Source organism: Helianthus annuus, chromosome 9, assembly GCF_002127325.2.
Source record: "Helianthus annuus cultivar XRQ/B chromosome 9, HanXRQr2.0-SUNRISE, whole genome shotgun sequence".
In the NCBI taxonomy this organism is placed as follows: domain Eukaryota; kingdom Viridiplantae; phylum Streptophyta; class Magnoliopsida; order Asterales; family Asteraceae; genus Helianthus; species Helianthus annuus.
Window position 1 is genome coordinate 82,242,057 of NC_035441.2, and position 72,089 is coordinate 82,314,145.

Consider the following 72,089-nt stretch of genomic DNA (forward strand, 5'->3'; position numbering starts at 1 on the left):
CATATATGGTCTACTATTGTCCGTTTTGATCAATTAAGGCCCAACTATGATCCAATAATTTTCCCCGAGAAAAAAACTCACGAGATTATGTTGTTTTTTACCTGACCCATTTTGATCCTTCACTGTTTTACAACAAAACCATGTCATGAACAACTAGACATTTATAAATCAAGAATACAAAATACAAGTTAATTAATTCATTTCTCAATGATGAACTCTTGAATCTACACCGGTATGTCTAGCACCACCTTGTAGTTTCAGCAATACTTGATCACCAATTTTGAGTGAGGTCACTGGAATTGCTATTACTTCATTTCTTAAACCAAAACAAATATATTTAGCCATCCAGACCTACATATGATCAATACCACATATGATCAATATGAACCGAACTGAAAACATACAAACCTTTGTTGGGTGGTACGAGTCCGACAATGTAGAATGTTGTAACAAGTTTCCTCATCTAAATCAACTTGTGAAAACACAAAATCAAAATATAATACAACAAAAAACCAAACCGTTCTAAAAAGGTTTGATTTAGTTTTGAACCTTAGCAGTCCAACTACTATTGTTCGTTGTATGCCATCTTGATCAACTACAAGGATCTCTTTCCTTGTCTTGAGCTCTGAAAGGTAGCAAGTTTTACCTCCTGAAATCGCCACATAGGCATGGACGGTACCCTGTAAACGTAGGTAAGATATTAGTCACCATTGATAAAAATGATGTAAATTAACAACTCCCATAAAAAATCACAGCGTTGACTGGGCCTGCTGGCAAGGTAGTTTGAATTTAAGCACTGTGAGTGAACAAGAAATAATCCTCTAGCAAAAGATCCAACCTACAAAAGAATATTTCAGGAATTTATTAAAAAATATCAAAGTAAAAAAGAAAAAGAAACCTAGAAAACTAGAATATAAGGGCTGAGAATACCAGATCACCTTCACTAGGTTTCCTGAGACTGCAAATAGTAGCTTTGGTCAACTCCAATTGGCCATCTACTTGATTTCTTCTGTCAAAGTAACCCTGATGATTCTTTTTTTTTTTGTTTTTTTTTTGAACGGCCAACAGAATCAATCTCGAGCACTCTTGGGGCACCCACTTGACAAACGGAGTACTCCGAGAGTAACCCGAGTCCACCAACAATTCTGGGAATTGGATTCGGAATTGGATTTATCAACTGTTGGCAGATTGCTCTCATAACTTTAGTCACTGGCCCACTTATTGTTGCTGCAGGAGGAATATCAAATATATTTCTTCATACTTGCTGAGAATATTCAAGATGTTTACGCTGAAGCAGCTAGTATTGCTGAACAAGTCATTAGATTTTCCCCTCTTCTTAATTTTTACTCATTTATTGCTTGCTTAAATTAATATATTATATATACTTTACAGGCAATTTCATAAACATTAGCAAAATATTCAAACTGCAAGCTACATTAAGATATGGTATACTGTTAAGTAGGGATGAGCATATGGTAGTTATATGGTAGTTAGTATAGTCGCCCAATCAGTCAACAACCAGCCCTAGTTCCGATCTCCAAAATAGCCGAACGATTTTCTCTATGATTATATTAAACAAAGTCAGTCCTTAATGGATATAGGTGGTCATATATTCGATTAATACCTGGTTATTTGCAGATCAATAGGAAGACAACACTGAATCAGAGGTCGAGATAGGAATGGGTAGAAGCGGCTAGGTCAATGATGATAGAATTTCAATGAGCCCATGAAGGTCCGATGGCAGACCCTACGATGATTAAAGATGCTTGATTCCGTAGTAAAAATTGATCATATCATTAACCTAAAATCACAAAGCGATGGCGTGAATTATGGAAGTGGGGTTGGAAGTTCTGGGATTTAGGGGGAAATAGAATTCAGGAGGAATTTCTAATATTTTAATAAATTTTAGCACAAATTGGTAGGGAACAAGTTACTTTTATAAATTCTAGAATTAGTATATTTTTATATATTAATTTATACACAAATTATATTTTCTAATATTTAATTCATTATATATATGATGTTGCGAATAAACGTCCTATAAAACTTATGTTTTACGACTCAAATATCAAGTATCCTATTACGGTGTATTATAATAACACTATAATGATCAAGCGTCCTATAAAGGTTAAAGTTATAAGACCCTAGTGTCAAGTGTTCTATTAAGTTATGTTATAATAGAACTCTAGCGAATAAGTGTCCTATAAAACTGATATTTTATGACTCAAATATCAGGTGTCCTATTACAGTGTATTATAATAACACCACAACGATTAAGCGTCCTATAAAGTTTAAAGTTATAAGACCCAAGTGTCAAGTGTCCTATTAAGTTAAGTTCTAATATGACTTCGACTAGAAAAGGTCCTATAAAGGTTAAATTTATAAGACCCAGCTGTCAAGTGTCTTTTTAAATTATATTATAATAAAACTCTAGCGAATAAGTGTCCTATAAAACTAATGTTTTATGACTCAAATATCAAGTGTCCTATTACGGTGTATTATAATAACACCCCAATGATTAAGCGTCCTATAAAGTTTAAAGTTATAAGACCCAAGTGTCAAGTGTCCTATTAAGTTAAGTTCTAATATGACTTCGACTAGAAAAGGTCCTATAACATTGAACATTTATGACTTAACTACAACGTGTCCTACCAAGTTATGTTATAATAGGACCCTAGATGATCAAGTGTCCTGATACAGTACCACATAATAGGACACTAACAATTAAATGTCTTATAAAGTACTTTATTAGGATATACGTTTTAAGTGTCCTATTAAATTATATGATAATAGGACCCCAAAAAATCGTCCATCTGTTAAATAGTTTTTTAGGACACAAGTTTAGTAGAATATATTATAAAAGGACCCCAAAAGTCCATTAGTCCTATTAAATAGTTTTTTAGGACCCTCTTTTACAAGCGTCCCACATAAAGGGTCCTAAAAAGCCATTTTTGTTGTAGTGCCAGTAAATTGCAACCTTTTTTGTTATTTTGTATGAACGGCGGTGTTTATATATTGTCTTTGGATTGTAAAGACTTAAGCCAGGTAAATACTCTTAACCTATTTTCCCTATACAAGCTTGGGATACGGTAAATTATTACCGCTTCGTCGGGTATGGGATCAATGACGGATTGTGTCTAAAAGTCAAAATAACCCGTTTTAAATTCGTTTTGGTTGATAACTTAAACATTGGGGGTTAATGCGACCGTGTCCTGGATATCCTCGGCTCATTTAATTGCAAATGGACACAACTTAAGCACGGGGTGTAGGCATACACCCAACAGATGCTAATGCTATAATAAAACATTTTTCTTACCCTTTATAGGGATACCCTTTTACGTGTTTAAAGTGGTGTGTCAGTTAATCATGTTATCGGAGTTTAGTTCTGGGCCCCATATGTATTGACAAGCATGTAATACTGATAACAAGAGATATATTTTATCCCAAGTTATTTATGAAAATATATGTGCCATTTTGTGCGTAAAATGATTTTGAAATATTTTCAAAATGTGTCGGTCATTTGTATTTACCAGTGTAGACTAACGTATCTTCAAAAGACTAAGCGCAGATTGCAAGGTATGTAAATAGGCTGGAAGCTGCCCGGTAATTGCTTAAGTGGGATTTGCAACTCCATGCAAGATACCTAGTAGTCTGTTATGTAATCATTTGTTTATCCGATCCGCCTGTGGATTTTTATACACTTTGGTATGTATAGTATTTTGAACTTTGGATGTTTGTAATTTGTAATAGTATTTTATACTCGCAAGACTTCCGCTATGTTATATGTGAATATCTATATCAATTTGTCATATACCCCAAGTCCGGGCCCACCGGGAAACCAGGGTGTGACATGTATGTACACTTCTTTCCTCTGAAAACGCCAAACTTTACATTTTTTACGTTAAAAATATACATGCATATGAATGTAAACACCCAAAACGCCATGTCTTATATTAAAATGAGTTTTTGCATAACTAAAACGCCATATGTTGTTTTTTTTTCAGGAGTACCGTGTTCAAGATTGTAGGAGTGTCAGAACTCTCAAAGGTGATTTGTGAGAGCATGAGACCAGGATTCTATGCACACGTTTTCATTATTCAAAGTTGGGGGCATATCCTGAACTATGAAGAAAGATACAAAGCTCCAGAATCACCCTCAAGATTATTTTGCACACAAATAATGCTGGTAACTCTTTTTCTATATTTAACTGGTGTAATTATATCATGACTTTGTTTTGTTGTTAAAAATGTGGTTCTTCAAAATTACAGAATACATTCGCGTATACAAGGGGTTATCATACAAAGAATTCAATAACAACATGGAATTGGTTTTGAATCTCGCCCGTTTCAAAGAAAACCGGAAAAATAGAAAGATAAATGAATATGATCTGGTCTTCTTGCCAATAATATGGCAAAGACATTTCTATGTTGTCTGCGTCAATATAAAAAACGACAGAGTTGAAGTATTGCATAACAACGCTGTAGAAGATACACCCAGCATCGAAAAAAAGTATGACAGATGGGTGGAAAAGTTGGTAAGTATATTAAAAAAATTGTATGTAGAAACTATGTTGACAAAACACCATACTAATATATGCAAAAATTGAAACTGCAACAAGATGCTTTTGCAAACTACTTGCGTATTCAAAAACACCCAATGGCTAGCATCATGAAGTCGGCGCCTATTGTTAGACAAAAGATGGAATGGAGGACAGATTCTAACATGATCGAATGTGTGAATTTTGCAACGAGGCATATGGAAACGTATGTGGTCTGGCAAAAGAAGATGCCCCAAATGACCTACAACAAAAACAGCTAAATGACCTCAGGATCAAATACATTACAAAAATCCTGGTGCATAACCAAAATGAAAACAGAAGAAAAGTGGTCAAATCTTTAGATAAATTCTTGAAATTAGGGGGCAACAAGAATATCTAAATTGTATAAAACAGGGCACAAGAGAATAGAACAAAGGATGGAGGAATATATAGATTAGCTCAAACGCCATGAATTGCTTACATTTTATAATTTTAATGTTGACTAATGTATTTTTGTTTAGACTACTGCATCTACTTGTTTCTTAATAAAACACATTTCACTATGGAGTATTCATCCTGGCGTTTTCAATAATATGTGTGCCTAGAAGTGAGAAATCCATGAAAACGCCATGATGAATACTCCATAATGAAAATGCCATTAATTGAATAATAAACAATAAGAAAAACTGATGTTACTGTCTTCCTAAAACATGTTATTTAGAACGCCATAATTTGAATAATTAACAAATAGTAACCTGGTGTAAAACGCCATTGATCATAAACAATAAGCATATATTAGAATTCAAACGAAAACTAACATTAATAATTAAAACGCCAAATACTGAATATAGGAAGAACGTCATTGAAACATAAACGCCATATAAAAAAATTACTTGAAAAAAAAACGTCATTGAAACAAGCATAAAGAACAAAACGCCATATTTGTTGGAATTTTGTTTGAAACAGAATTATAACGCCATTTATTTAAGGGAACGTAGACAATGAGAATCATGTCCCTGCATATCATTTAGCGCCCCTGCCACGGGTTCGATCAGGATCCGTTCTCACCGTTTTCACACTTCCAACCGTTTTCTCCTGATCCCGTTTCTGTATATATATATATATATAGGAGAAGTATCCGTTAGAAACCACCCTTTATTGCGAGAACCGCGAGAAGCAAGTGTGAACACAACCAAAAAATACCTAAAAAATCTAAAAAACACCAAAAAAAAATTTTTTCTATTTTTTTTGGAAATATCGCTATATTTCGTCAATAATAATAATTTTTTTTTTCGAGTAACAGTTATCCATGCACATCTGCATTTGTATCATTTCTTTGACAAATTCCGTAATTCATTACAAATATCAGACAATTGCACTTTTATTTACACTACCATTCATAATACACTACTTTTTTACATTAACAATAATAGAAATGCACACGTGCATCTATATGTATGAACTTGTTATAACATTAACAACACTAGAAATGCACATGTGCATCTATATATATGAACATGTTATAACGTGTTTTAGTACACCACTTTGAATACACATTCCCTTTCATCTATCATACCATCCACACTACACCACCATTACCTCCTACCATCCGTAATACAATACCATTGCTTCTTACCATCCATAATACAATATTATTACCAATATTTCACTTTATTATATGTACATCAACACCCTTTATACCATCCAAACAATATATTACATCATAAAGTGACAAATATAATCAAACCATCAAACACTATATATAACTAACCAAAACACATGTATATGGGCCTACTTCATCATTTAAAATCACAAACTTTTTGTACCAAAACACCTTATTTCATGTTGATACATATAGATGCACATGTGCATTTCTAATATTGGTAATATAAAAAGTAGTGTATTACATATGGTAGTGTAAATGAAAGTGCAATTTTCTAAGAAATGATACTTATGCACATGTGCATCCATAACTGTTTCTCGAAAAAAAACTTTTTTTTAGAAACAAAGTATAGCGATTTTTATTAGAAAAATATTAAAAAAAAATTGTGGGTTTTTGGATTTTTTTAGATATTTTTTGTATTCACATTGGTTCTCGCGGTTCTCGTAATAAGGGTAGTTCTCAAATGAGACTAGATCAGAATTTTTAAAGCTTAAAAAACGCGGAGGATTATTTTAGGCATTTTTGAAAAGTTTAGTGTTATGGGCCATTTTCTGAGCCTAAATATCCTGACTAATATCTTGCTTTTGACTGTTTGTTTGTGATCAGTGTTAGGGCTGGATTTTTACAATACATGATCCTCACGTGTGATCCTAACCAGTGATCCTTGTTTCTTTGGCAGATAGTGATCCTCAGCAGAGTTCCAGGATCAGGATCACGGACCATCATAGGATCCTCATGCTAACAGTTGCTTTCGTTGAATTTAATGTTGTTTTGCAGGACATCTGGCAGGATCCGCTCTTAAGCATCACAATTAAAGGACACGTCTTTACAACTATAGCATGTGCTTAATCGGAGATGGACGTTGTGAAGGATATGGAAACTTGGCATGATTTAAGGGCGATAATTTAGGCTAGATTTACTTTTATTTCTAAAGGGGTAATGAGCTGATTATTAGTCTTTTTACCTAAAATAGGTCACCTACACTTGTATATATAACACTCTTCCTCATTCGGAAGAACAGACAACACAATTCTCACACGCTTAGACACTCGAAACTATAGTGATCCTTGTACTCAGCTCATTATCATCCAAAGTTGTAACCGTATTTTGATATATTGAAGTTTGGTGATCGGTAGTTGCCATCACCCGTGGTTTTTTATGCCGGAGATCATACATTGATCAAGGGCTTTTTCCTCGTATAAATCATTGTGTCTTTGCATATTTCACACTGAAGTGATCCTTTACTTTTTCTATAAACCAAGCATCATACCCCGTTTACATATAGTTTGGTTGCATTATCCTTGTCTGATTTTTGACCAAAACAGTTTGGCGCCCACCGTGGGGCAATTGGTGCTTCATTCATAAGAAAACTTTCTGTTCGAAATCATTTCAAAGACTTACATGGATTCATCATTGAAAAACATGTCCACGGCGATGTCTGCAGTCACCTCGTCTCAGAACACTCTGCCTCCTCCACCGGCAGGATCCCAGAAGAATGCTGAGAAGAGACAAACTCCTACTAACTCTAAACCTCCATCTTCTTCTGCTATGAATTCTTATATTCCCAGTACTAGTGATGTATTTACTTTGATTTTGCAGATGAAGGATCGTATGCAGCGGCAGGATGAAACTAATGAAAGGATCCTCAGGGAAATTGGAGATCTCAAAAGACAAAGGAGAACGGCAGAGGATCATTCCCCACTGATGCCCAAATCCTTGAGCTTTGATACTCCAATGATCACTTCTCAGCCATCGGAAATTCCAGACGTGCAAATTATGGGAGAATCAAGAGGATTGCACCTCGGATCAACAGCAATGACTCAGACATCAGGCTCACACTTTCAGCCGGCAGGATCCTATCCCCAGCATATGGGATCCTTCATGAAATCAGGAGCCTATCCGGGAGCGCAGCAGTTTCAAGGATCCTACTTTGTTCCAGGATCATCCCAGGTTCAAGGATCCTCCTTCGTTCCAGGATCATCCCAGATACCAGGATCCTTCCAGATACCAGGATCCTCCCAGATGCCAGGATCCCTAAAAAGTTTGCAAACAGGAAGTCTAGATGTCCATCAAGGGGACTTCATTCCAATGCAAACCATTGCTTCCACTGGTCCCTCCGTTATTCCAGAATCCCAGCAATATGGATTCACTAACTTGAACCCAATGGGAGGTAACACTTTAAATAATTATCTTACCACTAACCATGGATTCATGCAGGATACAGGTATCAATCATGCTATGGCCAGGGAGTTGCAGAAGCTAAAAGATATGATCTCAAGTGTTCCAGGGGTAGTCAAGCCTATCCCAGAGATTGCAGATGGAAGCCATAAGGTATCTCGCTTTGCACCACCAATTTGTGATGCAGAGGTACCCAAAAGGTTCCATATCCCTACTATGAAGCTGTATGATGGTACAACGGATCCTGAGGAGCACATAGCACAATACAGGGAAAGGATGGAGATCAATCCAATCCCGGAAAAGCTAAAGGAAGCATGCCTATGTAAAAGATTTGGATCCACTCTTACTGGATCAGCTCTTAAATGGCTGCTAAGTCTTCCCCCTTACTCTATTACTTCATTTGCTAATTTAGTTAATTTATTCAATAACCAATTCTCTTGTAGTAGAAAATTTGAAAGATTAACTAGTGATTTGTACAGGATAACTCAAAATCATAATGAATCATTAAGGGATTATATAACTAAATTTAGTAAAGAATCCTTGGACATTCCCAACTTGGATATGGCTACGGCTGTTGAAGCCTTCAAAATGGGACTGCTTAAGGATTCATTATTCTATGATGATCTTGTTATGACACCATGCAGGAATCTAGATGAAGTAAGAACTCGGGCACTCAGGTTCATCCGACTAGAGGATGACAAAAGGATCCAGGAGAGACAAGTAGGATCCTCAAAACAGGAGAAGCATGGATCCTCCTTCAAGAGCAATAAGTTCAAATCCTACCATAGAAACGACAACCAGAATGTGCATGCTGTTGACCAAGAAGAGGATGATGAAGATTATCCTCCAATCTCAGAATATTGTTTTTCCGTTGATAATCATGAGCTAATCCTTGCAATGCAGAATCTAGGAGAAAAAGCTAGGTGGCCCAGGAAGAATGATAAACCATCCGGGACTAAAGACAAGTCAAAATGGTGTGCATACCATGAGGATTTCGGGCATCTAACTGAAGAATGCATAGCTTTAAGAAAAGAGATTGGATATCTGTTAAGCAAGGGGCACCTAAAAGAATTGTTGGGAAGAAAAAAGCAAAAGACTCAGGATCCTGAAAGGATCCCTGAAAAGGCTCCAGCACCTCCGACAAATGCACAAGTGATCAACTTTATTTCTGGAGGATCAGACATCTGTGGTACATCCTTCTCGGCGGCCAAAAGGCATGCAAAGGAGTCAAAAATGGATAATGGAGAAAGACCTATTAGAACATCAAGTGTCTCAGAAGGGAAGATGATAACGTTTGATGAGGATGATCGCATTAACATTCAGGATCCTCATCATGATAGTTTAGTTATTACTCTCTTTATCTCTAACCATTTTGTCCGCAGGATCCTTATCGATGGAGGAAGCTCAGTGAACATTATCCAGCTTGATGTTCTGAAGAAAATGGGTATTCCAGAATCAGACATCACACCAAGATCCTCCGTGCTTGTAGGGTTCAGTGGAGAAACGAAGAAAACTCTGGGGGACATCAAACTCCCAATCTACGTGGAAGGATTACATAATTATCAAAAATTTTGTGTTATTGACTGTTTATCTTGTTGCAATGTTATCCTTGGCAGGCCCTGGATACATGATATGAAAGCAGTCCCATCCACCTATCATCAATGTGTGAAACTCCCTAGCCCATGGGGGATAATCAAGATCGACAGTGATCAGCAGGAGGCTAAGGATTGTTATACATCATCCATGAAGCCAACCTCGAAGCCAAGGGAGCAATAGCAATTACAGTATCCTCCGAGGAATGTCCTGGAGGCGAGGGAACAAGATGTGGATGAAATCCTCTTGGATCCTAGTGATCCTGAATCAAAAATTTATATCGGATCAGGGATCCTTGGCGAGATGAAAGAAGACATGATATCCTTCCTCAAAAGAAGAAAGTCTACCTTTGCATGGAAGCACGAAGATATGACAGGTATATCTAAGGATATCATAACTCATAAACTTGGCATTGACAGGTCTATCAAACCAATCCATCAAAAAAGGAGGAAGTTTGCACCAGAAAGGAATGCCATTATCCAAGAAGAAGTAGAGAGACTACTTCGAGCAGGTATGATCAGAGAGGTAAAATATCCAAAATGGTTAGCCAATGTGGTCGTTGTCCAAAAGAAAAACGGAAAGTGGAGGGTATGTGTCGATTTCACTGATCTGAATAAGGCATGTCCCAAGGATCCTTTCCCACTACCCCACATTGACTCCATGGTGGATGCAACAGCGGGGCATGAACTGTTGACCTTTATGGATGCATCATCTGGATTCCAACAAATTCAGATGGAACCATCTGACCAAGAGGATACAGCCTTTATGACCCCGACAGGTTTGTATTGTTATATCGCCATGCCTTTTGGATTAAGAAATGCAGGTGCAACATATCAAAGGCTGGTGAATATGATGTTCAAAGATCAAATTGGACAAACTATGGAAGTATACATAGATGATATGGTAGTCAAATCAAAGAAAGCTGAGGATCACCTAAGGGATTTGGAAGAAGCATTTGATATCCTTGATAAATATAACATGAAGCTTAATCCTTCAAAATGCCACTTTGGTGTTAAGGCAGGAAAATTCCTAGGATATATGGTAACTCAGAGAGGCATTGAAGCAAGTCCGGAGCAAATTAAAGCACTAGTGAACATCAAGTCCCCTGCCAATGCTAAGGATGTGCAAAGGCTAACAGGCAGGATAGCAGCTCTGAACAGGTTCATATCAAAATCCTCAGAAAAATGTAAAGAATTTTACGATATCCTAAGGAAGAACAAGAAGTTTGAATGGACTGAGAAACACGAGAATGCTTTACAAGCCCTTAAAGAATATATGTCCTCAGCACCAGCATTAACAAAACCCGAAAAAGGAGATGTGTTATCCTTATATTTGGCGGTATCCTCAACCGCTGTAAGTGCTGTCCTTGTTAAGGATCATGAAGGTACACAATATCCTATCTACTATGTAAGTAAGAGTTTACTTGATGCCGAATCCAGGTACTCACACCTCGAAAAACTTATTCTTGCATTAATCATGGCATCAACTAAGTTAAGGCATTATTTTGAAACCCATACTATTGTTGTTAGAACTAATTTTCTAATCAAGAATGTCCTCAGGAAACCAGAGATGTCCGGAAGAATGGCTAAGTGGGCAGTAAAGCTTAGTGCCCATGATATAAGATATGAGCCAAGAACAGCCATTAAATCCCAAGCACTAGCTGACTTTGTGGCTGATTTCAGTAGTGATCTTCAAAAAGAAGCAGAATTGGAGGTCCAGCAGCTGGATGAGACCAAGGATCCTTGGATACTACACACTGATGGATCCTCAAATGTCAAGGGCACAGGGCTCGGGATACTACTAAAATCGCCACAGGGGGACATAATACCCCACTCCATAGCCTGTGAGTTCCAAGCAACTAATAATGAGGCTGAATATGAAGCCTTAATTGCTGGCTTGCAAATTGCTAGGGATATGGGGGTGAAATATCTTAAAGTATATGTAGACTCATTATTGATCACCAATCACTTTAATGGATCCTATGCTGTTAAAGGTGAAAAACTAACCAAATATTTAGAGATAGTCAAAGAATTGGCACTCTCTTTTGTTTCTTTCAGCTTAACACAGGTACCAAGGGAGGATAACACGGAAGCTGATGCATTGGCCAACTTAGGATCATCCTTAAAAATTCCAGAAGATATAAGTATCCCTATCATCCATATCCTGGCTCCTGCTATTGAAAATCAGGTGGCCATGGAAATAGAAGAGGATACTGCAGTAATCCCTAGTGAAGAAGCTCAATCTTATGCAGGATCATGGATCTCACCAATCATGAGATACTTGCAATACGGGGAGATTCCGATGGGAGAAAATCCTAGAGCTTTCAGGATTAAGGTATCTCAGTTTACAATCTTAAATAATGTGCTATATAAACGATCTCTTGCAGGACCATATTTGAGATGTATTGAGGATCCTGAAATTGAAGAAGTGTTGAGAGACTTCCATGAAGGAGATTGTGGAAACCACACTGGGGTAGAGCATTATTCTCAAGGATCCTTAGAACAGGATACTACTGGCCAACTATGAAAAAGGGATGCTGTAGAATATGCTAAGAAGTGTGATCCTTGTCAAAGACACAGCAATATCCTCCATCAGCCAGCCGAATTGCTACACCCTATACCATCCTCTTGGCCATTCATGAGATGGGGGATGGATATAGTTGGCAAGCTCCCTAAAGCACCTGGTGGAAAAGTATTTATGCTTGCCATGACTGACTACTTCTCTAAGTGGATAGAAGCTGAAGCCTTTGCTCAAGTCAGAGAAAAAGAAGTTATATCCTTTATCAAAAGAAACATTATAACTAGATTTGGCATTCCCTCTGAAATTGTATGTGATAATGGTTCCCAATTCATTGGAAGCAGAACCACTAACTTTTGTGACAGTTGGGGAATTAAGATGATAACATCAACACCAGTTCATCCACAAGCCAATGGCCAAGCAGAATCATCCAACAAGATCATCATCAACAATCTGAAGAAGAAGCTAGGATCCAAGAAGGGAAAATGGGCAGAGGAGTTACCTTATGTGCTATGGGCTGATAGAACAACTCCCAAGAATGCCACTGGTCAAACACCTTTTTCTTTAGTATTTGGGGCAGAAGCAGTGATCCCAACAGAGATGGTGATCCCAACTGCTAGAACAAGTGCTCGTGATCCTGAAGAGAATGCTACAATCCTGGCTCAGGATTTGGATACTATTGAGGAAATCAGGGATCTGGCTAGGATAAGGATGGCAAGCTACCAACAAAGAATGGCTGGTGCTTACAACAAAAATGTTAGGATAAGGAAGTTTCAAGTCGGAGATATGGTGTTGAGAAAAACATTCCAAAACACTATTAATCCTGCTGACGGGAAGTTAGCACCAAAGTGGGAAGGCCCTTACTTGATTGAAGCTGAAGCAGGAAAGGGGGCATACAGATTGCTAACCATGGAAGGAAACTTGTTACCAAGAGCCTGGAATGCTGTTCACTTAAAGAGATACTTTATGTGAACGTGATCCTTCAAGCATGTGATCCTTACATTGAAGTATCCTCGAAGGATCCCGGTGATGTCAGTGATCCTTACTCTGGTAATGTCCTTATCTTAAAACTATTACATTTCCTTACTTTTTACCAAAGGATAAGGATCCTGTATCCTTCATCCTCTTCTCACGAACCATTTGAGTTATGATAGTTCAGGTATCTACAGCATATCGTCAAAGATCTTCAAAAGCAACGCAGATCCTTGGGTCCAACCCCAGTTATCCTTGGGATTATCCCCAGTTTCCGCCAGCAGCACACGATGATCCTGATATAGTTCACGTCTTTGGGACCAGTACCCACTTCCGGGGCTGACAACCTCATCGTACTGGCTACACCCAGGATCCTACGTATAATGGTAGACGTACCATACATCCGTTCATAAGGTTTCTAACGTTTTCACGTTAGCTAAGGTTTTGACATTTTCATGTCACTAAGTTTGGATAGTCGCCAGCAAGGGCCATACTCCAGTTTACATACGATCCTTTGGGCTTGTCCCCAGTTATCCTTTGGGCTTGTCCCCAGTTATCCTTTGGGCTTGTCCCCAGTTATCCTTTGGGCTTGTCCCCAGTGATCCTTTGGGATCATCCCCAGTTATCCTTTGGGCATGTCCCCAGCTACTAATTTATCTTTTACATTGGCTTAGTCCCAAGTTATGTTCCATTTTTCAGGTTCTCGAAGTTAAACAAATAAGGATCCTTAATCCTTATTATCCGTTAAAATTTCACTTATGGTTATCTTGATTAAAGGTTAGGATCCTAACTTGGATCCTCAGGTATGATCCATGACTATTTTGATTATACTAAACAACCCTTACACTTTGACAACTAAACCTATGATCCTTGAAATTGATTGCTTCAAAAATTTTCAGTGTCAGGATATTTGATCTAGGATCATATCCTAAATTTATTAAACATGGTTTGCTCAACTCTTGTTACTCTAACAAATATGTTTCTAAAACAAACTGGAAAATAAGAAGATAAATAAAGGATAACAACACGAGATAAGCCAGAAAGATTAAAGTTATATTATTAACAAAAGGATCTTAAACCCTTTCAAAAAGTTGTCAAAATTGCCAACCCACATTTCTACCAGCAAAACGTGGCCCGTCCACATGGGTTAGCAAAGGGTGTCCATTGTCTATGCGGTCTTAGCAGGTGCAGGAAATTAAAGGCGGCAGTATCACAAAGGCTTCATCCCCCAAACAGAGGATCCCTCCACCGTTTGCGATCCTACCTATTGTTCAAAGGATCCAGGATCCTTAACCCTAAAAGCTATTGTTTAAGTTACAAACCATAAATTGTTTCAAACATCACAACCACAAAGCACTACCAAACTTAAAAAATTGGGCTCCGGCCTAGTCACAAATATCCATCATCGCCCAATCCAGCAGCTCAAACTTTCACTGCTCCATCACCACCAGCTTCTCCACCTTGATCCTTCTCAGCATCACCGCCCTCCAGCATTGGGATCTCCTCGGCTTCGTCCTCATCCTCCAGCTCTGCTAATCTTGCCTTCCAGCCCTCAACATCCCATGTGCTCTTATCGAAGGCAGGATCCTGAGCCTCCGCAGCCATCTGTAGTTGTATCTTGTACATGGCAATTGCGGCAGAGACCTTGGCATCCTGGGTGATCTCCTGCTTCTCGCCTTCCATGTCGATCAGCCTTTGAGCAGCCTCATCCTTTGTAGCCCGGAGTTCCTTCTCAAGATCGGCTATCTTGAGATCCTTCAATACGCCCATTTGTTGGAGGTCGGCGATTTGGCTTTCCTGATCCTCGACATGGCCAAGGTAGGTCTCAATCTCAGCAAGTTTCTGCAAAAGAGAAAAAAGGTAAGTTCAGGATCAGGTGATCCTCAAAGAAGCAGGATATACAGGCAAAATACACAAGCAGGATATTCGAGAAGGATAACCAACAGGGGCAATGATCCTTAGCTCATTGACATAGTCGAGAAACTGTTGGCGGATCAGGGGAAATCCTTGGAGATCCTCAGAAGTCTTTCTCTTCTTCCCCTTACCCCTAACAGGTGCCTTAGGGGCCGAAGCAAAGGGACTGGCAACAGAAGTCTTCTTTCTTGAAGACTTGACATTGGCAAGTTCATCAATCCCGAACTTAGAGGCAGACTTGGCAGACTTAGCAGGTTTCCCAGCGCCTACACAATCAAAACAAGATAAGTTCCCTTACTAGCTAAACAGTCTTACATATAACTTACTTTTTAATAAGGATACTTACTTGACATAGTGGCAGATGCGGAGGATACTTCTTGTGAATCTTGGACGGTGACTTGAAAACTTCTGATTTCAGGATCAAGCTTCTTGAAAGCTAGAACCCTCTCTCTGGCAGCAGGGGTTAACTTGAGATGAGCAATGGAGATAGCTGCACAATAAACAAAAAACAAAGAAAGGCATTAGTGATCCTCATCATAAGAGACAAGTCTGATGGTGATCCTTCCAAGATCCTCTATCCTACCATGGGTGGCTCACTCCTTGGGCAGATCCTTCCCATTAGGGAGGGTATCCCTCCTCACAAAGAAGAAACGACGCTTCCAGTTTGTATCATTTTTTGGTAACCTTTAGAACAGGGTGATCCTCCCCGGCCTTCTGTTTCAGCAAGTATCGATGAGAACCAAACGTGGTAAGATCATAAAGCTCGGCCAGCTCTGCCATCCCTAAATCAATCCCCTCCTGCTCGATGATCCTCTCGAAGGTATACAAGACCCTCCAGATCATCGGCATAGCTTGGATATAAGATATGCCGGTCAAAGAAAAGAAAGATTGGGTGAAGGCCGGAAAAGGATACTAATATCCTATGGTAAACGGAGTTGCAGGAAAGGCCACCCAGGCGTCTGAAACAAAGTCACTCAAAGCAGTGGATGTGAAGGATTTGAAAACAGCATCCGCCGGAAAACAATGACGAATCCTATCTACATGAGCATCGGTAAAGCAGCATCTCTCCGTAGGAGAGTCCTTAATGATCCCTTGGCTTTTCAGGGGACTGCTCTTCTCGTGATCCTTATGGGGAGAATTTCGGAGCAACATACTCGTGGCAGAACAAAAACAGAGCAAGAGCAGAAAAAACAGAGCAGGAAAAGGAAGAAAGAAAGGAAGAGAATACCTGATCAATCTTCGGTGGAGATTATAAAGGGAGTATATCCTGAATTTAAATACAAATCGATCCTTACCCTATCTCCTATTTATAATCATGATTTGCAGGGATGTCACTTCAGTGACGTAATGATCGCAACGGCTAGTCCGGTTATAATGGCTAGTTATCCGAGTTGTCCGTTGAAGATAAGATCAGAACAAAATATAACTCATTTATTTACAAAATCACTCCTTATATTTTGGGGGCAATTGTTAGGGCTGGATTTTTACAATACATGATCCTCACGTGTGATCCTAACCAGTGATCCTTGTTTCTTTGGCAGATAGTGATCCTCAGCAGAGTTCCAGGATCAGGATCACGGACCATCATAGGATCCTCATGCTAACAGTTGCTTTCGTTGAATTTAATGTTGTTTTGCAGGACATCTGGCAGGATCCGCTCTTAAGCATCACAATTAAAGGCACGTCTTTACAACTATAGCATGTGCTTAATCGGAGATGGACGTTGTGAAGGATATGGAAACTTGGCATGATTTAAGGGCGATAATTTAGGCTAGATTTACTTTTATTTCTAAAGGGGTAATGAGCTGATTATTAGTCTTTTTACCTAAAATAGGTCACCTACACTTGTATATATAACACTCTTCCTCATTCGGAAGAACAGACAACACAATTCTCACACGCTTAGACACTCGAAACTATAGTGATCCTTGTACTCAGCTCATTATCATCCAAAGTTGTAACCGTATTTTGATATATTGAAGTTTGGTGATCGGTAGTTGCCATCACCCGAGGTTTTTTATGCCGGAGATCATACATTGATCAAGGGCTTTTTCCTCGTATAAATCATTGTGTCTTTGCATATTTCACACTGAAGTAATCCTTTACTTTTTCTATAAACCAAGCATCATACCCCGTTTACATATAGTTTGGTTGCATTATCCTTGTCTGATTTTTGACCAAAACAATCAGGATACTGAATCGGGATACTGGTAACATCCCGGGCGATATCCTGGTGTTAACTTAATAATTCACGTGCAGGTAAGAGGCTACAAGTCATCAACGGTCAGGTGGACTTCTTCTCCTCAAGACTTGGGCGTATCTGTTATGTGAAAGACATTGAACCCGAAAGACCAGGTCTACAACGTTCGAGTGGGGAATATTCGCCGGATCCCAGTTATTTAGGATAGTTTGTTGCGTTTGTTTTACTATAAATAGATGGGGGTGGATCAGATTAAGGCACGCAGTCTTACACACACACTCTCGAACACTTTTGCTCTCTAGCTTTCAGTAGTCACTACACACAAACACTTGTAATCAAATTACATTGTAAACACTTAGTTGATCCGCACCACATCCTGCACTCTATCCTGATATTTGAAGCAATAGAAGAACAAGGCAGCTGCGATTGTCAGCTCCCGAGGTTTTGTGCCAGCGATCTAGATTGATCAAGAGCTTTCCTCGTGTATCCTGTGTCACCCTTTACATTTTTTGTTCATTGCTTGATCATAGATACAACTCTATATCCCGAGCCGTATCCTTAAACTGTTTTTGTAAACAATTTGGCTAACATATTTTTCATACATACTTCTAGCACACTACCTCACTTAACTAATTTGATCACTTAATTACTTCGGTAATTTTTGACCAAAACAATTTGGCGCCCACCGTGGGGCAAGTGGTGCTATCTTTACTCAAAATCTTTGTAAAATCATTTATTGGTTTTCTGTTTTCAAAACTTTTTGCCACATTATTTGCAATGGCCACAAGATCAAGCATGAGCTCCTCCACTGTGCCTGCTACGGCTTCTGCTACTACTGGTTCGGTGCTTCCACCACCTCCTCCAAGGATGCCCACTCCTTCAAGACCTTAGGATGTTATCCCTACTCGGAGTGTTCAGGGATCTGCTCCCGTTTTAGCTTCTAATGATGAAATTCTAACCTTATTCGGAAGTGTGCAGGAATAAATGAGGCAGCAACAGGAAACAAACCAGATGCTGTTAATGGAAATACAACTCTTGAAATCTGGTTCAAGCAGATCCACTGAAGATATCGTCACTCCTCTACAGCCCAGGGCTTTGAACTTCAGTTCTGCAGTTTACACTGAGGATAACCGAGGAAATATTGTGCCTAGCCATCCCCAGAATCCTACTCCTGAGATGCCCTCTTCGGTTAGAGTGTCAACTATGAGGAGCTCAGGATATGCATCAGGATATGGCCAAAATCCTCAGATCGGTAACGTGTCTAATAATAATAATACTCTTGCCACTAACAATGTTGGATCTTTGCAGGATACAGGTGTGACATCGGCATTATCTAGGGAGCTCCAGAAGCTGAAGGATATGATATCTAGTGTACCTGGGGTGGTTCAGCCGATTCCTGAAGTATCCCAGGATAGCCACAGGATATCTCGGTTTGTGCATCCCATTTGTGATGCTGAAATCCCGAAAAGATTTCAAACTCCCAACATGAAACTTTATGATGGAACCACGGATCCTGAGGAGCATATTGCCCAGTATAGGGAACGGATTGAAATCAACCCTATCCCTCCAGAACTTAAGGAAGCATGCTTATGCAAGGGTTTCGGCTCTACTCTAACAGGATCAGCCTTAAAATGGCTGTTAAACGTTCCTCCTCACTCAATTACTTCTTTTGCTCATTTGGTTAACTTATTTAATAGGCAATTTTCTTGCAGCCGGAGTTTTGAGAAATAACCAGTGATCTTTACAGGATAACTCAGGGACCTCAGGAATCCTTGAGGGATTATGTGAATAAGTTTAGCCGGGAATCCTTGGATATCCCACATCTTGACGTTGCAACGGTCGTGCAGGCTTTCAAGATGGGATTGCAGAAAGATTCCCAGTTTTACCAGGATCTTGTTATGAATCCCTGCAGGAATCTGGATGAAGCTCGTAATAGGGCATTGAGATATATCTGGCTAGAGGATGATAAGAAAATGCAAGAGAGGATGAATGCATCCTCAACATATGAGTCAACTAACAGGAAGTCAGAATCCTTGTACAAACCGTACCGCTCTAAGCCGTATGGTAGAAATGATAACAAGAAAGTGAATGCTGTTGAAGACGAGGATCCTGAGGAGTATCCTGAGTTATCTGAATGTTGTTTTTCTGTTAATATACCTGAACTAATGTATGCTATACAGGGTTTGGGAGACAAAGCCAGGTGGCCTCGGAAGAATCAATAAAAGGCTGATTGGAAGGATAAGTCCAAATGGTGTGCCTTCCATGAAGATTTTGGACATATTACAGAGGATTGCATTGCTCTGAGGAAGGAAATAAGCTATCTCTTGAGCAAAGGTTATCTGAAGGATCTCCTGGGAAGAAAGAAAAACAAGGGTCAGGATACTGAGAAGGATCCTGAACGTGCAACACCACCCCCTGCGGATGCCAAGATAGTCAACTTTATTTCAGGAGGATCCGACATTTGCGGGACTTCATATTCAGCGGCCAAGAGGCATGCAAAGGAGGCTAAAGCTGAAAGAGGGGAAAGGCCAACTAGGATGACAACCCTCATAGCTGATAAAGTGATCACTTTTGACAGTGATGATAGGGATACTGTCCAGGATCCTCACCATGATGCTCTGGTAATAACACTATATGTGGCTAACCATTTTGTACGCAGGATATTGGTGGAAAATGGAAGCTCCGTCAACATAGTCCAACTAGAGACATTGAAAAGGATGAATGTATCCCCAATGGATATCACTTCAAAATCCACTGTACTCGTTGGCTTCAGTGGAGAAGCTAGGAATACCGTAGGAGAGATTAAATTACCAGTATATGTTGAAGGGGTCAATTCGATACAACGCTTCTGTGTGATGGACTCCCTATCCTGCTATAATATTATATTGGGCAGGCCATGGATCCATGATATGAAAGCTGTGCCATCGACTTACCATCAATGCATCAAAATCCCTACACCCTGGGGGGTTGTCAAAGTAGACAGTGATCAGCAGGAAGCAAAGGAGTGTTACTCATCCTCCATGAAATCCTCTACAAAGTCTAATCCAGCATAGCAATTAAAGATACGAGCCCAGGATATCGTGGAAGCTTCGGAGCAGGATGTGAAAAAAGTTATCCTGGATCAGGATAATCCAGATATCTCGGTGCTCGTAGGGACCAATATCCCTCAGGATATTGAGCATCAATTGACTAACTTTTTGAAATGCAGGATGTCAACATTCGCATGGAAGCACGAGGATATGACAGGTATTTCCAAGGATGTTATAACGCACAAGCTTGGTATTGACATGACATTTAAGCCTGTCCAGCAGAAAAGAAGGAAATTTGCTCCGGAACGAAATGCAATTATTCAAGAAGAAGTAGACAGATTGTTGAAGTAAAAAATGATCAGAGAAGTCAAATTTCCAAGGTGGCTAGCAAATGTAGTAGTGGTGCAGAAGAAAAACGGGAAATGGAGAGTTTGCGTGGATTATACAGACTTGAACAAGGCTTGTCCAAAGGACCCATTTCCTCTCCCTCATATTGACTCAATGGTAGATGCCACTACCGGCCATGAAATGTTAACCTTCATGGATGCGTCCTCAGGATTTCAGCAGATCCAAATGGAACCTTCGGACCAGGAGGATACTGCCTTCATGACGCCAACAGGTATTTATTGTTATACTGCTATGCCTTTCGGTTTGAAAAATGCAGGTGAAACATACCAAAGATTGGTGAACATGATGTTCAAAGATAAGCTGGGGGACACAATGGAGGTATACATTGATGATATGGTGGTGAAATCTAAAAAAGCTGAGGATCATCTCCAAGATATTAAGGGAGCATTTGATATCCTGGATCGGTATAACATGAAACTGAATCCTGCTAAGTGCCATTTCGGAGTGGGGGCAGGAAAGTTTCTAGGATATATGGTAACCAAAAGAGGAATAGAGGCAAGCCCGGAGCAGATCAAAGCCATCTTGGATATCAAATCACCTTCAAATATGAAGGATGTTCAACGGTTAACAGGACGAGTAGCGGCGTTAAATAGATTTATCTCAAGATCCTCAGAAAAATGCAAGGAGTTTTATGATATCCTGAAGAAAAATAAGAAGTTTGAATGGGGGGAGAAGCATGAAGCAGCCTTGCAGGACTTGAAGCAGTATCTATCAACCGCACCTCTACTGATGAAGCCCGAGGATGATGAACCATTATCCCTGTATCTTGCAGTGTCGGGGAATGCAGTAAGTACTGTCCTTGTAAAGGATCACGAAGGTCAGCAGTATCCTGTTTATTATGTTAGCAAAAGTTTATTAGATGCTGAAACTAGGTACTCTCATTTAGAAAAGTTAATATTAGCCCTAGTTATGGCATCAACAAAACTTAGACATTACTTTGAGACACATAGGATTCATGTTAAAACTAATTATCCTGTTAAAAATGTGCTTAGGAAACCAGAGATGTCCGGTAGAATGGCTAAGTGGTCGGTGAAATTAAGTGCTTATGACTTAGTGTATGAACCTAGAAATGCCATAAAGTCTCAGGCTTTAGCTGACTTTGTGGCTGATTTCAGTAGTGACATTCAAAATTAAGTAGATTTAGAGGTACAACAACTAGGAGAAAACTTAGAATCCTGGATATTATATACTGATGGTTCATCTAATGTAAGAGGTGTAGGTCTCGGTATACTACTAAAATCGCCACGGGGGACATATTACCCCAGGCTATTAGATGCGAATTTCCTGCCACTAATAATGAAGCAGAATATGAGGCTTTGATTGCAGGATTAGAATTGGCTAAGAACATGAATATTAAAAGTTTGCTAGTATATGTTGACTCTTTGTTAATCACTAATCATTTTAATGGATCCTATGCAGTTAAAGGTGAGAAGTTAATTGAATACCTCGATATTCTCAAAAAATTAGCAGGATATTTTGATGTTTTTACACTTGAACAGGTACCAAGAGAGGATAATGCTGAAACGGATGCCTTGACAAACTTAGGATCATCAGTCAGGATACCGGAGGGGACCCAAATACCGATACTTCATATCCTGTATCCTGCTATGTATCCCTTCAAAGCTCAGTATAAAGTGGTAACAAGCATTCAGGATTCTGGTCATGATCCTGAGAAGGATACTGGATCCTGGATGACTCCAATCATAAGATATCTCAAGGAAGGACACATTCCTGAAGACGAAAATCCTAAGGCATTTAGGATGAAGGTATCACGATTCACCATCATAAATAATATTTTGTATAAGAAATCTCTTGCAGGTCCATACCTAAGATGCTTGAAGGACCCTGAGGCTATGGAAGTGCTTCAGGATATACATGAGGGGGATTGTGGTAACCATACTGGGGGCAGGTCATTATTTTCGAAAGTATTAAGGACATGATACTATTGGCCGACAATGAAGAAAGATGCTGTGGAATATGCTCGAAGATGTGACGCATGTCAAAGGCATAGCAACATTCTGCATCAACCAGCTGAACCATTATATCCTATAGTTTCCCCTTGGCCATTCATGAAATGGGGAATGGACATAGTAGGGAAATTACCAAAAGCTCCAGGAGGAAAAGTCTTTATGTTAGCAATGACTGATTATTTCTCTAAGTGGGTGGAAGCCGAAGCATTTGTGCAAGTCAGAGACGAGGAAGTAGTATCCTTTATAAAGAGAAATATCCTGACTAGATTTGGAGTACCAGCTGAAATCATTTGTGATAATGGATCCCAGTTTATAAGCAAGAGGACTACTGATTTTTGCAAAAGTTGGGGAATCAAAATGATCACATCCACACTGGTACATCCTCAAGCGATTGGACAAGTAGAATCCTCGAACAAGATAATTGTCAACAACCTGAAAAAGAGACTAGGAGCCAAAAAAGGATGGACAGAAGAATTACCCTTTGTTTTATGGGCTGATAGAACAACGGTGAAAAACGCAACCGGCCAAACCCCGTTTTCCTTGGTGTTTGGAGCAGAAGCGGTGATCCCGACAGAAATGGTAATACCTACAGCAAGATCCAGCCTCCAGGATCCTAAGCAGAATCCTAAAAATCCTATGCCAGGAATTGGATACTATTGATGAGACAAGAGATGCAGCAAGGCTAAGGATGACAGCATATCAACAGAGGATATCCAGAGCATACAACAAAAATATAAGAACTAGAAGGTTTCAAGTTGGAGATTGGGTGTTGAGAAAAGCTTTTCAGAATACTACCAATCCTGCCGATGGAAAGTGAGCTCCAAAATGGGAAGGACCCTATGAGATTGAATCAGAATCAGGGAAAGGAGCATACCGACTTAAGAATATGGAGGGGGATATGCTACCAAGATCCTGGAATGCTATACATCTCAAAGCCTATTTCAAGTGAGTTTAGAACTTAATTTCTAACTCAAAATGGTATGAATTCTGTCTCTTTTAAATATAATTTATTTTATTTGAACTCAATACTAACTTAAGCATCGGAGGGGTGTTAGCCAGGCTAACACCCACCTTAGTTTAGGGTTGTTTTGCAGAATATGATTCGGGATGTAGCTCCAGGATACACACGCATGATACTTCGAAAGATTAGAGGATTGGCCCCCTCTCTCACGTTTAAGGGATCCTGATCCCTTCACAGGTTTAAAGGTATTCACCTTTCTCACGAATTGGGTTTAAACACCCCGCCTGGAGCGCAAGTTATCCAGGGATAGTTCAAGGTGGCGGGACCAGTTCATGTAAAAGTGGCTGACAATTTCGTTACTGTTGGCTATGCCCTGGATCCTTAAGGTATATGAGGATTGATCACCCTCTCTTGCGAAAGGGTATTTTCATACTCTCTAAGGTTTAAAGGTTTTCACCTTTCTAAGTCTTGGAGTTTATACACTCCCGCCTGTAGTGCATGAAAATTTGGGATTTTCCCCAGGATACTAAGGAGTTATCCCCAGTATATCTTTGGGTCTTGCCCCTATAATGCAAGAATTGTCTATACAGTTGGAACTAATGATCTAAATTTTTCTAAGTGTTTAAAGACTTCACGCACAGGGGACATTCCTTCTAGAGCAATTATGTGAAGCTCAAAAAATCAAGGTTGGGCTAAGTGTCTCGGACTGGGGACATTTTAGTGGGAAAAGTTGCAAAAGGGACTGGAGTTTGATACTAAGGTTACACTCAATTCCTGGTATGATCTTTCCTATGTGAATCTTAGACAATTTGTTTGATCTTTTGAAGTCATATTTAAAGTTTAAGTATCCTGATTAGGATATATTTTAGGATATATTCTCGAGATATATCCTCGAAATATGATTCAGGATATTTGGTTGGTATATTCGGGATACGATACTTGGGTTTAAAAATCGGAATTGAATTTGTTTATAAATTCTAAGTAAATTATCTTTTTCCTTTGAAAAGTTCTATTTTAATTAATGGAGATTTTGGAAAGTGAACTATTTTTTAGAAACCTTGTCTAAATTGTTTGGATTTTGAGAAGTCCTATTTGACGAAAGTCTTCGTAGGATACCACTAAGTATATTGATCAGGATGTATTCAAGGAAATGGTAAGACTAATCTTGCAAAATCTAACCAAGTAAGGCATAACAGAAATTAAAAGACAACAACAGATAAGTCAAAAGATGGTTATATTATTAACAAGTCAAAAGTTGTGCTTTTGGTTTCACCTCAAACCGAGGCCCATCCGCCAAAAGCACAGTTAAGTTTTTACCATATTTACGCAACGGTTGAAGGTTTCATCTCAAAATGAGACCCATCCGCCTCCAACCGTTGCATCGTACTAACTGATGACCAAAGGCTTCATCCTGAAACCCATGACCCATCCACCATTGGTCATCATATTGTTCTAGTGCAGGAAATATAAAATGTTCAAAGACAGGAAATGTAAATTGTTTAAACAAACCACAACAACCGAACCTAAAAAAGTGGGCTCCGGCCTCGGCACATACATCCATCATCGCCCACATTGCTGCGCTTAGGGGGCAGCTCCCTCTTCCAACATGTCCTCTCCAGCAGCATCCTTTCCGGCAGCATCCTCTCCAGCGTTCATCCTAGCCTCATCAGCAGCATCCCCACCAGCATCCTCATCTACCTTCTCAGTCACCATAGCGGGTTCCTCTGTAGCAGGTTTTGAAGGGGGCTCCACAGGGTTGCCACCAAGATCCTTCAATTTCATCTCCCAGGCTTTGATATTCCATGAAGGACATTCAAAGCCCAAACCCCTGGCCTCGTAAGCCATTTTCAGTCTGGCCTGGAGGAGGGAGATGATAACTGAGTTCTTAAGGCTCTCCCGGTATGAAGCCATGTCTTGCTCATGTTGAACCTGGGCCGCGTCGGACTTGGCTTGAGCCTCTTGGGTGATGTTCTAGATGGCAGATTGGTGGTCTTGAGTCATGGCCTTGTACTTAGCTTCATAGTGTTCCGATTTGGCGGTGGCGATTGCTGCTTGATCTGCGATGGTAGCCTCAGCCTTCTTCAGTTTGCTCTCTAACATGACGTTCAAGCCGCATGCGTCCTCATAGATGAATACCAACCGTTCAAGGCCCTGCAAGGTAAGGAAACAGGTATCAGTCTAAATTGACATTTGTAATGAGCATATGGTGCAGGATATAGGTCAGGATACTAACCTGATTGAGGAAACCTGTCATGAATTTGCTGGAATCCGTGAACCCATGATTCTCGAATGGGAATACATGGGGAGTGGTAGGAGGATCTGCTTCCTTCCTCTTTTGGGAGCTGGAGGCCCGGGTCCTAGATGCTGGAGGAGCTTTGGGAGCAGCAATGGTCTTGAACTGGTATCCTTCGGTGTGACAGATGATTTCGGGTTGGATTCTTGCTTGACAGGGGCAAGGCTTGAGTAGCTGTCTAATTCATCGAGTTGGAAGCCTTCGAGATTGATAACTGGCACTGTATAAGGGAAGAAACGATTGATCTCGTTACATTTTTGAAATATAGTCAGTTTGATAAGATAAGTATACTTACCAGACATGCTGGAGCTTGATCTTTGACTTGAACTTGTAGACAGCAAGGTGAAGGTCCTCTTACTTTCTGGAAGCTTGTAGATCTCCTTTATCCTTTCTACCGACTCAGCACTGGGAGGAGCTAGTTCCTTGAAATTCGCTGCAAAAGATAAACATATCAGGATATAGTTTCGGGATATGATTGGGGATTTTCCTAAAACCCTAAGTCCTACCAGAGGTTAGCCATCTCTTAGGAAGGTCGGAACCCCTATCGATGGAGTCCCTTTTTACGAAGAAGAATTTTCTTGTCCATTTATCCTCATTTTTAGTAGCTTTAAGAATGAGGGGATTCTTGGAGATGGAGAATAAAAGGAACCGACTAGATCCGTGGGATCTTAAGCGATAGGCCATTGGAAGATCCTCGATGCACAAGTCCGGCATATGACGAGCCTTAATCTGCTCCAGGGTAGCTAGGACGCGCCAAACCATTGGCATGGTTTGGGCGAAACTAAGGCCAGTCAACTCAAAGAATCGGAAGATGAAGGGTGAAAACGGATATTGGAGACCAATGGAGAAGGGATAAGCAAAGAAGCACACCCACTCATCGGAACAGAAATTCGATCGGACCTCTCGGTCAAATGGACGAAAGACTGCACCAGCGGGGAAGGCACCGGAAGCTCGTAAAGCCGCGATGTCGGCATTATAGAATGAGCATACTTCCCTTGAAGGTTCCTTGAGCAGGTTTTGTTTATCGAAGAGGGAGATTGAATCTGCCGATTGTGATCTAGTGCGAGTAGCCATGGAGGGATATAGCGGAGCTAAACAAAGAAAACAGAGAAGATAGAGAGGAAAAGTACCTGAAATTCGCTTGAAGATAGAAATAATGAAGAATCCCTTGATTAATATAGGCTAAAGACAGGGGGGGTAAAGAGTAAATAGTGCATTGGAAGTTGCACATTGTCATTTCAAGGTCTCGTCATATTAATTGCCTCGTTCCATGAGATAAAGTTTTGAAATATATCCATTGGATTGGTATACCAACAGATATATTTGGGGACAATTGTTATGGGCCATTTTCTGAGCCTAAATATCCTGACTAATATCTTGCTTTTGACTGTTTGTTTGTGATCAGGATACTGAATCGAGATACTGGTAACATCTCGGGCGATATCCTGGTGTTAACTTAATAATTCACGTGCAGGTAAGAGGCTACAAGTCATCAACGGTCAGGTGGACTTCTTCTCCTCAAGACTCGGGCGTATCTGTTATGTGAAAGACGTTGAACCCGAAAGACCAGGTCTACAATGTTCGAGTGGGGAATATTCGCCGGATCCCGGTTATTTAGGATAGTTTGTTGCGTTTGTTTTACTATAAATAGATGGGGGTGGATCAGATTAAGGCACGCAGTCTTACACATACGCTCTCGAACACTTTTGCTCTCTAGCTTTCAGCAGTCACTACACACGAACACTTGTAATCAAATTACATTGTAAACACTTAGTTGATCCGCACCACATCCTGCACTGTATCCTGATATTTGAAGCAATAGAAGAACAAGACAGTTGCGATTGTCAGCTCCCGAGGTTTTGTGCCGGCGATCTAGATTGATCAAGAGCTTTCCTCGTATATGCTGTGTCACCCTTTACATTTTTTGTTCATTGCTTGATCATAGATACAGCTCTAGATCCCGAGCCGTATCCTTAAACTGTTTTTGTAAACAATTTGGCTAACATATTTTTCATACATACTTCTAGCACACTACCTCACTTAACTAATTTGATCACTTAATTACTTCGGTAATTTTTGACCAAAACATTTAGGTCCCTAGAGAGGCGTCGTTCACCCCTCCTTGACTCCTTTACTGCCCCTTTCCCCTCTTGCTTTCCCACCGCCACTACCATCTCTCGCCGCCGTCCCTCCTTCACCTCTTCTGTTCAATTAAAATTTTAGACAATTAAAATAAAGTGTTGTGTGAGGATGGATGTGGTATGGTTTTGTGCATTTTTGTAACATAAGAAGGAAATGGAGTTTATGCAGGCTCAAATTATTAAAATAAATAATTTTAACATATTAAATGAGAGTTTGCATCGATTAACAAGATTTGATTCGACTTTCTGAACAAATTGTATATTGAATTTAAGATTAGATTTCAAAAAAATTAAAATAAAGTTTTTTGTGTGGATGGATTTGGTAGGGTTTGGTGCATTTTTATAGCCATAAGAAGGAAATGGAGTTACGCGGGCTCGAATAATTAAAATAAATAAATTTAACATGTTAAATGAGAGTTTATATTGATAAAAAAATTTGATTCGACTTGTTTTGTCAAAATTATATAATGAATTTCGGTTTAGAGTTTAAAAAACTAGATAAATCTGTCTTAGGGTGGATTTGGTAGGGTTTGGGGCATCTGTGTAGCCGAAAAGAAAATGGAGTCTATGCGGGCACAAAATATTTAAAAAATGAATATGTTAAATGAGAGTTTGAATTGATCAACTACATACGGTTCCACTTTGTTGAACCAAATTATATATTGAATTTCGGATTCGATTTCAAAAAATTAAAATAACGTTTTGTCTGAGGATATGGTAGTGTTTGGTGCATTTTTGTAGCCATAAGAAGGAAATTGAGTTTGTACAGGTTTAAATTATTTAAACAAATAAATTAAACATGTTAAATTAGAGTTTGCATTGATCAACTAGATACAGGTCGACTTTATTTGACCAAATTATATTTTGAATTTCGGGTTAGATTTAAAAAATTGAATGAAAGTTTTGTGTGAGGATGAATCTGGTAGGGTTTGGGGCATTTTTGTAGCCATAAGAAGGAAATAGAGTTTATGCGGGCTCAAACAATTAAAATAAATAATTTAACATGTTAAACGAGAGTTTGCATTGATAAAGAAGATTTAATTCGAGTTTATTTGACCAAAGAGTTAATTACGTTTTTCGTCCCTGGTTAGCATTACATATATGGTATTCAATTCTTGCTTTCTATTTATTATTTTACGTATCAGACACCAATTCACCGAATATTTTTTATGAGACCATACGAGAAGTATTTCATGTCTTAGTCATTACGCAAATATGCTGTACTTGAGAAATTTAATACACACGGATGATTGCAGGATATATAAACAAGTGTACAGCTCATAAAAAACACTTGAACAATGCTCAAACTTGTTGAATACCGCTAGGCCAAGTCTGATTCTTCACCGGTTTCAGTATTTCTTCAACCTCAGCTAGCGTTTGCTCGTCTTTTTCACCCTTAGCAAGTTCTGTATCAGCTGCAACATTAAGCCGCACCTGATCAAAGGAAGACATTATCAGAAAACCATACATTACGAGTTAGCATTCCATACATGATTGATGACAGTCTAGACCAGGCAGAGTGCGCGGGCCGGAATGCTTGGTAATGGCCCAATCAGGTTGATTTGCCAACACTGCTTTACATAAAAAGCAACATTATACAAAAACAGGTTTAATAGGCGTACACACATATATATACCATTATCAACAGAATATATACTTATTGACATGCATTCTGCTAACGGGTTGAAATTATCACCTCTAGATGAAACCTCACCAAGAATGAATACACAAAATTGATCCCATATCAAGTGAACGTTATTGGCAATTTACTCATGGAAAAAAAGAATTATCAAATATTTAAAATCGGGTGTGTGTTTACTTTCTTTCTTTCTTTCTTTCTTTTTTTGCACAATCTGTGCTTCAATTACTTGGAAAACCGACAGCATTACTAAATTTGAAGTATAATATGAAACTGAAAGTATGATATCCGACCTGTTCAACAGATTTCATCCCCACAAGTATGGTAGAAATATCTTTATTACACAAACTGTATTGCAATGCTAATTTTGAGATATCCTTTCCCTTCTTTTTACAGAAAGCAGCAGCAGTCTGGCATGCAGCCTGTGATCAAAATTATAAAAAACATCGATTTTACACGTAGTTACAACATTTCCGATCCATGGTACCAATGATGATATACTGGTGGAACAGTAATACAGTAGAAGAAGTGAAAAAAAAAACCTTAAGTTTGGGTGAAGCTGGGTGCCACTCTGGAGGGCCACTTTCTGTGAGAAGTCCCATTGCTAATGGGGATGCACTGATCACACCAACTCCTTTGCTTTTTAGGTACGGGATCAGATCTTCCAGTGTCGTATCGTTAATACTATAATGACAATACGAAAGAATTACATCAACTGTGCCCGGTGGCACGCGATCAAGCACATAGCTAAAGATTCCCAATGGAAGTCCGGTTATACCAATGAACCTGATCTTCCCCGCTTCCTTCAACTTCTGGAGGGCGGGAATTGTCTCGTTTACAATCTGGGAACGATAGCTAATAAATTGATGAGTGATTGTTACATACAATAAACCAATCTAATATCATTAACGAGCACCTGATCAAGTGAGCCAAATTCAATGTCGTGACACTGTAATATATCAACATAATCCATCTGCAGGCGTTCTAAACTCTCATCAATACTCTTAGTTACCCTTTCGGCACTGAAATCGAAGCCCTCTTTATACCTCCCGCACTTGGTTGACACAATGTACTCGTTCCTCGGCACCCCAACAGCCTTCAGAGCCTTTCCGAGTACTTTCTCAGACAAAGTTCCACCATAATACCTAAACTCAGAACACACACATTATTTGGACTACCAATTTTAACAAAAACCCCAAAGGTCTGAGAATGCAGCATTTTTTAAAACGAGCGTGAGGCGGCGACCTCAGGCGCAAGCTCTCTCGCCTATGACTAGGTGAGGCACATCAATAATTAAAATGCATATCATTAATAATAATATGTATGCAACAAAATCATAAAAAAGGTAACCGCTAGGGTTAGTATTCCATCCTGAAAATAAATCACACTGATGAGGTTAATTAATTAAAAAGAGATACTGACGGTGATGTGTCGAAGAAATTGATGCCGAGTCGGAATGCTTCGCGAACAGTGGCAATGGCTTCTTCATCGGAAACGGGGCCGAAGACGCTGCCGAGAGGGGATGCACCGAACCCGACGCTGCTGAGTTTGAGGCCTGTGTTTCCGAGTGATCGGAGCTCCGCCATGTTTAGGGTTGTTTTGAGGATAAGGGATCAGGAGTAAAACACAGTCAACGTTTTGGGGGATGATGGATAGAATGACTTGATACTTCTACATAAATAAATCATTACTCTATGAAATTTTAAGTGAGGTTAGTGTACCAAATTGTTTTGGATAGGTGATTAAGCTACCTCAATTATTTTTTTACGATAAATTTCTTTTGTTCCCTCCGGTCTAAGGACTTGAACCCAAGACCTTTTCTTTTAAAATATTTTAAAGGTTTTATTTTTGCCAATAAACCACCACCCATATTGGTAATACACTAAATTAATTATTACTTGTTTTTAATTAGGGTAAAAGCAATTGGCCTTTTGGTCCAATGGCATAGGGTGATGATAAAAGCATGAGATCTCTAAGGTTTCAGATTCAAAATTGACTCAAGATATATTTTCTTACAGTGGCGGGCTTCCTTTTTGATGCTGTTATTGGGTGAGTCAGGCCCGAAGCATCAAAATCGGGTATTAGAAGAAGTTTCAAACGTCGTTCAAAATAAATTTTAATTAGGGTAAAATTGTTTATCCCAAATACATCATAATTTTGATAAAAAATATATTCAACTGTATGACATATTATATAATTTTTATATAGATTATAAATTAAACGAGTATATTGAGCCACCTCGGCACAAGATATCGAGCTTAGAGGTGACATCATCATGTTTCGCGCTATTGCTTCATATGGCCAATATTAGGGTCGTCCCTAATGCTCCGATCCGCGCAGCTCCTGGCCCCTGATAAAGAGATGATCCAATGGCCAAAGATCTCCCCCCCCACACACACACACACAATTTTCTGCTCCTTCACAAACAAACACATCTTATCTTCATCCTCTTTCAACTACACACCACCATCAACCTCAACTATAACCCACGTAAAAATTTCGAGCCTTTAATTTTCATACTAAATATTCGTTAATACGAACATTAGAATTTTAACTTAGCGTCGTTATTGGAACAAATCTAAGTATCAAATACCTTGAAACCTTCCAAAATTTAATTGAGGGATTAGAATCATCAAAACACAAAAACTCAAAGTCTAAGGACTAAAAATACCAAAACCCTTAACTTACCATGTTATGCCATCTAGCAAGACAATATTCACTTCCTAAAACACTCATGGACAGTTGTCCTAACCATCTTCAAGCTATAAACACATCATAGGACACTAATCATGTAACTCCCGCGAAAATTCGAGCCTTCGAAAACTTTTCCTTTCGTGAATATTTCATTAAATAATGTACGAGCAAAATGATTTTTACGTAACGTACATTCCGAAACAAAGACACAAGCTACACATAACCTAAATACCCTTCTATAACTTAAGTAACAAGTTAGAGGGATGAAAAATGCCAAAAATCAGCTTCTGGAGGTTCCTTACGGACCGTAAGGTATACCCCTTACGGATAGTAAGGCATTACCTCTTGCGGTCTGTAAGAGGTGCCAGTGATAGAAGAATGGTAGTTGGCCTGCCATTCTTGCTACACTGCCACTTTTCCAAGATATTGACCAATTCTTCTCCTTACTAATCAACTTCTGATCATCCTTGGCAACACTTGTCATGATTTGGGAGCATCTTGATTAGTATAAATATGTGATCAAGGTATTCTTTGAACTCACACCTTCAAAACTCACTCAAATTTTGTTCTTGGGAGCTTTCCTGGAGTTTGGGAGTAGCTTCAATCCTTCTTAGGAGTCCTTAAGTTCAGTATGTTTTTCTCCTTTGATCAATTTCAATTATTTAGCTAGTTTCCAACTAAAAGTTAAACAGTTTGACTTTACGTTTGACTTTCAGTTCTGACCACTATGCCCAAGTCAAAGTTCAATCCGAACTTTTCTACGTGATCGAAATAATGTTGGTATGATTTCACTATGATCATACCTTCTGATAGTCATGTTCAATAGACAAAACGATGAGTCAAGCATTGTATGTTTAAATGTCAAAACTAGTAAAAGGGCATTTTACGCTAATTGAACTTTAAACTATCAAAACCCAATATTTTGACACCATATCAGTTTGTAAAGCTAATATAACATATTTTGACATGCTCAACTCATCATTTTCAGCTTAGACCTCAATTCTAAATCGAAAGCCAAGCAGTTTGACTCTTGCTTTAACTTTCGATTCCGACCTGTTTGGCCAACCTTAGGATCCGACCAAGCCCATTTATATGACCATAGTAATATAGGGAATAACCCTCTGAGGTTATACCTTAAGGTCATCACGTTTGGATAGTCAAATGACGAGTCAACTTTATACACTTTTAAAATGTCAAAAATACCCTTTTTGCTTAAAACAGTTTTAAACCTGAATGAGCGATAGTTTTGACACATAAACTAATCATACAACATTAGTAAACATGTTTTGACATATGGGACTCGTCATAGGACTTATTCGACCATCCGGACCCGTATTTTCGCAAACGACCCGTTAAAATGGCGTAAACCACTTTAACAAGTCGTAACGAGTCAAAACACTCCTAAACACTTTCTAATCATAATGTAAGGTTTAATAAACCATATTATACGAGATCATTCACTCGTTTGGTTAATAAACCACATTCTATGCATTCTTCCGTTTAAGCCACGATACACACTAACTATATAACAACCCGACATAATTAGGAAAACACTTGAGCTTTGTATACACGATTGAACAAGACATCTACACAATCCATGTGAGTACATAGTTCTCCTCTTTTACGTTTTTTAAATGTTTTGGGGTGATTCATATGTGCCTATAATTATTTATAAGATTTCAAAAACAATATACATATATGGTTTATATATATATATACATATATATAGAGAGAGAGAGAGAGAGAAAGTGTATTGTACTAAATGGCTTAACGTACGCTATGTACGCGATGTGAAATCGCATGTTTTAAAATAGCATGGATGAAATCGCATGTGATAATTTTGATGAAATCGCATGTTGTTTTTTATAACAATTTCGCATGTGATAATTTTGATGAAATCGCATGTTGGTTTTTTGTAACAATTTCGCATGTGGTAATTTTTGATGAAATCGCATGTTAAAAAACCAACATGCGATTTCAATGTGGGATGAAGATCTGACGACTGAGATGATCACGTACGTAATGTAGGATAAGGGCTCTTGTACGTTAACCTAATTCTATATATATATATATATATATATATATATATATGTACAAAAAAACGATTTTCGATTCCTATGAAACTTGATAGTGCGTTGAACTCGACAATGATACATTCATTAACTTTGATCACACTGACCGGTAGTATGTTATGGTACCATAGGACTGACAATCCTGTTACCAAATTTCCTGGGCATGTGGGGAAGTTTGGGGAACGACAGAAATCGAAAACACACTTTGATAAACCCTTTTGATTTTACACAACATAAGGGTAATTGGTTTATACATAACACGGACAACTGGTTTATACAAAACAAGGACAAATGGTTTACACAAAACAAAAATGATTAGTTTAGACAAAATGACAAAAGTTTTCCAAATTAAAGATATATAAACCATACAAAGTTTTCCGATTGCTTACACGATTTTACAAAAGAAACATTTTTGTCAAGATTCAAGGCTACAAAGATTTACTTATAAAATCAACTCTTTGTTGGGTTTTTTCCCATGTTTATCAAAGTTATTTTATCCATATAAAATAAAAACGCAGCGGAATATTTATTTAAAAGATGTTACTTTGTTGATATAAAACCTATTTTATATGTAAAACCCAATAACTGGATCCATATATGACATGCATGGTATCAAAATACAACCATAGGGTGTTTTAGAATACTACCATTCCAAGAGCAAGGTGATATGAAGATGATGATATTCTTGAATGGAAATCTTCAAAGGAGAAGGCCTCAAGTTTGCATACCCCAAGCTTCCAACAAACACTATGATTTTGCTAGGATTTCAACACTTGAAAAAACACCTTCTTGACCACCCTCTTGGCCGAAATTTCTAGAGAGAAATTTGGTGTTCTTGCAACTTGAATTTTGTGTGTAAAAGTGTATATTCATCTCTACCAATTTTGTCATACAAAAGGTATTAAAAGATGTGAGAGATATAGCCATCCTTGTTGCCCAATCATAGAGCATCTAGTATGCCAAATGCATGCAAGATTATTGGACCACAAATTGTCTTGGGAAGACTCCAGGGGGGGGGGGCACATATGTATTTTATATAAAAAAAATTCAAGATTTTCTTTTATAAATTTATGTCTTATATATAATTTTATAACTTTTATAAAACTATAACATCATATGTTATAAGACTTATACTACTTTTATTATGTTATTTAACCCATTAAATAACAAAATAAAATATTCTCTCAAAATAAATTATCCATATAATTTATTAGTTTGTCAAGTGCAATTATTTAGAAAATCAATTTCTAAATATTCTAAGTGTTAATATTTATTTGTTTGATCAAATCATAAATAAATATTATTGGTGTTTGTCTAGCTTGTTGTAGGGTATGACCGGACTTGGATCATAACGTACTAGCCACATCAATTTAATATGTGTCTTGGGCATACAGAGTCCAACAATCTCCCACTTGCACAAGATACATAGAGATTGATGCAAGCAGTAAATGACGCCTAACAACGGTTTACTACCCTTAATACGTATGATGAAGTGCCATTCAATAACATCATCCCCTTCAAGTCCCTTACTTGAACATGATTTAGGTGAATCTATCATTTATCATTTTGTTACAGATGTCATGTAAAATCCAGAGATATAGTGTGATCATTCTTTGTTGATTTAACTTTAGCAGGCCTTAGACATCTTACTCTCAATGAATAAGAGGAACAAATCCCTTCTTGACTACATACGTCTCTCACAATCACCTTGTACCACACCTGAGCTTAGCCTTATGTACTGTCTTATTACAGACAGCGAAGAACTAAGTCAAGGTATAATATTTGGTGAATATCAAGACCCAATATGTATCTCAGGTCAGAGGATATTATGATATTCGCCTTTGCTCAAATTTACTTATGATCAATCACAAATGATTCCATGCAGTAACATTTGAGAACGGGTCAGTCCAATATTTGTATCCCACAAATATCTATGAACTTTGGTAGCAACACTTTGCTCTATATTCATACCTAATGAATATCCACCAATCCAAGTTCATAATAGTCTTACATTCATATTTTTTCCCACAAGTATGATCGACTACGGACATTTAGATAATTAATTTATTCACGGATTTAAACATGCTAAAATGGAACATAACTCAAAATACCATAAAAGAGTTAAAATAACAATTGTTCCAATATCCAAATACAAAATAGATCAAATCCAATCACTAGAATATCGAAGTCCTAAGGCACAAGTATGACCTTCATGTTTTGGCTGTTCAAGGAGCTTCGTGAGAGGATCCGCAATGTTTTGATCGGTGTGAACTTTGCGAATACATATATTTTCATTTTCAACTTCATCCCTTATGTAGTTGAATCTCCGCTCAATGTGCCTAGTTTTTTGATGTGCACGAGGTTCCTTGATTTGAGCAATCGCACCCTCGTTATCACAAAAGATCCTTGATTTGAGCAATCGCACCCTCCAATATCCAAACTTGGTTGTCATACATGGATTGCATCTCTACGTTCATAGCCTCAAGCCATTTGTCGCAATCGGATTTTGACATTGCATCATGGTATGTGGTTGGTTCATCTGAATCTACCACGTAGCGTCCATCCATGAAAAATCCATATCTTTCAGGTGGATTACTAATTCTACTAGATCTGCGAACGTTTTGTGTATGTTGATCAACCACTTGATCGTCTTCAACAACCTCTTGTTGAGTGCTAGTATCAACCAAACGTGTATCAGCTTGTGGTTCTTGATCCTCATCAAGTTCCACTGTTCTACTAATTCCTTCCATAAGAAACTTATCTTCCAAGAACTTAGCCTTTCGAGCAACAAATACCTTTTGCTCTGTTGGATCGTAGAAATAATATCCTATATCATCTTTAGGATATCCTACGAAGATACACTTAGTGGATCGTACTTCCAATTTGTTTGGGGTCTATTGTTTCACATAAGCTTCACAACCCCATAACTTCAAATATGATAATGATGGAGCCTTTCCATGCCATATTTCATAAGGTGTCTTATCCACTTTCTTGGTTGGGGCCATATTTAATATACGAGCCACAGAGAGCAAAGCGTAACCCCAAAATGATAGAGGTAATGTGCTTCTAGCCATCATAGATCGAACCATATCCAATAGAGTTCGATTCCTCCTCTCAGACACACCATTATGTTGTGGTGTTCCAGGTGGAGTAAGTTGTGAGATGATCCCACAACTCCTAAGATGATTTGGAAAGCATCACTAAGGTATTCACCTCCTCTATCGGAGCTAAGAACTTTGATTGTCTTGGTGAGTTGATTCTCTACTTCGCTTTGAAAGATTTTGAACGTTTCAAAAACTTCATCTTTGTGTCTTAGCAAGTACACATAACCATAACGACTATAGTCGTCGGTATAAGTTATGAAGTATCTTTCACCATTCCTAGTCATTGGCTTAAAAGGACCACATACATCCGAATGTATGCTACCTAATAAATCTTTTGCCTTTTGGTTGGTGCCACTAAAGGGTTTCTTAGTCATTTTACCTTGTAAACAAGATTCACATGTATCAAATGAACCAATTTCATTTGTTTCCAAAAGACCATTCTTTTGAAGTATTTGCATGTGATTTCTGTTTATATGACCAAGACGACAATGCCAAAGATAGGTCTCACTCAAATCCATTTTGACTTTCTTGGTGGTTGCTTGGTACATCGAACTACCAATTCATAAATGCCATTTGAAGGTATAACTTTAAAGTAGAACATGTCATTCATCGAAGCATAAATTTCATTGTTCACAAACTTCAAATCAAAACCATATTGTCTTAAAAGGGAAACTGAAATAATGTTCCTAGTCAAACTGTGACAACTGCCACTTTACGGTAACTTTTTTTACACTTAAAATACTCATTTTTAGCTACATTTTAATTCATTTTGAACATCCGAACTGCTTATTCGTGGCATACACTTAGAATACTCAAGGAATACTTACTCAGGATGCATATGATCCATTTTTATTAAGTACATTTGAAACAGTTTAAACAATGCATCGAAACTACTAGAAAAGCACCTAATAAACTAGTATTCTGACGAAAACGCAGAATCCGCAAAAAATCATCTAGACGACATCTTTAGAACTTAGACGAAGGTCCAACATCTAATATATATTAAACCCTAACTAGGAATGCAAGGGTTTGATTTAAAACCTTTCCGAAGTCCGATTACACTAAAAATTGCCCGAAAAGCACTAAAAGCGACGATTTCAACACTTTTCCGCAGAAATTCTGCAGAAATTAGCTTTCTAATATTTTTACAACATGTAAAAATATTATTCAACATAGAATTCATGTGAGGATACATTCGGGTATCATCCGAGCCAATAACTACACCAATTCACACAAGTTACGCAACTTAGCGTTCAAATAACATCTAACCGAAACAATTCGAAACGAATGTCCGAACAATATCAAATCTTTTTTTTAATGACCATCTAGTGTTAATTGGATCATTATGGACTAGTAATGGTCACTTAACACCTTCTTGACACATTTATACACTTGAAGCATTTAAACACCAAAACACCTAAACTTTGCTAAAAGTTTCTAACACTTTAAACACTTAATAACATTTCAACAATTCAAGACCCCCCCCCCCCATGTTGTGAACGTTTTTAAGTGGGTCCCACACCCTTCCCCACTCTTTTTTTTCAACTAGTTACCACAAATATCTAGATATTTTTACTCGATGTTGCAAGTTGATGCAAGTGGTGAAAGATGATCATTACTAACAACTAGTTACTTCATTTTCTAACCATTTCATCATAACTTTTTCACCATCCATTTTCACACACAAACTCTCTCATCATCTACATCCATTTCACCAAGAACACCATAAAAACCCACTTCACTTTAGTCATTTCTTTGATGATCAAGATGATTTTCTATGGAACCTAAGATGATCTAAAGCACTTACAAGCTAAAGCAAGTATTTTCATCCATTCAAGAGCATTCTACCATCAAGATCATCATCTTCTTAGTTCTTAATCATCCTCTAGATCATCCCTAGCCTAGTGCTAGAAGTAAGCTTCTAAATCTATTTTTTTCATACTTATTTATGATTATGATTGTTTTTATAACTAGTAAAAAAAAACTAAATAATCATACATAATAATATGAAGATACAAAGAAGAAAAAAATAAAAATAATGATATGAATAAGATTGTTTATGTTGTGATTTAAGATTTATTACTTGTATATTTGATCTTGTCATGATGGATATCATAAGAATAACTTGTTAGATGATGTTTAAAAACATGATCTAACAAGTATACATGTTTATGTTAAAGGGTTTTTGTTTAACATAAGGGTTTAAATGGATGATCATAACCTTTGATTTTGTTAAAGTATTTAAGGTTTTTCATTAAAAACAATACTTCTACAAGATTATGAAAACAAACATACAAGATGAGATTTTTATAAAAGTGGTTAAAACTAGAAGTAAAGCATGGATTTGAACTAGTTAGCATATGTTATGATCATGTCCAAAACCCTACATGATTTTGAGATCATCTTGATAAGTTTATGTTACAAAATCTCATATGTTCTAGTTAAAGATGTTATGAGTAAATTGTTGGTGAATTTGAAAAGAAAATGATATGTTTATTAAACATGGCTAAATGATTAATACAAAGGTTATATGGCCAAATTTTTCTTATAAACTTTATGTTATAATAACCATCATTTTTGGCTAAATCTTTGAAAGAATAAAAAGATTTTAAAGAAAATGGTTTTTATACAAATAAAGCTAGTTATAAATATATATTTTTAAGAAAATATATATTTAGTTAACTTAACAACTTAAGTGCTATGTTTTATTTGGTTGTATTAGTTATATGTATTATAACTAGGAACTTGAATACAATGGTACAAATAAACACAATGTACTTTTCGACTAAAGTCTTACAAGACTACATGTAAAACGCCTTAAAACACACTTGCAGACATTCCGAGGTTTCGGACACAACTTATGGTCAAAACGGACGACGGACGAACCTATGAACATATCGCCATTCCGAGGAGTTACTACGACGTTTAGGCGATCTTTCGACGCGGACATATATTTACGCTACCGTTACAAAAATTCGGACAATTTAGAAACTTATAAACTACTATGTATTCTTTTAATTAAAAAAAACCTATAGTTAGTAACTTTTATAAAAAATAAAAGAATATATTTTTAACAAATGGGCTTATATTTTTATACAAATGGGCTTATTTTACAAATGGGCTTATCATCCTAATTTGGGCTTAACATAAAAACATGGGCTAAGCCCAATACCAAAACTTATGGGCTAAGCCCAAAACCAAACATATGGGCCAAGGCCCAATAACATTTGGGCCCAACACTATTTAGGCCCAACACCATTTAGGCCCAACGCTATTTAGGCCCAACACTATTTAGGCCCAACACTATTTAAGCCCAGTACTATTTGGGCCCAATCACATGAATACATGGGCTAAGCCCAATGTCAAAACACATGGGCTAAGGTCCAATGACATAAAGACATGGGCTCAGCCCAATGTCATATAATTGAAGAAAATACAATTTATTCAGACAAGATCCGATGATACAACTCACATGATACAAGATTACATATATATATATATATATATATATATATATATATATATATATATATATATATATATATTTGGTGAAATATATATATATATATAACAGTTTAACAAATCATACATCTAATACACAGTTCAACGAACAACAAAGACATACAAGTCTTACACATAGTTAAAACACAAGACTTGTACTCAAGTCATTTACAAAGACCGAAGTGTCTAACAAATAGAAGAACATTTGTAGGTCGCAACATCGTTCAGGACGACCACCCGTAAGATCACGAACATGTACCATTCATGGACGCAATACTGTGAGTTCATGTCCCCTATTCATTTAAATGTTTTACAACTTTACAACTATCGGGGAAAATACATGTTCAACGTATGTTAAAGTTAGGGAATGAAACACCTTAGATCATGTGCGAATTAGGGTTATACATTTAAGCACCATTAATCCAGTTTGGACGTAGGTACATGTGGTTAGATCTAATGGGTTTTGGCGAGCCCCACTCTTGGTCGTGGACCCATACAGAAGAGTGCTTTTGTGTCCCAGTCGATAGGAGTCGACATAAAATCGTCTAGGGTTGGATTGCTTCCTTTTTCGTCACACATATTAATGTCCTTGCAAAACATTAATGATCAACGATTTCATTAACGCTTTACATACTACAACTTACATTTTAAATACATCTTTTACAACTAAATTGCATGAATTTGCCAACTTTTGTTGATGTTTTCCAAACTTAACATGTATTTCAGGGAATTAATGGACCATGTCGGGATTCATAGTCAAGATATCAAGTACCGGAAGTCCATGCCATCTTTTGGAGGGTTTATCTATTATATTCTGCCTCTTTGCGGCGATATGATGGTTTAAACCCTATTAGTTTATTTTCATTTTGATGTATGAACTATAACACTTTACTTTTATGTTAATGGTTTGTAACCGACACACTAAACTTATGTTGTAATGTTTTGAAACACTTATGGAATGGCAATGGAGTATGTTTTATTCATATAGTTTGTTCATGTACATCGATATTTATGCAATGAAAACCATACAGATCACACCTCGCGCTTCCACTATGAGCGGGTGTGACAGGTTGGTATCAGAGCATCGATTGTAGTGAACCAGGATTCTTTCTTGAGTCTAAGTCTACAATCACTAGGGATCTCTCACAAAAAACCATTTAAACACAAACAAATGTTTTCATTTGCATAAACATTTTTCATGGTCCATTTTCAACAAGAATTCATCTCATACAAATCAAGCAAGGACATTAGTGTCTTAGTCATCTAAATGGTAGACATGCAACTTTAAGTTAATCCACACAACACAATTAGGATAACTTAAAATGAACCTTATGTGAAAAATACATTTCGTGTATATATGTAAAGTAACAATTAATCATACGTGTCGAACAACTTATTTCTCAGGTCACCATGTCTTCATCTGAAGGAAGCAACGTTTACGACGACGTAGACCCCATGGAGATTGTATCCGACGATGATTACGTACCGGAGGTTCAGGTCATCTTATCTGATAGCGACTCTACATCTGACAGCGACATGGACGACTTCCAACCATTCGCACTTCTAGGCGACATCATCGATGATGATGTATTAGCTATTCCTCCCCCACTTAACGATATAGTTATTATAGGTCACCCGGAGGGTGAACATTTAGTCGAGGTTATACCCTTAGACGTCGCTCTCTTGACGTTATGCCATTTATCGTCGACCTCGACGATGACGACGACGTCGTTCCAGTGATTCCGATGGATCACATGGATGCTGATTTGGGAGACGGAGAAGTTCACGATGTGGTTATCTTAGACATTGCACCACTAGTGGTCTCGGTGATCGATATTTCTTCTGATGCAGATATCGACTCGGATGCTTCCTCTTATGCATCCGTTACTTCGTCTGCTCTGCAGGCCATTGGCCTACAGTGAAACGTAGACTTTGGGGATGACGTCATACCAGCAGAGCCAGTCATCCCTGCACCTATTCCAGTCCCTGCACCAGATGCATCTCTTGAGCACGTTCGCCTCATGCGCTTTGCACCTACCATACCACCTACTGGTCATACCGATGAGGCCGGGCCATCCGGACATGCCCACATACCACCCAGTGATATGGACTTATACTATCAGCAGTTTCGCTCAGTCCCACAGGTCCCTGCCGAGCCTCTTACTACGCCACACTCTCCACCTCATGTTATGCCCAGGTCAGATCCATACCACCCATTGCATTACCCAACTATTACTACCGACAATCTTCTGCTATCTCTACAGCTCCAGGTCGACATACTTTTTCGCAGAGTCCATGAGCTTCAGCAGCGTGATGACGCTAGACCTCCACCACCACCACCACCTGCTTTTCCACCTAACTTACGTGCTCGTGTGCTGACACTCGAGCAGCAGATAGACTTTCTCATCCGTCGAGTTCATGAACTCGAGGAGGAGCTTACTCACCTTCATGGTTTGGTACTTTTGATTCCACCACCTATCCCCCCTCCACCATAGACGTTCACTTGCAGGTTATATTTTGTAACGGGATGTAGTTACCCGTTTTTGTGTACATATTAATGCTCCACCAAGTTTTGAAGACAACCGACAGGCAGCGGATCACACAGTTGGAAGGAAGATTTTGTTATCTCTTTTGTTGTACTAGACTAGTATGACCGGGTTATGTAGCCCGAGTCCATTTTGTTTCCTTTCAAATGATTATGTAACCGGTTGACTGATATATATGAAAAACTTGGTGTTATCTTTTATATGCATCTGAATGGTCTGGTTGGACACATCTTATTGCTTATGTTAACTTATTTACTCGCATTATATGTTTCTTGGTGATATTGCTATGATATTTTTTTTCTCTTTTCTTACTTAGTAAAAATATTTAACAAACCAAATCAACGTCTAATCTTTATCCTATTTCTCCTTTGGAAGAATCATGCCACCAAGGAGAGCTTTACGTTCACGGACAGTTAATCCACACCCACCCCCACCAATGCCTACGACTGAGGCAGAACTGAATGCACTAATTGAAGAAAGGATAACACAAGCCATAGCACTGTACGAAGCATCGCGCGTCGAAACCAGTGGCGGCACTGGCGGAACAGGCGGTACTTCAAACGGAAACAATGCTAATGGTAATGTTTAGTCATTTTTTTTGACAACTCATTCAAATCCTTTTGGGATCTATTCGTGCGATTTCACTGTTTGCTCATTCATAATCCGTTTGTCCAATTTCAGGGTGCACATTCAAGCAGTTTCTGGACTGCAAGCCACTTAACTATGATGGCACAGGCGGCGCTGTGGCTTTCGTGCGATGGACTGAGAAAACGGATTCCACCATCAGAATGAGCAGATGTTCCGCTAGTCAGCATGTCACTTTCGTTACTGGCCTGTTTCTCAACGAGGCCTTTACATGGTGGAACTTACAAGTGCAAACTTTGGGTGATAACGCTGCTTATGCGTTGACTTGGGATGAACTGAAGGAACGTATGAGGGATAAGTACTGTTCTCGTGCTGAACTCCAGAAGTTGGAGAACGAGTTTTGGCACCTTACCATGGTCGGAGCTGATATCACTGGATATACGCAAAGGTTTCACGATCTGTCCCGTGTGATTCCATATCTTGTAACACCTGAATACAAGCGTATCGAGCGCTACATCTGGGGACTTTCTCCCAAGATTCGGAGTCTGGTTACTGCAGCTAAGCCCACGACTATTACTCAGGCTGTGACTATAGCCGTGAGCCTCACTGAAGACGGAGTCAGGATGAATATATTCTCAGAGAAAGGTGATGAGAAGAAGGAAACACATGTCGAGTCTTCCAACAGTGGGAAGAGGAAGTACTCGAATTTCAAGAAGTGAACCCGTGGTAATAACGACAACAACAACAGTAACAACAACCACAACAACAATAATCCCAACAACAACAACAACAACAACAGGCGACAGAATAACTCGCAAAAGGATGCAAGGGCGTTTGTAGCCACAAACGACACTGGTCCTAAGAAGTACGCTGGTACTTTACCCAAGTGTGAGTAATGCAAATATCATCACTTGGGCGATTATCGGGTTGTCAAGTGTGACAAGTGTGGCAAGAATGGCCACCGTACTGAATCATGTTGGGGAACGGGAAATAATACTGGATCGGGAAGTGGAAATGGTAACAAGAATGGGAACGGAAATGGGCGTGGTCAAGGATGCTTTGGATGCGGAAGCAAAGATCACTTCAAGAAAGACTGTCCTAAAGAAAACCCAGCTCAGGGTAGGGCATTTGTGATCGGAGCAAAGGATGCGCGCCAAGACCCTAACGTGGTCACTAGTACGTTCCTCGTCAACAATCATTTCGCATACATATTATTTGATACCGGTGCTGATTTTAGTTTTATTTCTGTGGACTTTAAAAATATTCTGGGCATAGAAATAAGTAAGTTAGATGTGCCTTACTCAATAGAATTGGCAAACGGTAAACTAGTCGAGTCCAGGGAAGTTGCTAAGGGATGTTCCTTGGAACTTGGCGAACGAACATTCATTATCGATCTCTTACCCGTGGAGTTAGGTAGTTTCGACGTAGTGGTTCGCATGGATTGGCTATCCGATAACCGAGCCGAAGTCGTGTGCCATGAGAAGATCATACGCCTACCACTACCAAACGAAGAGAAACTTGTTATACATGGAGAGAAGCACGACACACCGATGCGGATTATCAATTGTATGAAGGCACAGAAGTGCTTACGGAAGGGTGGCATTGCATTCCTTGCGCATGTTGTCGACAAGAAGGCCGAGGGGCCGCAGCTGAAAGACATTCCCGTGATAAGAGACTTTCCTGAAGTCTTTCCTGACGACTTGCCGAGACTACCACCAATTCGACAAGTCGAGTTTCACATCGACTTAGTACCGGGAGCAGCACCTGTAGCCAGATCTCCATATCGATTAGCACCTTCTGAGATGCAGGAATTGTCCACACAACTTCAAGAGTTGTTGGATAAGGGATTCATTAGACCAAGCTTCTCGCCTTGGGGAGCTCCAGTTCTTTTTGTGAAGAAGAAGGACGGGACATTCAGAATGTGTATCGACTACAGAGAGTTGAATAAACTCACCGTCAAGAATCGGTATCCACTACCAAGGATTGATGACTTATTCGACCAATTGCAAGGTTCGAGCTTCTACTCCAAGATAGAGATCGGGGTATCACCAGCTACGAATACAAGAAGAAAGCATACCGAAAATGGCATTTCGAACTCGTTATGGTCATTACGAGTTTCTCGTTATGCCTTTTGGTTTAACGAACGCACCGGCGGTCTTCATGGATTTAATGAACCGCGTGTGCAAGCCGTATCTCGACAAATTCATCATAGTGTTCATTGACGACATCTTGATATACTCACGATCGGCAGACGAGGATGAACAACATTTGAGAACCATCTTAGAACTACTCAAGAAGGAGAAACTATACGCGAAATTTTCCAAATGTGAGTTTTGGATTCGTGAAGTGCAATTTCTCGGGCATATAGTGAACGAGAAAGGCATTCAAGTAGACCCCTCGAAGATCGAAGCAATTAAGAACTGGGAAGCACCCAAGACTCCAACTGAAGTCCGACAGTTCTTGGGATTAGTGGGGTATTATCGGAGGTTTATCGAGAATTTTTCAAAAATTGCTCAACCACTAACCTCCCTTACCCAAAAAGACAAGAAGTTCGATTGGGGTGAGAAACAAGAAGAGTCGTTTCAACTACTCAAGGATAAGTTGTGCGAGGCACCAATCTTATCACTACCCGAGGGTACCGATGACTTTGTAGTATACTGCGATGCATCACATCAAGGTTTGGGATGCGTACTTATGCAACGGAATAAAGTTATCGCGTATGCATCACGACAGCTAAAAGTTCATGAGAAGAACTATACCACTCACGACCTTGAGTTAGGCGCAGTGGTATTCGCTTTGAAGATTTGGCGGCATTACATATATGGTACTTAGTGTACAATTTACACGGATCGTAAGAGTCTTCAGCACATATTCAATCAAAAGGAACTTAATATGCAGCAGGGACGCTGGATTGAATTGCTGAACGACTATGATTGTGAAATTAAGTACCATCTGGGCAAGTCAAATGTTGTAGCAGATGCCTTGAGCCGCAAGGAACGGGTTAGAACTTTGAGAGTTCGAGCCTTAGAGATGACAATTCACACGGATCTTACCACACGAATCCGTGATGCACAACAAGAGGCACTTAAGGAAGAACATCTTGAAGCAGAATCACTTCGAGGCACGGAAAAACAATTAGTGCCAAAAGAAGATGGAACTGTTACACCCCAACCGATGGCGGAATCATCGGGGCATGGCACTGAGCGAAACAGATTGTTCAAAGAAATTCCATAATAACTATTATTACCAAATAGTTTAAATATCACGTCCCATACCGTGACCCATAAGATAAATTTAGTTATTACAGACATAGATATCCTTCAAACAAAACATGTTCCGACAACTCAGATTTAAGTACATAAATATAAATTGTCTTTGTTTCTAGACTCTTTCCTAGCCTCTATTTCACAGCAGGAAGAGCAAGTAAGCATCCTAAACACCTGTCACATACGTTAAAATAAAGTCAATACATATAATGTAAAGGTGAGCATACAAGTTTGATAATAGCATATAGAGTTCGAATAGTTTACGCATAACCAGCACGTACACAAAGGGAAAAGATGCATGTTAATTATCGACATGGATCTATCGATACCAACGACTGCGGGTTGACTGTCCGAGACAGTTCGCAATACATGATTACCACCGTAATCCATGCAAGTAATTGTCCTTAACAACCCCCGTGAGAACGAGTGCTGAGTCTAAACTATAGTACTACGTTGCTAAGGCAGGTAGACAGCTTTCCACGTGTAAACATAACAACAAGCATTCATTTAGTCACGTAATACATGCAATCGGTTAGCGTTTAAATAGTTTGAATAGTGCGTTCGATTGTGATTTGATAAGTAACGTATGTAACACCCAAAAGTGCTAAAGCAAAAAGGGATTCGAGTATACTCACTGTGATTGATTATGGATTGAAGGGAGCGCTGAGAGTAGGGTTAGCCTGAATAGTTCGATAGCACAACGATGAGTAATGCGGAAATGCTAACAAGTGTAAATGGATTGAATAGCCTGGTCGATCGAACAACAGGTTCGATCGAACGGGCTGTTCGTTTGGTTTGAAAGTTCGTTTGAACAGTCCTGTTCGATCGGCCGGTAGGCTCGATCGGCTGGACCATTCGAGTGGATTGTTTCTTCCTCTGATGTGTTTGTGTATGATGGTTTGAACTTTTGAGGTTTTCGTTGTAGTATTTGAGAACACTGAAGTGTTCTTACCTTTCAGGTCGATCGATCGAACGGTCTGTTCGATCGGCCGGCTTAACCGATCGGTTATACACCTCACTAGTGGTTCTTCCGTCGGATATCGCTCGATCGAGTAGCAGGCTCGATCGGGTGGCACCCCATACTACGAACGAGTTGTAGAATCGATTAAGTGCTGAAGTATAGTATCTCATGATCCGAAGAGTAATGTTTACCAATCGAGTAGCATATTCGATCGAACATCACTTCGTCAATAGCATACTTCATGAAGTTTGAAAATTGTGGAACCATGTGCTAGCCGATCGGCTGGCCCGGTCGATCGGCTGGTATGTCCGATCGGCTGGGCTGTTCGTTCGAACAGCCTAGCCGTTCGGCCAGCAATTCTGACCTGGTCGGCCTATCTTCTAACACTTGGTTGTTTTGGTTGTTTTGATATGATTTTGAGGTATTTTGACAACGAGTTGAACCATAGAACGTGGGTCCTTATTTGCTTCACCGGTTCAGACAGGAATCACCCAAGTCCGGCCGGTGAACTGTTCGGGACGACAGTTTAACGTTTAACCCGAAATCGGTGAAATGTCTAGATCTATGATAGATTTTAGTTTGTCTATGTGGAAATCGGTTAGATATAAGCTATTCATGGTTGAATGAGGCCAAAGTCTGATGTTCTTCAAGAACATCATGATGACATCATCCAAGAACACTTAGATCTTGGTGATTTCACGGTTAGAAATCAAGTTTTGAAAGATAGAAAGGTGTAGAATCGTGTAATGATAAAAAACGTACAAGAATTAGAGTGAAAACTTACCGGAGTTGAGAGAAATCTGAGAAAAGGTGAAGAACAAGGGCTGGTTCGGTCAGAGCTTTCCAAAAGTAGAAAGAGTGACAATGACAGGGCTATTTATAGGCTCCAAATGAGGAAAGTGTCAACCGATCGGCCAGGACCTCCGATCGAATGGCCTGCTCGATCGAACAGCCTGTTCGATCGGCTGGCCTGTTCGATCAGGGTGCTTCCTGTTCGATCAGCAACCCTTTTCGAGTGTCTCGCGACGGTTTTTGATATTTCGATTTCGATGGACGATGATACGAGTACGATAGAGTTCCTAATCAAATTACTTTCAGTCCCAACTACTATATCTAACATACAATCATCTATAATTCACGTTTCGATGTCGGTTCCGATTGAGTTTGATTGCTTTTCGAGTTTCGATTCGAGTTTCAATTGATCACCACACAAAACATAAAGTAAACACGCACAGGTAACACATAGGGCACACACACACGTATAACCATACCAAAATTTGCGTAATTCGAGTTTCGAGTTCGATGATAGTTAGATCGGTTTGATTACTGATTAGTTAACTTTATCGCATTGTTACTTCCTACTATTCACAGTCGTAAATCGGTCGCATTTAGTAATCATTCGATCATTTTATTTAGACAACACTTACTCCACATAATACAAAAAGCAAAAAGAAACATTAACAGTCAAAGAAGTCAGAGTTGACTTCGACTTTGACTTTGACTTTGACATTCGAAAACACGGGGTGTTACAGCCTCCCCTTGTTTAGAGAATTTCATCCCGAAATTAGGCTCGAAGCTACACATCACCGTGAGTCATTACCAATTTGATGTTTCAGATCTTTATTCAAACAATTGCGGGTACTTGGCCTTCATGTCACTTTCGAGTTCCCAAGTGAACTCCGTGCCTCGCTTGCCTTCCCATCGGACCTTTATGATAGGGATGCGTGAGCGCCTGAGTTGCTTGGTTTGGCGATCCATGATTTCGACACGCTTTTCCACAAAGTGTAAGGTTTTGTTGACCTAAAGATCGTCGAGCGGTACGATTAGATCATGATCAGCTATGCATTTTCGGAGGTTAGACACATGGAAAGTCGGGTGGACGTTACCGAGTTCCTCCGGTAGTTCGAGTCTGTAGGAGACTTTTCCGATCCTTTCCAGAATCTTAAAAGGTCCAACATATCGAGGCGCTAGTTTCCCTTTCTTGCCGAATCTGACTACACCCTTCCAAGGGGATACCTTTAGGAGTACGTAATCGCCAACGTCAAATTCAAGGGGCTTGCGTCTCCTATCGGCGTAACTTTTCTGTCTACTTCAAGCTTTTACCAAGTTGTCTCGAATCTGGAGGATTTTGTCAGTCGTTTCTTGTAGTATCTCGGGACCGGTTAATTGCGAATGACCGATCTCGTGCCACACAATAGGCGAACGACATCTCCTTCCATATAAGGCCTCGAAGGGTGCCATTTGGATGCTGGCATGGTAACTATTGTTGTACGAGAATTCGACTAATGGCAGGTGTTTGTTCCAACTACCACCAAAATCTATGACACACGCTCGGAGCATGTCTTCAAGAGTACGGATCGTTCTTTCAGTCTGTCCGTCGGTTTGTGGATTGAATGCAGTACTCAGATTAAGCGATGTACCAAGAGCCGCTTGAAACGTTTCCCACAATCTCGAAGTAAACCGAGCGTCACGATCTGATATGATGTCACGAGGCGTACCATGATTACAGATGATCTCGTCGGTGTAGATTTGGGCTAGTCGTTCCACCTTATAGTCTTCTCGTATCGGCAAAAAGTGGGCTGATTTGGTCAAACGATCAACAATGACCCAAATACTGTTGTGACCTGATGGCGTGGGCGGGAGTTTCGTTATGAAATCCATAGCTATACTCTCCCACTTCCATATAGGTATCGGCGGTTGTTCGAGTAAGCCGGATGGTCTTTGATGTTCAGCCTTGACTCTTGCACAAGTTAAGCAACTTCCAACGTAAAGAGCGATATCCCATTTCATGCCCGGACACCAGTACTTATAACGCAGGTCCTGGTACATCTTATCAGCGCCGGGATGAATAGAATATCGGGATTTGTGGGCTTCATTCATGATAATCTTTCGCAAATCGGTCCGCTTAGGGATCCAAATTCGGTCTAGATAGTAGAAAATCCCATCGGATTTGCTTACTAACTGAGCTCCGTCGTGATGAATCCTATCTTTCTTCAATGTACGCTCGTTAAAGCAAGCATGTTGAGCTTCACGGATAAGGGATTCGAGGTTATGCTGGGCTTGAACGTTTCGGATACTGGGCACATAACTCTTTCTGCTGAGCACGTCGGCAACAACATTCGCCTTGCCTGGGTGATAACGAATCTCATAGTCGTAGTCATTGAGGAGTTCTACCCATCGGCATTGACGCATATTAAGTTCCCTCTGATTGAAGATATGTTGTAAACTCCTGTGATCAGTGAAGATCGTACACTTGGTACCATACAGGTAGTGTCGCCAAATCTTTAATGCAAAGACAACTGCGCCTAGCTCGAGATCATGGGTTGTATAGTTCTTCTCGTGGATTTTGAGCTGTCGAGATGCGTAAGCTATAACCTTGTCCCGTTGCATAAGAACACAACCAAGACCAAGGTTGGAAGCATCACAATAGACTACGAAGTCGTCGCTTCCGTCGGGCAGCGTAAGAATCAGAGCGTTGCACAGCATGTGCTTGAGAGTTTGAAAGGAAGACTCTTGTGCGGTTCCCCACACAAAAGGCTTGTCTTTATGAATAAGAGCGGTAAGCGGCACAACGATTTTGGAGAATCCTTCAATAAATCGTCGATAATAGCCCGCTAATCCGAGAAATGAACGAACTTCAGACGGGTTCTTAGGCGTAATCCAACTTTTGACTGCTTCAATCTTTGCGGGATCGACGTGTATACCCTGACTATTCACGATGTGACCCAGAAACTGAACCTCCTCCAACCAGAATTCACACTTGGAGAACTTGGCATAGAGTTGGTTCCCCTGAAGTAACTCGAGAACCAAACGTAGATGTTGCGCGTGTTCGGTCTTCGACTTGGAATAGATCAAAACATCGTCAATGAACACGATGACGAAATGGTCTAAGAAGGGCTTACACACGTGATTCATTAGATCCATGAAAACCACGGGTGCGTTAGTTAAACCAAAAGGCATAACAACGAATTCATAATGGCTATATCGGGTTCGAAAAGCGGTTTTGGGGATGTCTTCCTCTTGAATCCGCAATTGATGATAGCCTGAACGTAGATCGATCTTCGAGAAACACTTGGCACCTTGCAGCTGATCAAATAAGTCATCGATTCGAGGCAAAGGGTATCGGTTCTTAATGGTTAGCTTATTCAACTCCCGATAATCGATGCACATCCGGAACGACCCGTCCTTCTTTTTGACGAAACGGACTGGCGCACCCCAAGGAGAGGTGCTTGGGCGAATAAAACCTTTTTTAAGTAATTCCTGGAGTTGATTCAAGAGTTCCCGCATTTCGGATGGAGCGAGTCGATAAGGAGCTTTAGCGACGGGGTTAGCTCCAGGAATGAGGTCAATACGAAAGTCGATATCACGACTTGTCGGTTGTCCAGGGAGATCGTCAGGGAACACCTGAGGAAACTCACGGACCACTGGAACATCTTTGACTTCGGCTTTCTTTTTCTTTTCCTTCTCCGCTACTACAATGTTGGCCAAGAAGGCTCGGTATTCCTTGCGGAGATACTTGCTGGCTTGAATACACGTCATGAGCTTGAGACCTTTCGAAGCTGTTTCACTGTATACACATAACAAATCACCATTTGCGAGGGAAAATCGAATCATCTTTTCAAAGCACACAACTTCAGCATGGTTTTCGCGAAGAAAGTCCATGCCTACTATGACGTCGAAACTTCCGAGTTGCATCGGATAAAGGTCGATTGGAAAGATGTGATTGTTGAGCTCCAGTGTACAATCACGGAGAACAGAGTTAACAGCGACAGTTCTTCCAGTGGCAACTTCGACCTCGAATGACGAGGACAGATAAGAGTGCTTACGACTAAGGAGCTTCTCGAATTCAAACGACACAAAGTAGTTATCGGCTCTAGTATCAAACAAACATGATGCATAAATACCATTCACAAGGAACGTACCATTAACCACGTTGTTATCCGCCTGAGCCTGACGGGCATTGATGTTGAAGGTTTGAGCATGGGCTGCTTGCTGCTGTTGCTGAGGCTGCGGTTGTTGCTGCTGGGGCTCTTGCTTAACCACCCTGTTCGGGCACCTGTTTGCAAAGTGGTTAGGATCACCACATGCAAAGCAGACTCGAGCATTGACTGCAGGTGCTTGAGCTGCTTGTTGGCCTTCAGGGGCGGGGAGCAGAGCTTGGTGGGCAGTAGCTTGCACTGGGGCTTGACGGGGACCAAAGCGATAGTTCGCAGTGAAATGACCGTAAAGATTGCAGTGAGTGCAAAAAGGACAGGCTAGACCCACTGGATGATGATACGAGTATGTCGGGCAGAGCGGGTGAGGGCCTGTGTATGCACGCTTTGCTGGCGGCGCATTGATCACTGGAGCTGAGCGATGGTGCTGTTGCTGCTGAGCTGGTACAGCTTGTAGAGGAGCAGCAGTTGTTGTGGCAGCACAACTCTTGTTGCTGGAGCTGTTGTTGTTGTGCTTCTTCTTTCTTCTCGATGACTTGGAGGATTGAGCAGTGGTGGTGTCGTGGTGTCGGTGGGTGCTGTTGCGGTGGCTTGGTGCAGAGACTTGGTTTGCTTATCCCAAAAGCCAGACTTCACTCGCTTGTCATTGACCTCAGCGGCGAGTAGGTAAGTCTCTTCAATCGTTGCTGGCTTGGCGGCGTGAACAAAGTCGGCTACACAATCGGGCAGAGCTCGAATGTACTTCTTGATGGTTTGATCTGGGGTCTTGACCTGATCGGGACAAATGATGCTGAGCTGCTTGAAGCGTGCGGTTAGAGCAGCGTTGTCTCCATCCTTCTGCTTGCTGGTCCAAAACTCGTCCTCCAGCTTTTGGCGTTCATGAGGAGGGCATAATTCGTCGATCATAATAGCTTTCAACTCCTCCCATGTTAGCTCGTAAGCTGCATCATTTCCGCGCTTGTTCCGTTCGGCCATCCACCAGTCTAGAGCACGGGACTGGAAGACGCCTGTTGCATTGAGGGTGCGGAGATTCTCAGGACAGCCTCTTTGGGGCAGAGTGACTGCAACCGAGTCAAACCAGTGAAACATGGCGGTAGGGCCATCCTCGCCAGTGAACTCTTTGGGTCCGCATGCTTTGAACTGCTTGAAGCTGAAAGCAGCTTTGCTAGCATCTTTGGGTGCGTTTGTTCGTGATTCATCAGTCGACTTGCTGACGTTTTCATAAACATTGCTCACAGCTTTTGCCACGCTTTTGGCGATGATAGCGGCAAGACGCTTATCTCTCTTCTCTTGACTAGTCAGATGGTGTCGGGATCCAGACGACGACATGGTCTGCAACAGACATCGTCACAGGACTCAACACAACAAAGTCAAATCTCACCTCACACGTCTAGACTACTAAAGCTCAGGGACACAAGCAAGGCACGAATCACATAACCACATAGGCACAAAACACGAAATCCATGTAAACACTGATGTGTGTAAAATGCAACATATAAATTACATCAAATAAGGCATAAAACTAACCCTTTTTAAGTACTAATGTTGGAAAAAGAGTGTTTTTGTCTTCCTTTTGTATTTTCAGGATGAAATGAGCTCAAATTCACAAAAGAAGCAAAAAGACAGCTAATTCTAACATAAATACAAGAAAAGGAACAAAAGTAGATTGCCCGAACCCTCAACGGCATCCTCCCAAGCAAAGAAAAGAAAACAGAAGCCTGAACACGCCCCGTGCTCTGCCAGCACGGGGCCGTGCCCAAGAAGCAGCAGAAAAGACAAACCTGTAGAAGCTTCTATTGCCCACCACGGGGCCGTGTCCAGTGAGCACGGGGGCGTGGCGAAAGTACAGCAGGCGCATTAATTGTAATTGCGAATTACAATTAATGAAGAGAGAGAGTGTCAGACGGGCACGGGGGCGTGTCCAGCGGACACGGGGCCGTGCCCAGCCTTCTGTTCAGCCTATAAATAGGAGTGCTTGGTTTCATTCCAACTCATCCCTTGGCACACCACCTCTCTCACACTTCATCCACCACCCACCACCACCATAACACCATCATCCACCACCATCATCCATTGTCCATCGTAGAGTGTGTGAGTCGTCTCGGGATCCAAGATTGATAGTAAGAGTTCTTGACAATCAAGGCCATGTTTGCCTAAGTCTCTTACATCATTTGGTGAAGACAAGTGTTTAGTATAATACTTTTTATTTTTAATCTTTTGCACTTTTTATTTGGTTTTGTATTAATGACTTTAATAACTAGTTGCTTATGTTGAAGGTGATCTTTCCTTATCGTTTGTCCGTGGTGTTTTGGCATTATTTTACTGTCTATATAAAATAAAAGATTTTCACCATTCATATCTCCACAGTCTATATGGAGGTATGTTGGCTACCTGGTCGGGGGTTAAGGGAACGGTTTGGTAAGGGTCTTGCCCTTGTTCAGCGTTTAGAGGTCCTGCAAGGGACCTGGGTCAAATTTAGTAGGATATCCTTCAATACCCATAGGTATTGGATGGCGGGGATCCAAACTCTTTGACCCCCTCATAAGTTAACTACTATTAATACTATAACCCGGCTATTTAGGACTGTATCCCTGCTGAATCAGACTACTTAGCCGAGGGTAACGTCACCGCCAAAAGCGGGGCCTACCATAATTTGCATTAATAACTTAATTCGTTATCTTCCAATAATCCAACCTTTTAGGATTGTATCCTTGCTGACTCAAACTACTGGGTTGAGGGTAACGTCGCCTTCAAAAGAGGGGCCTACTACAATAACTAAGATAATCTTTTAAACAAGTGCAAAAGTGCGAAAATAATCAAAGGTTATACTAACACACGAGTCGGATCCAAGTGATTCATCTTGTCTATCTGTTTTTATTTTATTTTTATTTTTCAGCATTTAGTTAGTTTTTATTTTCTTAGTTTAAAAACCTTTTCTAACTTTTTGATTTGATTAGACGTTGAGGATAAACCGGTATTAAAAGCTCTTGTGTCCTTGGACGACCTCGGTATTTTACCAACACTATACTACGTCCACGATGGGTGCACTTGCCCATATGTGTGTTTAGTGTTAGTAAATATCGTGTTTTATAAATTTAAAACTTGGCTAAAGGTGTAAAAAAGGGCTTAATTATACATTAAAAATATATTACACTACACACGCATCAACACAGAAGCACATAAGCAATCAGGGCATAGAAACACAACAGCACATACACTAATACACATTTAAGCATAGAAGCAGTCAGAAAACAGAAACCTATCCTTCCAAGGTCGAGTGTCGTTCGTATAGCGATCACATAGAGCATATCGGGTAGCATAGTATAATATAGTCTATCTTAGTCGTATAGCATAGCATAGTATGATATCGTCTAGATTGCAGCAACTGGAGATCGAATTGGGACAAAACGGCAATGCGAGTCGTGTGTGTTGTTCGAAATGGTGGCAAAATCGAATAACTTCCCAGAGATGTAAACAGATAAAGCACACATAAACATATAAAATCAACGAGTCATCAGAGTACGCGATAGCGGTTCTCAGAATCGAATAAAATCCAGAGATAGATTGTCTGCAGCTACTAGACATCGACTACCCAAAGCAGTTCGACTATTCACAGTAGACTTGTCGTCACTTTCGACTTTAAGGGTCGTGTTTCTGCCTCGATTCTTGGGCATTCCACACGCATCCCCTAGGTCATACTTGTGAGTTCAGGTCGTTGGAGTCCGTCGAAGCTTTGGTGAGGTGAAACATGTCCGGAATAAATTGCCAAGGTTAGGGTTTCACCCCTGGCTTAGCAATTTCCTCCTTGTTTTTAGGAAACTTGAGGAAATTATTCATCAAAACATGGATTTCACTCATGTTTTGGCATAATTTTCCTCATTGTTGTTGAAAGAAGTACGAAAAGTCGTTTGATAAATTGATAAAATCAACATTAGCCAGGCAATCTAGTCGGGAGTTTGCGGCTTTCACACCTATTCCTGACCAAATCACTTAACTTTAATTGAAAACTCGAGTGCAGTGATAGCAAAGAATTGTAGAATAAAGCACATAAACTTGGTCTGATGGTTCCTAGCTATAGTCTAGGTCTCTAAGACAACGACCCGGACTAGGTCGTGTCTAGCCTAATTACCTATAGTTATGGCTCTGATACCAATCTGTCACACCCCAACCGATGGCGGAATCATCGGGGCATGGCACTGAGCGAAACAGATTGTTCAAAGAAATTCCATAACAATTATTATTACCGAATAGTTTAAATATCACGTCCCATACCGTGACCCATAAGATAAATTTAGTTATTACAGACATAGATATCCTTCAAAGAAAGCATGTTCCGACAACTCAGATTTAAGTACATAAATATAAATTGTCTTGGTTTCTAGACTCTTTCCTAGCCTCTATTTCACAGCAGGAAGAGCAAGTAAGCATCCTAAACACCTGTCACATACGTTAAAATAAAGTCAACACATATAATGTAAAGGTGAGCATACAAGTTTGATAATAGCATATAGAGTTCGAATAGTTTACGCATAACCAGCACGTACACAAAGGGAAAAGATGCATGTTAATTATCGACATGGATCTATCGATACCAACGACTGCGGGTTGACTGTCCGAGACAATTCGCAATACATGATTACCACCGTAACCCATGCAAGTAATTGTCCTTAACAACCCCCGTGAGAACGGGTGCTGAGTCCAAACTATAGTACTACGTTGCTAAGGAAGGTAGACAGCTTTCCACGTGTAAACATAACAACAAGCATTCATTTAGTCACGTAATACATGCAATCGGTTAGCGTTTAAATAGTTTGAATAGTGCGTTCGATTGTGATTTGATAAGTAACGTATGTAACACCCAAAAGTGCTAAAGCAAAAAGGGATTCGAGTATACTCACTGTGATTGATTATGGATTGAAGGGAGCGCTGAGAGTAGGGTTAGCCTGAATAGTTCGATAGCACAACGATGAGTAATGCGGAAATGCTAACAAGTGTAAATGGATCGAATAGCCTGGTCGATCGAACAGCAAGTTCGATCGAACAGGCTGTTCGTTTGGTTTGAAAGTCCATTTGAACAATCCTGTTCGATCGGCCGGTACGCTCGATTGGCTGGACCATTCGAGTGGATTGTTTCTTCCTCTGATGTGTTTGTGTGTGATGGTTTGAACTTTTGAGGTTTTCATTGTAGTATTTGAGAACACTGAAGTGTTCTTACCTTTCAGGTCGATCGATCGAACGGTCTGTTCGATCGGCCGGCTTAACCAATCGGTTATACACCTCACTAGTGGTTCTTCCGTTGGATGTCGCTCGATCGAGTAGCAGGCTCGATCGGGTGGCACCCCATACTACGAACGAGTTGTAGAATCGATTAAGTGCTGAAGCATAGTATCTCATGATCCGAAGAGTAATGTTTACCAATCGAGTAGCATATTCGATCGAACATCACTTCGTCAATAGCATACTTCATGAAGTTTGAAAATTGTGGAACCATGTGCTAGCCGATCGGCTGGCCCGATCGATCGGCTGGTATATCCGATCGGCTGGGCTGTTCGTTCGACAGGAATCACCCAAGTCCGGCCGGTGAACTGTTCGGGACGGCAGTTTAACGTTTAACCCGAAATCGGTGAAATGTCTAGATCTATGATAGATTTTAGTTTGTCTATGTGGAAATCGGTTAGATATAAGCTATTCATGGTTGAATGAGGCCAAAGTCTGATGTTCTTCAAGAACATCATGATGACATCATCCAAGAACACTTAGATCTTGGTGATTTCACGGTTAGAAATCAAGTTTTGAAAGATAGAAAGGTGTAGAATCGTGTAATGATAAAAAACGTACAAGAATTAGAGTGAAAACTTACCGGAGTTGAGAGAAATCTGAGAAAAGGTGAAGAACAAGGGCTGGTTCGGTCAGAGCTTTCCAAAAGTAGAAAGAGTGACAATGACAGGGCTATTTATAGGCTCCAAATGAGGAAAGTGTCAATCGATCGGCCAGGACCTCCGATCGAATGGCCTGTTCGATCAGGGTGCTTCCTGTTCGATTAGCAACCCTTTTCGAGTGTCTCGCGACGGTTTTCGATATTTCGATTTCGATGGACGATGATACGAGTACGATAGAGTTCCTAATCAAATTACTTTCAGTCCCAACTACTATATCTAACATACAATCATCTGTAATTCATGTTTTGATGTCGGTTCCGATTAAGTTTGATTGCTTTTCGAGTTTCGATTCGAGTTTCAATTGATAACCACACAAAACATAAAGTAAACACGCACAGGTAACACATAAGGCACACACACGTATAACCATACCAAAATTCACGTAATTCGAGTTTCGAGTTCGATGATAGTTAGATCGGTTTGATTACTGATTAGTTAACTTTATCGCATTGTTACTTCCTACTATTCACAGTCGTAAATCGGTCGCATTGAGTAATCATTCGATCATTTTATTTAGACAACACTTACTCCACATAATACAAAAAGCAAAAAGAAACATTAACAGTCAAAGAAGTCAGAGTTGACTTGGACTTTGACTTTGACATTCGAAAACAAGGGGTGTTACAGGAACTTTATACCTTATAGGTAGAATTTGGGTTCCACTCTTTGGAGGCCTTCGAGATGTTTTTTGAGGAAGCACATAGGTAAAAGTACTTGATCCATCCTGGATCAGATAAAGGCCATGACATGATATGGGTAATCGTCGATAGGTTGACAAAGTCCGCACACTTCTTACCGATTCGGGAGAAGGATAGTACAGAGAAACTGGCGGAAATCTATCTCAGAGAAATAGTGGCTCGTCATGGAGTGCCTATTTCAATCATCTTAGACCGAGATGGTCGCTTCATTTCAAGAATTTGGAAATCTTTTCAAGAGGCCTTTGGATCTCATTTAAATCTGAGTACAGCCTTTCATCCACAAACTGACGGCCAGAGTGAACAGACAATCCAAACACTCGAAGACATGCTTCGTGCGTGTGTTATGGATTTGGGCGGCAATTGGGATACTCATCTACCTTTAGTTGAGTTTTCTTACAATAACAGCTACCATACAAGTATACAATTGCGCCGTTCGAGGCTCTCTACGGTCGAAAGTGTCGCTCTTCGCTATGTTGGGCGGAAGCGGGCGATAAACAACTCATCGATCCAGAGTTAGTCCAAGAGACTACAGATAAAATCTTTCAGATCAGAGACCGTATCAAGGCGGCTCGCGATCGACAAAAGAGCTACGCAGACAAGAGACGGAAGCCATTATCTTTCGAGGTCGGAGACAAGGTCTTATTGAAAGTCTCGCCTTGGAAGGGCGTAGCAAGATTTGGTAAACGTGGAAAGCTTAACCCCCGTTATGTAGGACCCTTTGAAATCTTGGAAAAGATTGGCACCGTTGCCTACAAGCTGAAGTTACCAGAAGAACTAAGTAGTGTACACGACACGTTTCATGTGTCGAACCTTAAGAAGAGTCCAACACAAGAACAGTTATCATCCCGGCGGATGAAGTTCACATAGATGACAAACTCCAATACACTGAAGAACCTGTTGAGGTCATGGATTGGAAGATCCAGAAAATAAGGAGAAGTCGTATCAAATTGGTAAAAGTTCGTTGGAACTCTCGACACGGACCCGAGTATACTTGGGAACGTAAAGATCGAATAAAGGCAAAATATCCTCACCTGTTCCCGAAGACTCCTGCAAAGGATGACTCAGCTAGAATTTCGGGACGAAATTCTTAATAACAGGGGGAGAATGTGACAACTGCCACTTTACGGTAACTTTTTTTTACACTTAAAATACTAATTTTTAGCTACATTTTTATTCATTTTGAACATCCGAACTGCTTATTTTGTGGCATACACTTAGAATACTCAAGGAATACTTACTTAGGATGCATATGATCCATTTTTATTAAGTACATTTGAAACAGTTTAAACAATGCATCGAAACTACTAGAAAAGCACCTAATAAACTAGTATTCTGACGAAAACGCAAAATTCGCAAAAATCATCTAGACGACATCTTTAGGACTTAGACGAAGGTCCAACATCTAATATATATTAAACCCTAACTAGGAATGCAAGGGTTTGATTTAAAACCTTTCCGAAGTCCGATTACACTAAAAATTGCCCGAAAAGCACTAAAAGCGACGATTTCAACACTTTTCCGCAGAAATTCTGTAGAAATCAGCTTTCTAATATTTTTACGAAATGTAAAAATATTATTTAACATAGAATTCATGTGAGGATACATTCGGGTATCATCCGAGCCAATAACTACATCAATTCACACAAGTTACGCAACTTAGCGTTCAAATAACATCTAACCGAAACAATTCGAAACGAATGTCCGAACAATATCAAATCTTTTTTTTAATGACCATCTAGTGTTAATTGGATCATTATGGACTAGTAATGGTCACTTAACACCTTCTTAACACATTTATACACTTGAAACATTTAAACACCAGATAACCTAAACTTTGCTAAAAGTTTCTAACACTTTAAACACTTAATAACATTTCAACAATTCAAGACCCCCCCTCCATGTTGTGAACGTTTTTAAGTGGGTCCCACACCCTTCTCCACTCTTTTTTTTCAACTAGTTAGCATAAATATCTAGATATTTTTACTCCATGTTGCAAGTTGATGCAAGTGGTGAAAGATGATCATTACTAACAACTAGTTACTTCATTTTCTAACCATTTCATCACAACTTTTTCACCATCCATTTTCACACACAAACTCTCTCATCATCTTCATCCATTTCACCAAGAACACCATAAAAACCCACTTCACTTTAGTCATTTCTTTGATGATCAAGTTGATTTTCTATGGAACCTAAGATGATCTAAAGCACTTACAAGCTAAAGCAAGTATTTTCATCCATTCAAGAGCATTCTACTATCAAGATCATCATCTTCTTAGTTCTTAATCATCCTCTAGATCATCCCTAGCCTAGTGCTAGAAGTAAGCTTCTAAATCTATTTTTTTCATACTTATTTATGATTATGATTGTTTTTATAACTAGTAGAAAAAAACTAAATAATCATACATAATAATATGAAGATACAAAGAAGAAAAAAATAAAAATCATGATATGAATAAGATTGTTTATGTTGTGATTTAAGATTTATTACTTGTATATTTGATCTTGTCATGATGGATATCATAAGAATAACTTGTTAGATAATGTTTAAAAACATGATCTAACAAGTATACATGTTTATGTTAAAGGGTTTTTGTTTAACATAAGGGTTTAAATGGATGATCATAACCTTTGATTTTGTTAAAGTATTTAAGGTTTTTCATTAAAAACAATACTTCTACAAGATTATGAAAACAAACATACAAGATGAGATTTTTATAAAAGTGGTTAAAACTAGAAGTAAAGCATGGATTTGAACTAGTTAGCATATGTTATGATCATGTCCAAAATCCTACATGATTTTGAGATCATCTTGATAAGTTTATGTTATAAAATCTCATATGTTCTAGTTAAAGATGTTATGAGTAAATTGTTGGTGAATTTGAAAAGAAAATGATATGTTTATTAAACATGGCTAAATGATTAATACAAAGGCTACATGGCCAAATTTTTCTTATAAACTTTATGTTATAATAACCATCATTTTTGGCTAAATCTTTAAAAGAATAAAAAAGATTTTAAAGAATGGTTTTTATAAAAATAAAGCTAGTTATAAATATATATTTTAAGAAAATATATATTTAGTTAACTTAACAACTTAAGTGCTATGTGTTATTTGGTTGTATTAGTTATATGTATTATAACTAGGAACTTTAATACAACGGTACAAATAAACACAATGTACTGTTCGACTAAAGTCTTAAAAGACTACATGTAAAAACGCCTTAAAACACACTTGCGGACATTCCAAGGTTTCGGACACAACTTATGGTCAAAACGGACGACGGACGAACCTATGAACATATCGCCATTCCGAGGAGTTACTACGACGTTTAGGCGATCTTTCGACGCGGACATATATTTACGCTACCGTTAACAAAAATTCGGACAATTTAGAAACTTATAAACTACTATGTATTCTTTTAATTAAAAAAAAGCCTATGGTTAGTAACTTTTATAAAAAATAAAATAATATATTTTTAACAAATGGGCTTATTTTTGATACAAATGGGCTTATTTTACAAATGGACTTATCATCCTAATTTGGGCTTAACATAAAAACATGGGCTAAGCCCAATACCAAAACTTATGGGCTAAGCCCAAAACCAAACATATGGGCCAAGGCCCAATAACATTAAGCCCAATAACATTTGGGCCCAACACTATTTAGGCCCAACACCATTTAGGCCCAACACTATTTAGGCCCAACACTATTTAAGCCCAGTACTATTTGGGCCCAATCACATGAATACATGGGCTAAGCCCAATGTCAAAACACATGGGCTAAGGCCCAATGACATAAAGACATGGGCTCAGCCCAATGTCATATAATTGAAGAAAATACAATTTATTCAGACAAGATCCGATGATACAACTCACAAGATACAAGATTACATATATATATATATATTTGGTGAAATATATATATATATATATATATATATATATATATATATATATATATATAACAGTTTAACAAATCACACATCTAATACACAGTTCAACGAACAACAAAGACATACAAGTCTTACACATAGTTAAAACACAAGACTTGTACTCAAGTCATTTACAAAGACTGAAGTGTCTAACAAATAGAAGAACATTTGTAGGTCGCAACATCGTTCAGGACGACCACCCGTAAGATCACGAACACGTACCATTCACGGACGCAATACTGTGAGTTCATGTCCCCTATTCATTTAAATGTTTTACAACTTTACAACTATCGGGGAAAATACATGTTCAACGTATGTTAAAGTTAGGGAATGAAACACCTTAGATCATGTGCGAATTAGGGTTATACATTTAAGCACCATTAATCCAGTTTGGACCTAGGTACATGTGGTTAGATCTAATGGGTTTTGGCGAGCCCCACTCTTGGTCGTGGACCCATACAGAAGAGTGCTTTTGTGTCCCAGTCGATAGGAGTCGACATAAAATCGTCTAGGGTTGGATTGCTTCCTTTTTCGTCGCACATATTAATGTCCTTGCAAAACGTTAATGATCAACGATTTCATTGACGCTTTACATACTACAACTTACATTTTAAATACATCTTTTACAACTAAACTGCATGAATTCGCCAACTTTTGTTGATGTTTTCCAAACTTAACATGTATTTCAGGGAATTAATGGACCATGTCGGGATTCATAGTCAAGATATCAAGTACCGGAACTCCATGCCATCTTTTGGAGGGTTTATCTATTATATTCTGCCTCTTTGCGGCGATATGATGGTTTAAACCCTAGTAGTTTATTTTCATTTTGATGTATGAACTATAACACTTTACTTTTATGTTAATTGTTTGTAACCGACACACTAAACTTATGTTGCAATGTTTTAAAACACTTATGGAATGGCAATGGAGTATGTTTTATTCATATAGTTTGTTCATGTACATCGATATTTATGCAATGAAACTATACAGATCACACCTCGCGCTTCCGCTATGAGCGGGTGTGACACAAACTAGGAGCATACAAAACATTTTTTAAACAAATTTCCAAACCACTTAGAAGTTTCAAAACATAGTCTCCTGGTTATAAAGAATTAGGTTATTAGATTGCTTTTGATCTAGACTATAACCTTCCTAGGGACCTAAACATCAGTTATCTTATGATCTCTATTATTTGTCTTCCTTATCATTTCCTTCATCCACATCCACATCTCTATCCTTATCCTTGCCACATGTACTCTATATTTTACAAATCATCTATTCTTAGATGATTTATCCTAAATCCTTAGGCTTTATGCCTTCAATATTTTTCAAAATCTCATCAAAGTCTTGGGTTTGAATAATGTGAACACATGCAATCTGAAAGGGTGGACGTCTGTACTCCAATTTTTCTGTCTAAGGCTAGAGTGTTCATACAAATTCACATAAACGGACCCGCACTCTTACATGGGAACTCTTGGAGTGAGTGTCCACTTATAGGCTAAAGCATGTCTTCCAAAACATTATGAGAACTTAATTTCTTTGATTAGTCACACGTTTTTGGGATGGTAGAGTATGTGCGTATATGTCGACGTTAGGCTTGAATGCGCCCCTTTTAGTTATCATACATCGTTAAATGCAAATTGCTTTAGTTATCATACATTGCCATCACAAAACTTTCTTATAATCAAAACCATCGTATTGCAATACTAAATATTTTGCCATGTATTTGACCACAAAAACCTGCTTTTACTATTCAACTCTTGTAGTTGGCCAACGTATTGCAATACCAAACTTTTTGCCATATACTTGGCCACAAAACCTATGTAACTCACCAACTTTTTAGTTGACCCTTTATTTCCGCATAGTTTCAGGTACTAGTATTTGATGATGCCATTCAAGTATGCTTCATATAGGAAACAGACTTGGGCCTTAGTTTGCTTTAATTTAAAAACAGTTACTTATGATGTTTTGTGTTTGAAAACAAATGTAAATCAATTGATTAATATAATGAAACTTTAAATTAGTGCCATGTGTTATGAAAAATCTTGTAACATGACTCCCTGATATTTCCGCAATGGGTTCCACGTGGCCATGGTGTTACATCAACCACTACCACCATTAACCTCAACCGCAACCACCACCATCAAACTCAAGCACCACCACCACCGACAACCTCAACCGCCACCATCGCCCTCTACCTCAACCACCTCCACCGTCAAACTCAACCGCCACCACCATCAACCTCCAAAGAACCATCAAGCTCAACCACCACCACCCTCAACCTCTAAGCAACCGTCACCCTCAACCACCTCCACCGTTAGACTCCATAATAAAGGCCGGCAGAAGGAAAGCTCGTTACCGCAACGATCGTTCACCCCTTCGGCTACCATCATGCTCCGACACCGTTAAGCTCCACCATCGTCAACCTGAACCACCTCCACCGTCAAGCTCCGACCACAATCAAGCTCTGGAACCTTGAAGCTCCACCATCATTAAGCTCTACCATCATCAAGCTCTAACCACCACTTATCTCTTGTTGTTTTATGTAGACATTTTGTAATGTATGGCCGTTTTAAATGAAAATTTTTATTTTCGAGTTCAATTTGATTAATAACAACCTCCACCACCGTCATTCATGCATTGTCGTTCAAGAAACCTCGAAATCTATCTCGACAATCATTATAGCATAGGCTTTAGTGGCGACACCATTAGTGGCGATTATTGAGCATTAGCGACAAAACATTAAGGACGACATCATTAGCGGTGATTTGTCGCAGCTAAGGCGCGGAGTGGCTTAGCGCCACCTGCCACCTCATCTTGATAGAACTAATAATACCAGTTGGGGGGCGCCATCAAGGGGTGTTTCCCTATGGTCCGCCAAGGTGATAACAAGCATTGGAGATGACAATATGGGGCCACCTTTTAATGCAACCATTCAAATTTCTTTCTATGTTGTCATTTTTGTTTTGTTTTTTTAAACCATTAGTTAAACTATGTTAAACCACCCCGAGCTAGTTAAGAGTGAAAGACTTTAAATCCCTTTGTCTAAGTGGCGCTGACGTGACACATGTGTGGTGTCTTAAAACCCCTAGGAAATTTATTCCACACCACTCAGCCTAAAAGCATCAGCGGCGGCAAATGGAGTCTTTAGTGACGACAAATGTTACCCCTAATTCTTTGAATCTTTGTAGTGTCTCACTTTGAAAAAAAAAAGCGTGTTGTTGGGTTCAATCCAAAACTGAGACAAAATCGTTTATATTAGAGTAAATTACAAGTTTTGTCCTTTATGTTAACTCCATTTTTCAGGCGCTGTCCTTTGGCACGAAAGTTGACAAGTTTCGTACTTAACGTTTCAAAATCTTACACGTTATGTCCTTTCTCCCCAACCTAGTTAGATTTTTTGGTTAAGTATGGTCATGTGCCTTGCACATGAGGCCATTTTTGTCATTCATTATCCAGGGACTATAGTGCAAATAACATATGTCTAAGGACTATTGTGTACAAAAATTAAAAATATGAAAATAAAACAATTTGTCTCATCCCTAACCCTCTGCATCATCGTCTTCCCCAATTCTCACCATAATCAACCTAAAACCCAAGTTCAAAAACCTTTTTTCTCAATTGAGCGTCCCCTTCAATTCCACAGTAATTTACACTTTCAGATTAACCATTTTTCTCAATTGAGTGTCCCCAAACCACCGCCTCAAAACATAAACATCTAATACACAGATGCTCCGGTTGGCTACGTTCCAACGATTGCCGGCGTTTGCTCCTCTCTTCTCTCGTTCTCCCCTTTCTACAGACACATATCTTCGCTCGAACATCACAACTACTTATACTAAGGTGGAGTCGAAAGGCGACGGCTGTGGCACGATCAATTTCTGGATCTAAATACGTTATTCTGTTTAGCAAGTTAAAACCCATTAGATTTCAGTATTGTTTCAGGTTGCATAGTGTGGTTCACGATCAGATTTGTTACCCATGGTTTCCATTTGATGATTACAGATTTTCCAGCAAAGGGAATCAAGTGTGGTGACTTCGATCAGACACGTATGTCGACGACGAGGCAGATGTAATCGATAACCGGAGTTTTGATGGCCTATGGGTTTAGATTGGCGATTTTCAGAACAAAATCTAGTAGTGACCGATTTCAGGGTCATTTCCAAGATGTGGTAGGTTGTGGTTGTTTCTGGTTTGAGGCGGTGGTTTGGGGTTTTAGGTTGGTGGTGGTTGCATGTAGAGAAGAGAAAGAGAGTTTATATATTTTTGAGTAAATTAAATGTTTATATATCTTTTTACAGATTTAGTTCGTTGATATAAGTTATTTACTTAATTGTCCCTGTAGAGTAAAATGACAAAAATACCCTCATGTGCAAGGCACATAACCATATTTAACAAAAAAAAATATGACTGAGTTAGGGCTAAAGGACATAACGTGCATGATTTTAAAACGTTAAGGACAAAACTCGTCAAATTTAATAGCAAAGAACACCGCCTGTAATTTGGTACAAACATAAATGATAAAACTTGTAATTTAATCTTTTTATTAAAATCAAACCAGCGTGTATCAATAAGAAAATGAATATTTGTTAATGTGGACACTTTTGATATTTAAGTAGTATACACTTAATATTATTAAATTATTATTAAGTTAGAGCATTCACATCAAACCCCTAAATTATGCAAGGGGGTTTTTATTTTATGAAAAATGGTTATAGATAAGAGATAAATTGTTACTATTCATCTGTAAATTTAGGTGGATATCATTCACCTGTTATAATTTTTTTAAAATATATTGAAAATAGTTGTGAGTGAAAAAGAGAAAAAGCGTAATGATAAAAGTATTAAAAAGTATTATCTAATTGAAAGGAATATGAAATAGATAATAATCTTCAGTGTAACATAGGATGAAAAGAACTGGAAAAAGATAATGATTTTTAGTGTAATATATGGTAAAAAAAAAAAAGGGTTGAATGGCTAGTATAACTTTGAAACATTTTTACTCTGAAACATAAAAAATGTTATTTTAATAACCTACAATTTTTAATTAGCTGTATTATTTTAGTCCGTTGATTATGAAGTGATCATTAAACATATCCTCGTGTTGTTCGCATGCATAATATATTAACAAAATACATGCAGTTTATGACAGTTTAGGAGTCACTTCCAATTAAATTAATACTATAGTTGAAATAAAGTCCAAACTATTGGCTGGTGAGTGAATGTATGTTTGATGGTTCTATGCTTGTTCCTGGAAATTACATTTGATGAGGGCTTTTGATTTTTAAAGGAGAAAGAAAGTTATTCTCGATCGCAAATAAAACAAAGAGTTAATTACTGTTTTCATCCCTGTGGTTTGTCAAAAATCACAATTTCAGTCCATTAGTTTAAAAATTGCGATTTCAGTCCCTGTGGTTTCACTTTCGTAACCATTTCAGTCCACCTCATAACCATTTCAGTCCCTGTACTAACAGAATAAATGGATTGAAACGGTTACGAAAGTGAAACCACAGGGACTGAAATGGTTACGAAAGTGAAGCCACAAGGACTGAAATCGCAATTTTTAAACTAATGAACTTGAATAGTGATTTTTGACAAACCATAGGGACGAAAACAGTAATTAACTCTAAAACAAATTTCAAAACATAAAGTATTTAAAATGGAAGATTCTACTCTATGAATCATATTGTTTGTTGGAATTTTCTATTACTTATGACGTGATTATTTTATTAAATTTGATATGTGATTTTGTGTTATTAGTCGTAAATAGCAATAAAAAAATTAATTGAAAAGAACACTTAATCTCTCAACCTACAAGACGTAAGCGTGAAATATTAGAATGAACGAATGTTATTCTTGAAATTATCTTCGTCACCGTATATATTAAAAAAATAAAAATAAACGAAGTTAGTTTAGAATGTAACTTTCATTACTCTTTTGCTTAATCAAATAATTAGAAACAAATCTAAGTAATTGTTGTAAAACAACTAAACCTATTAGCAATATAAAGAGAAGAATATGAGAATGAGGGAATGTAAATACTATTGACTGATATCTCTACATCATATACAAATGCCACTATATATAGACACATGCATTAATAGAAAAGAAATCAAAGAGATAGGAGTTATAGGAGTTATACATGTGGAAAGTCACCATATAAATGATACATTCATAACACTCCCCCTTGACTATCCACATACATTTAATACGCTTGGTGATATATGCTGCCTCGTTAAAAACCTTGCTAGGAAAACCCATTGGGATAAAACCATAGCCAAGGGAAAAAGAGTGCAGCACGTATTTTCTCCCCCTGATACTTCTGTATCAAGTGTGTTGCATCATTAAAAACCTTACTAAGAAAACCCAATAGGACAAAACTTAGTCAAGGGAAAAAGAGTGCAACTTGAATAAGTCTCCCCCTCATTTTAACATATATCCTTTATGTGACATGTGTTCATCTTCCTTGAAAGTCGAAAAAGCTTTTGTAGCGAACGATTTGTCGCTTGATCCCTTAATGTGCAATCCTGTATGTTGAGCAATGTTGTATAATCTTCTAACGAGAGTTTAGGTGACTCCTTCCAAAAATTATCATATCCACGACTTTGTTTCGTTACATTCCTGCATCTACAGGACTAACCAAACTTGTTTTGATGGGTTAGTAAAATATAACCAAATGTCATTTATACCTGAAATATTTCTTTGAACTTATTCAATATCTCTTCGCTTGACAAATGTTATATCATGACAATAAGCTCAAGTGAAAGATATTATGTCCATGCATAGCTAGCAAAACATATTAACGCACTTATGCATTTAACGATGGTACTTCTAGAATGAGAATCTCTACTTTTGTAAAAGATGATAATAGACATTTCTTATAACAAATAACTTAACAACATTTAACATACTTTAAGGTTCAACTATGTCCATACTAAAATATCCAAACATCATCTTCTAGATGTACTTGAGGGATTAGTAAAATATAATTACATATATATACTCGAACTGCAGTTCAAGTAATAATTAGACCGTGCCAAGGTCATTCAAAAATTCTCCCTCTAAAAGCTCGACAATTTCTCTCAATGATGCCTAGACATCATTACTGTAAATTACGATTATAGTGAACTTTTAAAAGTAGAATGTTCATAGAACATGGCTAATTTAATCAAACTTATATCCCTCTTTATGCGAATATCTCGAGTTGTACAACACTCGTTTCGACTATTTAGTCCATACATATTTCGTCCACTTCATATAATACGTTCTTGAGGTTTTGACATCACTAATGCTTCTAGCATTATCAATCCATGGGGAATTCTTTCCATCTTATCAAAATATGCATGTGCTTTCACTCTTAGAAGTTTTGCTATACAAACTTGCCCTTTTAACACATAGATATCTATATTATATGCAAAAATATCAAGAACCCTTGCTTTTATCTCCAAAATCCATATTGTACCATGTTTGTACACTATGTACATTAGGATGTCATAATAACCAGGTACATATTTTCTATGTATGTTTATTAGAGTATTGGTGCACTATAATTACATCCATAAGGTGTTTCAATTATCCTCTTAAGCACTCAAATGCTTTAGGATACTCATGGGGAGTTTCAATTATATTCAATTCAATAACATATACAACATGTGTATGTATTCAGAGCTGAATTTATATAATAATCATAATATTCTCGAGGACTTATTTTATATGACTTAGTATCAAGTGATACATAACTTTCATAAGACGCATGTCAATTCTCTTTTATATATTACCAGACTAATAAGATATTGGAAAGTCAAAACACCCACCACGGGAGAATACGTCTCCTCA

General features: G+C 38.9%; 1 protein-coding gene and 1 long non-coding RNA gene across 6 annotated transcripts; both read right to left on the minus strand.

Annotated features, from left to right (window-relative positions):
• Positions 1–404: 404 nt before the first annotated feature.
• Positions 405–1,055, minus strand: LOC110874447. Of its 3 annotated transcripts, none has more exons than XR_002555957.2 (3): positions 939–1,055; positions 550–838; positions 405–472 (listed from the first exon to the last, which is right to left on the minus strand). It is a non-coding gene; the product is annotated as an uncharacterized LOC110874447 (long non-coding RNA). The 3 variants fall into 3 exon arrangements; XR_002555958.2 differs by having other exon boundaries at positions 931–1,055; XR_002555959.2 differs by having other exon boundaries at positions 408–463.
• A 28,473-nt stretch (positions 1,056–29,528) lies between these two features.
• LOC110877998 (L-galactose dehydrogenase) lies at positions 29,529–31,706 on the minus strand. Of its 3 annotated transcripts, none has more exons than XM_022126244.2 (6): positions 31,438–31,684; positions 30,932–31,160; positions 30,558–30,857; positions 30,309–30,437; positions 29,888–29,947; positions 29,529–29,810 (listed from the first exon to the last, which is right to left on the minus strand). In XM_022126244.2, exons 1-6 carry the CDS (start codon positions 31,599–31,601, stop codon positions 29,679–29,681), a joined length of 1,014 nt encoding a protein of 337 aa, XP_021981936.1. In that variant the 5' UTR covers positions 31,602–31,684; the 3' UTR covers positions 29,529–29,678. The 3 variants fall into 3 exon arrangements, with proteins under 3 accessions (XP_021981936.1, XP_035833330.1, XP_021981937.1); XM_035977437.1 differs by having other exon boundaries at positions 29,529–29,791; positions 29,867–29,947; XM_022126245.2 differs by lacking the exon at positions 29,888–29,947 and having other exon boundaries at positions 31,438–31,706.
• Positions 31,707–72,089: the final 40,383 nt, after the last annotated feature.

Coding starts and splice junctions, on each gene's coding strand:
- LOC110877998 (XM_022126244.2), bottom strand. CDS start 31,601: ATGGCGGAGCTCCGATCACTCGGAAACACAGGCCTCAAACTCAGCAGC. Junction 30,858..30,931: donor AATTTGGCTCACTTGATCAG/GTGCTCGTTAAT, acceptor TATCGTTCCCAG/ATTGTAAACGAGACAATTCC. Junction 30,438..30,557: donor CAGCTTCACCCAAACTTAAG/GTTTTTTTTTTC, acceptor TTTTGATCACAG/GCTGCATGCCAGACTGCTGC.